The following is a 72,089-nucleotide window of genomic DNA, read 5'->3' as shown; positions in this document are numbered from 1 at the left end:
AAGTTTGTAGTAGACACAAACTTCTCATTTAGTATATTATGTATCATCACTACTATTCACTCTCTCCATTTTGAGAGCCTCATTTCTCATAACTCTACAAGATATTTTTTTTTTTTTTAATCTCAACATTGAAAGGAACCTACATATGCTTATTTTCTTTTATATCTTTTTATTGAGACATTTGTATGAGTAGTATTGTTGGGGTTTATCTTTTAAATTTGGATTTTTCTTTCAATTTTTTTCCTTCAATTTTATCTTTGTTTTCCGATTTATTTTCTTACTTTAGTTTAAGAATTCTTTTCCTTTTGCTTTCAGTTTTGATTTGACTTTGGTGAATCTGCCATGATTTATGTGAAAGGCCTTTTTCCTCGCCTGATAGTGACTAGCATACATGGTAAATCTCTTAACTTTATCTATTTCAGTAAGTTTCATTTATCATTAAAGGCATATCCTTATGGAACCATAAGACCATATTACTTCAAGTCTTTTTCATGGTGGAACAGACATCCTTACTAAGTGATTGAGTTTACTTTTTCAAGGAAAGAATTGATTTGAGTTTAACAAAATGAATCCCTCCCACCCCTCCACATAACTAGGGAATAATTTAGAGTAAACATTATGAAAGTATTATGTCCATTAAACATCAATCTCTATTACCATCCCACCTCTTTCACTCAAATACATCATAAACTAAAATCTTACAAATGTGCTTATCAAAAGGGTGATTAAAGAGGAAGCATGAGAAATATTAGTAAACCCGTCAGGGCTATGGATGTTCACTAGCAGTGGGACTATGTTTGTATGGCATAAAAGACAATTTCATCGGGGTACTGTTAAGGCTTGTTGATAGCAAAGCGATGTCAGAGATAATCATCAAAATGATATATGCTTTATCAAAAACTTCTATATCTTCCTTCTTCTATTATTATATAAGGTAGTTTTAAAACAAATTTTCCCAAATTTGGATTCATGACTTTTAATCGAATCTATTTTGAGTACTTATTTTTACAAACTTGTATTGCTTAATCTATTTATGTGGGACCTATGGAATTTTTTTACTATTAGACGGTTTCCCAAATTATATTATTTTTGACCTTTGGGTAAATTAAAGTACATTATCTTTAACTAGAGATAACTGGTTCTTTTTAGTGTGTCGTGGTTATTGTAGGTAAATCCCAACGCCCCCGATTACTTCAAATAATGGGGACCCTTTCCATTAAGTTTTTGCTGAGCATCTTTTATGATTTTCATTTAAGTTAAATGACTTACAATTAACTCATTTTTTTCATTTTCATCATATTTATGTTTTGATTGTTTCATTGAATCCAACTTTTCACAAGCTTTCCACCGACACTTATTTCACCTCATTTGGTCAACCAATTTGTAAATGGCACTCATTTGAAGTTTGATCATTTTCTTGCCTCAATTTTTTAAAAAATAAATGCATGCTATTTCAATTTTTGTAATTAAAATAGTCATTCATTGTGAATATTAACTCTCAATTAATTTTACTAATATTTTCATTTTTCACTAATGGTCCTACAAAATGACCCAGCTAAATTGCACAATAGATGAAAACACGTTTCGGGATTTTGGTAATTTACCGCAATTTGTTAATTTAAAACCCAAAACCCCCAAATTGCAAAATGGTTGAAGTCTAATTTGCTTGATTATTAATTCACATAGGCCCCACTTCACATCCCTTATCTTCCTTCCAAAATAAATGCGATCTAAAAAAAGAGCGATAAAAATTTGCAATTGTGCTCGTTTGAAAATTTGCGATGTGCGATTTTGAAATTATGTGAGAGGTTAAAAATTTTAATATAAGGTTTTCGTTTGTTCGCTGCTTATAAATCCTAGGCTTACATCATACTCATCCTCCACCTCACTCTCCACTCACTACGTATCACTCCATAACCCACCTCCCCTTATAACTCCACTACTCCCTCAATTTTAACTTGTTTTATTAATATGGATTAGTTCTAATGGTTTGTTTTTATTATGAGATTTGAATTAAAATATAATATTTATATTATAATACAATATAATTATAATTATAATTTATGTTATAGTTTTAATATAATTTAAATTATAATATAAATACAATATATTAATATTTTAATTAGTTATTAAATTTTGTTTAATTTTGTAATTAATTAAAACTAATAAAATAATGACAATTAATTAATATTTTTAGTTTAATTTAGGATTACATTTTTAATAAAAATTTCAGATTTTTAGCATAGGCAATATAAATTCTAGAATTCTGGCAATTTTAATACACCAACTTTGGAAGCTCATAAATGGACTTTTACTTGGCCAATTGAAGCCCAGGATGCCTCATTGGAAAGATAAAATCATGGAGAACATTTATGAAGTGGTTGCAATATCAGATTTGATCATTTAATGGGTCTAAAATTCAGCAGAAGATCAAGCGGTGAATATTTAATAAAACTAATTTTCTAAGTTTAATTTTCTACATTCTCATTGTCCACAACTTCTTCTGAATGTAGATTCATTCATCTATGTCCCCCATAACCAATTAAATCTTTACAAGCATCAATAGAAAATATTTCTTTTATTTTAATTATTTAATTAAGTTTTGATTGAATTTGTTCTAATTCCAGATTTGGTATTTTGATTTTAGTTTTTCATTTTAATTTAGCTTTGATTTGTTTTTACAAGAAAATAGTTGAAGAGATGAGGAGAACAAGATCTCAATCAATTACAATGATCGAGCAATACAAGAATTAAATTTTGAGCCAATGAAAATTGATGGAGCAAATTTATTCTTCAACAAACTTTCTTGTTGAGAATTCTTTTGTAAATATTATAAATAACATATTATAGAATGTATTAAAGGCTTATCTCCTCTGCAATTTTATAATTCTAAAAGCACTACTGTAATAGGGATTTAGAGTTGTAGGCGAGAGGAGAGAAAATCTTAGATCTGGGGATTATCAAGGATTTTTCTTTTGTCTTCTAAATTATGTATCATGGGAAAAGTTTGCACTACTGCAACTCTTGTTGTAACAACAGAAGTTCAAAGACTGTAGAGGATTATTGGAGACCAAAGCTAGAGAAATGGATTCAATAAATTGGTATTTCTAATACTATTATTTTAAATACTAGTTTCATTTTATGATGGCAAGAATGTGTCATTTTATTCATATTTGTGCACTTTTGTCAATATGAATAATTTGTCTCAATCATATGTTATTATTTATCTCTGCTCTTATGGGTTGAATTCTAATTTCTGAGTAACTATTTTCTTAGAAATATGTCTTTTAATATTGATTTAACAAATAATGATATGTTGTGAACTATTTCCTCATATTATCGTTTAATTATTCGAATTATTGATTTAACAATCAATATCATTTTGTGAACTACTTCCTAAATGTTGTTGGTTGATTATTTCAGTTAAGAGGTCTATGAATAAAATGCATTTTGGTATTCATAATGTCAGTTAATTGAATTACTTTGTTAGCTTGATATTTATCATAAGCCATACATATTTAAATCCCAATCATTTAAATATTTTTCTCTTGGTTGGGTTAGATCTATATCTGCCTAATTGAGATAAGATTATGATTTAGTTCCTTTTGCTTGAATTTTAGAATGATTTTTCATTTAGATTAATTTTACATTCCTAGAAGTCCTCTTCACAAAGAGGAAAAATTTAATTGTGGCTTGGTTGAGTTCCAGATCAACTTAAGGATCACTTTCTTCCCTGATCAGCAAGAGGGCTGATCTGATGTCTCTTCTCCATTGGTGGATGAAATTCATATTTTAAGTCATTTGGAGATTGAGAGAAGGTAACTGGACCTAGTTAAAGCAATCAAAACCACCATTCCAAATAAAAAAGGAGTTTCTTTAAGCTTCAGACCGGGTGGTCATCCCTAATGTTGTTGCAATGAATTTCAAGGCATCAACAAAACCCAGAAACAAGAAAGGTTGTGTACAACTGAGATGTGGTGTTTAGAGAGGTGAAAGATGTTATTAAGCATGAATTCCTACCAAAGGAACCTGAGAAGATAGAGTTTGAGCTAAAAGAGGAAGAGTCAGATTTTACAACAAAACAAGAATCAGAAGATGAAGAGCCAAAAATTCCAGTTGTGAGAAGATCAGTTCGAGAAAGAAGGCAACTAGAAAGGTTTAGTCCATATACTTTATGTTGAAATTTTTCTTTATCTATTACTGATGATGATCCCAAAACTATCAGGGAGACAGTAGATTTAGAGAATGGCCATGGTTGATGAAATGACATCTTTGGACAAAAATGAGACTTGGGATTTGGTGGAGTTTCCGGCTGGAAGGAAACCCATTGGAAATAAATGGGTGTTTAAGAAGAATATGAATGTAGAAGGAAATGTGGAGAAATAAAAATCTTGGTTGGTAGAAAAAGGTTATTTCCAGGGGTCGAGAATTGATTTTGGTGATATTTTTCATGTTGTTTCCAATGTAGTGTCTATTAGATTACTTTTTTCTATTGTTGTTTCTTTTGGTTTTGAGGTAGAACAAATGAAAGTGAAGACAAATTTTTTTCATGGGGATCTAGAAGAAGATATCTACATGAAACAACCTGAAGGTTTTGTGGTGAAGTGAAAGAAAGAACTGGTGTGGAGATTAAAAAATATTTGTATGGGTTAAAACATTCACCAAGGATGTGGTATCAGAAATTTGATACATATATACAGGGAATTGGCTTCACTAGAAGAAAGTGGATCACTATGTGTATTTTAAATTAATTGGTGACCGTACTATTTATTTGGTCTTGTATGTGGATGATATGTTGTTGATTGGAAATGAAAAAGAAATTATCTAGGATTTGAAGACCCAATTGTCCTTCAAATTTGACATGAAGGATCTTGGAGATGCAAACTACATTTTGGGAATGTAAATTAAACGAGATCGAGAAAAGAGGAAGCTCTGGTTAAACCATAGGAAGTATGTTGAGACAATACTGTAGAGGTTTAATATGTAGGATAGAAAACTGATAAAGGTTCTTATTCTTGTAGGTATAAATTTATCTGCTGAATAGTGTCCTAAGACACAAGAAGAGGAAGAGGATATGTCCCGTGTTCCATATGCAAGTGAATTCAATATCTTGATGTATGAAATGGTTTATACTAGACCAAAAATTTCCCATGTAGTGGGATTATTGAGCAGGTTTATGTCAAAACTAGGGAAGGAGCATTGGAAAACAGTGAAGCGGGTTTTCATGTATTTGTGTGGCACTAGTGATTATGGTCCGTGTTACCAAGGAAGACTAGTATTGGATAGATATTTGGACATCTGTGGATTTGTTGATGCAAACTGGGCTAGAGATCTAGAGACGAGAATATCTACAAGTGGGTATGTGGTTAACCTATTTAGAGGAGCATTGAGTTGGATGAGCAAAAGGTAGGTTGTAGTGGCTATATCAACTACTAAGGTAAAATACATGGCAGCCACTTATGCAAGCAAGGAAGCAATTTGGTTGCATAGATTGTGTTCAAGTATGGGGTTGGTATGATGAGCTATAAGGATAGATTGTGATAGCCAAAGTGAAATTTTCTTGGTAAAGAACCATTTTTATCATTCAAAGATAAAGCAAATTGATGTTCAGTGTCACTTTGTGAGGGATATGGTTGAGGACAAAAAGGTGTTGCTAGTAAAGGTGGACAGTTTGAATAATGTTGCAGATGCATTAATAAAGTTTGTGAGCATTGAGAAGTTTTCTTGGTGTAGAGAAACAATGGGTTTTGCAGGGCTAGACCAATTACTAAGCTCTCTTGTGACCCCTTGTGTGGAAAAGAATACAACAAGTGGGAGAATGTTGGGTGCATCTTATATTCTTTCCATGACTAATTGCACATGCAGGGGGGTGACAACCCCCCTTGTTTGTTGTGCCAAGTGCAATAGGGGGTTTCACAAGGGGGGTGTAGCCCCCCTTGTCGGGGGGTTTCAGGAGGGTGGTAGCCCCCCATATGAGGTTCGGGGCAACGCCCCAGGAATGTTTTTTTGGACCCTATATTATCTAGGAAGACCAACCTATGGTTTAGTGCATGGGTTTTGCACGTGGTTTTGGGAATGATGGGTTTTTTCCCATGGAATTTTGTAGATCCAGTCAAGGGAACTACGTTTATGTTCTAATCTAGGGTTAATGGGTTTGGGTTTATGAATGCTTCGACGTGTATATATATGTATTGTAACATTGAAAGGAACATAATGAAAAATCAATTTGGTAGTCCCAGTTTTTAGATCTAGGGTAAAATATATGTGTATATATGTTTTATGTTCGCACCATTGTTTATTTTCTGTTTTTAAGAATTCGTTTGCAGATAATTTTTGTATAGGGTTTAAACCTACATTTGGTATCAAAGCCAGGTTACGAGTTCGATACACACCTAGCTGGCATTGGGGGGGAGATTGTTGGACATTGGATAAACCAACACTCCCCATGTGTTTCATGACATGGACTAACCACCTCTCATGGATCTCTATCTTTGGCAATGCAATTGTTGAATAACACCTACGAGTTTTGGTTTAACGACAATCATGATTCCCAACAATACTACTTTTATTCTAGAGTCTCGCTCTCTTTTCTCCTTACGTGAAAGGACTTATTATGCACTACAATAATATTTCACAAAGTTTACGCACTTGTTATCCACAAATTTATGTGTATGCTTCCTATTTTGTTCCATTAGATAATTTTTGAGGTAACAAATGGGCCTCAAAATAAAAATGTACAACCAAAATCAATTTTATAAGAGCCAATAGTGTTCAAGATGCTGATTTCAACCATGGGGGATGATTCACCATTTTTGGAGTAAAAAAGTAGAAAGATTAAAAAAATAAATAAAAAAATTTCTACTCATATTTTAAACTTATCTCCCTATGGTTTTACTCAAATTTCAAGTGGGAGAACTTATCGGATGTAGAACTCAATTGCTCATCTATGGTGTACCCATGTTGCATACTTTCGATAGACACTACTACAAAGAAGAAGAGAAATACATGAAAAACATGATTGCAATCATGTTTATCACACATTTCTCATTTTTTGTGTAGAAGGATCAATCAAAAGTATGAAACAATTCCTCATCCATGGAGTACCCATGTTGCATACTTTCGATGGACACTACTACAAAGAAGATGAGAAATACATGAAAAACATGATTGCAATCACATTTTATCACACATTTCTCATTTTTGTGTAGAAGGGTCTATTGAAAGTATGAAACATGGGTAATCGTTGGATGAAGAATTAAATTTTTCATCCAACGAGTGCTCTTGCTCAAAATTTGAGTAAAATTGTAGGGATATAAGTTGAAAATAAGAGTTGAAAAAGTTTTTTAGTTTTTTTTTTTTGATGGTTCAATCTTATCTTATTTTATTATTTCCACTATTATTTATAATATTCCTTAGGAGGCCCATTTTAGACCTCAATCTTTCTCTAATAATTGCAACCAAGACACATCTATAAGATCACAAATATGACAGTCAGGCCTGTGACCTGGATGGGACTCCTACTCCAAATGGTGTGAGGTCTAATTGGAACTTCATACCAGGGAGATCCTCTTCCCTATTGTCGACATCCAACATTGTCAGCATGATTTGGTTCTAGAAGGAGTGCAAATGAAAAGCTAAACCTATGAAGCCCAATTAGAATCTTTCATCTTAAATGTATTCGTCCCAAATCATAATTCCAGGATGTTTTTCTAAGACTATAAATCTGAAATTTCCCAAACGAATAATTCATAACTTGTCAAATATAAAGTTCAATGTTGAGGATGAAACAACCATTCTTGAGCACACCCCTTGGTTTCTTGAATTTTGTGACTTTTTCGAAATTAATTGTGAGGATGTTGCTTGCATGTTATTCTTTCTCACTCTTGAAGTTCATCTTAGACAATGGTTTCATACATTGCCGACTACTTCCATTCATTCTTTCCTAAAACTTGTCATGGAGCTTCATCAAGCCTTTGATAGATATGATTATCAAAATGTGTATAAGATGATTATCCGACTCAGACTGAAATCTAATGAATCCTTGGAATATTTTATCGATCTCTTTCTTCACTTTTGTTATGATTTTTCTAAGGAAGACATAGATTGGGATTTTATGAATGAAAAGTTTCAATATTTAGTGCATATTTCTTTGGAACCACTTGAATATGAATCTCTTGCAAGTCTCCCAACTTTTCTTGGTCCTAGATCACTTAAAATTCCAGGAGGGGAATCTAATCCTCCTTTTGTTCCTTCTTACCCTCCTCCTTCATTATCAAACAAAGCACCCCCATGTACTAATGTTGAAGTTGGAAAACTTGAAGATCATATTGTTGATCCATATATCCCATCTTCATCTAGCCCTCATAATAAAAATTTGAATGTGTGTTTGATAACTTTTGAATCTGATTTAATTGATGACATTATTTCTTCTCTATATATCTCTTGTTCTCTATTGGTTAACTCTTATGACCCTCTTTGTCTTGATCACCTGATTTATTATAATTTCTATTGTGATCAAGTACAAGATGGTGATGTTGTTCTAGTAGAAAAGAAATAGCCTCATGATTCCTCTTCTGATGATTATTTGTGGGCTTCAGATTGTGAACAAGAATATATCATTATGGACGATTTACCATCTGAGTATTCTTCCTCTTCACCTTTGACACACTATTCATAATTTCCTGATATGCTTAATAAATCTATCACACTAGTTTTTCCTTTGAATGATGTTGATCCTTATGTTGTTGGTCTTGATTATAATTGAGAATGGTGTAGTGTTGGTTTTCAATCTGAGGAAGAAATGGTGGAATTTGTTGTTCATAATCTATTTCACTCGTCATCTTTCACAAGTGAAGAAGAAGAGTTTGTAACTCCACGTGTTCAAGAAAATCCTTCTTTTGATTCATCTAACCATGAAGATCCCCTAGACTTGAATGTGAAATATGATCCAATTAGTGGCACTGGTAAAGTTTTTATAGACACATCGAGTGAGGATTTTGCATCTTCATCAGTTGATCTTTCCAAGCCACTTGTTTTTAATGATTTACCATTCGAAAATTTGGAAACATGCCAAGAAGTCAAGGAACTTCAACCCTTTTTGATGGTTATGTTAGGATCTCATAGTCTTGGCAAGATTTTCTAAGATCTTTTGATTAAAATCCCCTCACAGGATAATCTTCATGATTTGACTGAACATGGTGAAAATATATCTCCCTTTCAATTTCAAGATTCTTCACTTGGTTGTTTTCCATATCATGATATTATTGCAGAGTGGCTAGAAGAATCTTACTTAGAAATCTGTTTCACTCGTAATAAGCTTCGATATTTTTTGATGTTTTCCAAGTTTGAGGACACAAATGATTGTAATTCCACTGGAAGCTATCAATATTTATGTGGTCAACAAGACACAATGGTATATTGTTTAGCTCAAGCTTTCTTGTCATATTTCTCTACTAATGTGTCTAGCCTTTGACTCTTGGTGTGGGTCTTATCGTTTATCTTTTCACTTTTTCACTCTGCTTGACAATGGTTCTCTTGAAGGTGTGATCAAAACCCTATAAATGTTTTCCTATATTTGAATTTTGGAGCCTATTGAGGATCTTATGATCTGTCATTCCTTGATTTCTCATGGTTGCTTCATGGTCAATTTATGTTTTTGATTCTTCTTCGTATAAGTGTCAAAGTCACTTGCTCAGACATGCCCAGTCCTTGATGAATTCATGAACACACCTTTTTTGCAAGCTTGGACTTGCATTATGTAATCCACAAGGATAGTGCATTACGCAACCTAGGTCGAGAATTAGTGCAATCCTTTCATTGATATTATATCACTTCTGGTTTCATTTGTTTCGTCATTTTATTGAGTTTTATTAATTATCATTTTTTTGAACCTTTGCTTTCACAAGTTTCACTTTCACTTTCACGACTTTAATATTTTCTTGCGCTCACTTTAAAAAGTGGAATTTTCATGTTATCCTTGCTTTGGCATGTGTCAATTTCAATTTCTTTAGCTTTTTCAAGTGTCGTTTTCATGTTTTTCTTATGTCATAGGTGTCACTTTTTGTTGTTTTCACTCTTGCATGTGTCACCCATTCACACATCAATAGAGGTATCTATAACACACATTTTTTCATTAGATGATCCCATATATCATAATAATATGCACTAGAAACATTCCAACAACTTAGCACAATTTTTGTTCACAATCAACACTCTTGTCACAATGTGTCTTCTGTGTCGTTTTCCTTGTCACACTTAGGAATAAGTGTCACTTTGTTGTCATTTCAAGGTGTGACTTATGATCATGAGTCATGTCTATTGCCTAACTTGTATTTATGGATTCATGTGCATTATCCATGTTTGAGTCTCGTTCGGATGCATTTCTCTCTCTTACTCTATTGGTCCCACACTTAGTCATCTTAGAGCTCTTCTTGGTCCTACTGCCCAATGAAAGTGATGAAAGATTCAAACCTTCGGCAAGTGATGAGCATCGTCTATTCATGAGCCTTATTGATTATATATACCCCTTCTAGACTTATGCACTATATCTTCCCTAAGATCATCTCCTATGGTTGCACATTTAGGTCTTTCAAGGCATGGTCACCTAACCCTTATTGTTGTACTAAGTCACTACACTAAGTTTTGATAATATTTTCCTTGCATAGCACATATAACACTCCTAAGTGATATCAAGGACCTCTTCCATCCCATTTCAAAAGAAAAATTCACAAATCAACGACCCTCCTTATGCATGTTGTTCTAAATTGTGATTTCTATTCCACAAATTAGTAGAGTAGAATTGTGTCTCTTATTCTTCAGTTCAAAATATTGAGAAGTTGCAATTTGTATCATTTTTTTACATGGTATTAGAGCCATGAAATCACATTAGAACTAGTATTTCCATTTTTCCCCTAAGAAATTTCGAATTTGCACCTTCATTGTAGTAGATTTTATTCAGATTCAAGAGAATGTCTTTCAATGGATTGAGATTGGAGTATGCATTGGAAGGAAGTTCAAATTTCTAAGCTTGGAACAAATTTAGGATCATCGTAAGTGCCCAAGGAGTAGCATTCTGGAGCAGCTAAAATATTGACAAATGGGCAGTCATTGAATTCCTCATGTACAATGATCATTGAAGAACTAATGAGTTTTTAAGAGGCAAAGTTGATGGAGCCCTAATTCAAGGCATATCTAGAAGACCCTATGTGCAGACTTCTTAATGGAGCTAGAAGGCTGCTAGTGGGAAGATTAGTGAGCCAATGTTTAGTGACACAAAAGGGAGTGTGATCATTGATATTGGTAGATTGAGGAGTAGAGAGATTTCCCACAAGGAGATCGAGACTCAGAGGGAGTCTAGTTTCAGAGGGAGCAACCCTATGGAAGCTAGTACTTCAGGATTTGGGGAGATCATACTCATTATTGCAGTAGTTGTAGCAACATTGTAGAAGCAGTTGTAGTAGCAATATGTGTAGGTTAGAGTTCACTTTTTATGCAACTATACCTATAGGAGTGAGGTGGGGCGATGTAGAGCCTTAGTCCCAGAGTTGAAAATATTTGAGAAGAGTCCATATGTGAGTAGCAACAATTGCAATATACTCTTCTCATGGATCATTACCCTTGATAAAGGGCCCACAATATTCAGTAGTAGAAGGATCAGTGTCAGTTGGTGCAATTAGATGCTAAGGAGCATAGAGCAGTGTTCATATAATGCAGGAGACAAGTGCAAAATCAACATCAATACATTTTTCCCAGTAGACAGTTGCAAAGAGATATTTGATTAATTATTTTTGGATGCTTCTTAGTTGTATTTGTTGCAGTAGAAGTAACAAAAGTGAGAGGTAGTGATACATTACATTCTATAGGTGCTAGATAGAGGTGGTGCAAAATCCCTTTCTTGCTAAGACAGAGTGTCATAAAGTGTACCAAGAAAGGCTCAATTTGACTTTAGCTTTAGACAAATTGCGTAAATCGAATTTCCACATCAGTAGGACAACTTGAATGTACTTAAACAGTGTGAGCTTCGAGTTAGTGGGCTTGGAGTTCATTCATGCATGTGTTGATTGCTAAATTTTAGCAATATAGTTAAGTTATTTTCTGTTGTCCTCAGTTAACTGACCTCTAGATATTGTTAGAGTCAGTCAAAGGTTAGTTGAGTAGTGGGACAAAAATATAACTTAGATATATGTGAGTTAACTGATAAATCATCCCAAAATAGAGTATGCATGAATGGAATTGAAATTTATCAGCTAGAGTGGATGAAAAGGAAATTATGTAAAGTTAATTGTATAGTAGTTGAGCGTACCAATTTTTGCATGCAAATAGTTCATCAATCCTTGGAAATTGCACAAGAAAATAACAGGAAATTCCTATCTTTTAGGAGTTAATTTCCTCAAGGATTGAAAAAGGAAATAAAAGGCTGGAGGAGACATAAAGTTTCTAAGTGTTGGCTAGAGGTCCTCATTTCAGTAGGGAGAGAATATTTACCTTTACAGGTGGTGCTCATAGATGGGGAATGCAATTGTAATAGTTTCTCTATTCAAATGATTAATGCAAAGAGGCTTGAGAGGTTTTTACTAGTTGGGCTCCCCTAGAAATCATTGTGTACTTGTGGTTTTTCTTGTAGAATGTTTATGAATGTTGTTCTAAATTTTGATTTATATTTTGAAGATTAGTAGAGTAGAATTATGTCTCTTGTTTTTTAGTTTGAAATATTGAGCATTTGCAATTTCTATTAAATTTCTATACTCTTTGCACTAAATTCTTGTTCTGTCTAGCCTCTCCTAGTGCAAAGTGTACTTTCAGTAGACAATGAGCTCTTGTTGAGAAAAAAAGTGCTACCTGTTAAGCCCCATCTTCTTTCAAATGCACAGTGTAGTCTCAAGCATCAAGCCTTCAACCTTATTGCTTGTTCTTCACCTATGCGTTGAACACTTTCTCAAGCTTATCTTTCTCAACACATCGCATAGTAACAAGGCTTAGTAAGGCATGTTACTGCTAAAACTAGCAGGGGACCTAGGAGGGGATCATAAAAGGGAAACTACTAGGTCAAGGGAAATAATGGAGCAATATCCCACTGTCACCTTAGCTACGACTCCTTTCTCTTTACGAATTTTCACCAATGGGAGGAGACCCAGTATAATAAGCATCATGAAGATGAATGGATCAATGATAGGATGAAAGGAGATCTTAAAAGCCTATTCATAAGAGAGGCTCAGATATATGGCTTGCTTGCCTAGAAAGCAAGATGAAGGGCTCTCTAGGAAGTGCTTAAGGGGTTTCTAAGAGCTAGGGTTAGAGTATATGACTTTTCAAGAATATTCTTAGTTCCTAAAACCCTTGTGGAAGCTTGGATGCCAAGTGGTCTTTTCAGAATTATCTTCAAATGTTGTGGGACCACACGGGACTATGTGAACCCAGAATTAGGTCAAAGGGATGGAATTGATCAACCAAGGGTGTGCTTGACCTACTTGAGGGGAAGAAAGGGATTAAATGAGATTTTTTCTTTGAATTTGATGCAATAATCCCAATGAGGTCACTAGCCAAGGGAAACCTAGGGCAAGAAATAGTCCTTGAGTTAGGGCTTGCAATATCTTGAGATCCCACTGTCGGATTTGCTTCAAATTTTGAGGGCTTCTAGAGAAAACACCAGCGTAGTTGTGGACCAAAAATTGAAGTGTTTTTATGAGATAATTGATTCCCTAGGTGACCTATGTGGGATAGGCCCAGAAATAAACAAAGAAGGTGAGAAAAATATGCTTTAAGGTGATCACCTATGGTGGAACAATGTCCAATCCTTTGGTGAGAATGGAGTCAAGAATGATTATGAATTTGGATTTGATTTTCTAGGTCAAGGAGGCCTTAAAGACAACTTCTATTAGCATTAGGGAAGAAGAAAAGAAACTTCAAGAAATTTATACTTCGTTTTGAAAAATAGATGGCTTATCATGATAAATCTCAACAATGAAATATCCCTAGGAACATTCATTCATTATACATGGCCCATACATGAAGCCAAGCTATCTAGAAATAAAATTTCCACAACTTCGCAATAATGGATGTAGTGATTAAGCCCTAGTATAGTGAAATTCCCAACAATAATGTATGTGACAAAAATAAAGAAAGAATAACAGTAAATTGCACTTACATGTATAAAAATATATCCAACCATCCAAAAATTTTCCAATCAAGAAGCTCCAAGACATGAGAAACATAATCCAAACATCAAAATTCATTCCATGCTCCAAAATTTTGTCCTTCCAGAAGAATAGCAAAGTTATCTAAAGAGATACAAGTCCAAAACTAAGTGATGATGATGAAATGAATCATATCACTTGTATTTATACATGTCACAATGAATTTAGTTTTCCTAATGAGGCTTGATTGAGCCCCTAAAATAAAATAGTGTTCCAAATAACAATCTTTTGGTGACAAGCCCACCAAACTAGCTCAAAATCAGAAGAGTAAGCCTCTCAAGAGGTCTAATGATCAATAATACATGTCATTTGGACCTTAGAGGAGGCTTAAATAAGTGCATAGGTGCCATACTGTGAAATAGGACTCCCAAAAGAAGTGTACAAGGGGTTTTCCCCTTGTTCTCCAAATAATAAATTTGTGGTTCTCCCAAATGGGTGTGGAGGCACACAAGTGTCCTCATGGATCTCAAAATAGATCGAAGATGATTGCAGACCATTTGCATGATGCCACATCATCATACATGTCCTAAGTCATATTCCAAGTGCATGATGTAACTATGGGGCCAACCGCGCATGGTGAACCAAGTGCATCTTCCTCGTACAATAGATGAACCATGAGCAACATCTGAATGAATTTGGTTATCCATGGAATGATGTTGTTGTTGTGGAGGCCCATGGTTCTCTACACACTCCCTGCATTTTCCAATATATCCCTCTAGAGGGTGAGGACCCTATATAGGGATACCAAAGCAAATATGGATACCATCTGCAATCCTACATAAGATCCAATGTGTCCCCTTGCCTTCTAGTACACCAAGTCATTAAAGAAACCAAGTTGAAGAGTTTACAAACCATGTACAATAGATGAGAACTTCATCATGGCATGCCCTTCCATAGTGGGCTTTGGCATGTGCTAATGTCTCCAAGCTCCAAGGGGGGTTAACCAAGTACCTTATTAGGCATACCTTTAGGTTTGGGAGGACCACCTTCAAACATACAATCATGAAATATGGATGAGGGACCACATGGCTGGCTCATGTGGTGGAGAAATGACACAATGAGCTAGATCGTAGCTGCAAGGGGTTGCTGGTTACCAGTTGAGGGACATCTTGGAGAAAAAATTTCTCCTAGGTATATCAGCATGAAATGGTGGGTAACATCTGGCTCCAACTGAGATGTGATCTCTCAAAAAGTGGGCAAATGCTGCCCGAACGAGAGGTCACGAGAACATGAACAATCTCTTGGTTACCATAGACCTGTTACTTGCACATATCAAAGACTAAACCATGGGGAAACATGTTTCTACGGTGTCTTATGATCACCCATGCTTGGTGTTAGGCTGTAAAATCAATAGAAAGGAAAAGATATGCAATTTTAATCTAAATGAAATAATATATTATGAGAAATATCATATGATATTAGTTCTAATGTGGAAGTTAACATGAAATGCATCCTAATCTAACATGCATAATATACAATATCAAGTGCTAGGTATAATCATAAATCTAATGCAGCCAACATGTCAATTGATCAATACAAGAATGCATGCTTTCATGATTATTTTTGCAATGGACCCAACAATACAAATGTGAATAATGATATGAGAGGTTACGAGGGTGGGAGGTGGGAAAATAGGAGATCCATATGGTATAGAAAGGAATGCTTGTTGGTTTAAGGGGCTCGACCCAGGTTCAGAGTGTGCTACACACCAAAAAAACGCTCAACGGTTGGCCCTTTCGGTAACGACATGCAAGCAGATCGTAGTCTCACCCGAAGTGGTTATGGGAGGCTGCAGAACCAGATTTCCACAACTAGAGGGATATGTGCGCTACTGCATCCGTGTATTTACTTATGTTTTATACCTACCTACTCCTTCACGTACATGAATCAATTTGCACTGATAATTGACTTTACAGAATCAATTTTATCGCATCCAATAACAAAAATCAATATAGCATGCATTATTTCGTGCAACTCAGTAAAAAGCATGCATAAAGATATCAATAATATCTTAGAATGAACATAGAACGATACACATACTTAGCCAAAAGTTCTTCTTTATTATTACAGATCTTCAATACATATAATTATCGCACCTACGCACCCAGTTGCAAGTGGTTTGTGCACTCAGCTGCATACTCTTCCAGGCCTCCACGCACTCAGCTATGGAGCCTTCCAAAAAAATACAGACTCCAGACGCAAATACAGAGATTCAATTGACTTATGATCTTCTATTGTTACCTGATTTTATTACAAAGTATTACATCTCCTTATATACATTACATCATTACAAAAACCATGGTGCATATACCACAAATTCAACAAAATCATGACTAATACCTGAAACCCATTACAAAACAAGGGGATTTTGACCAACCCAAAAGCCCCTAAACACTGCGCGATGAACAAAAATTCGCTAGCTCTACATGATATGCTCTTGAAAATTTGAAGTGTTTGACCCAAAAAATGGACCATGTTGGGCTGCAACCAACAGGCCCCCAACACTCACCCATGACTCATTCGTGTCACTCGACTGCGGTTCCTTTGATCTTTGCAGCAATTTCATTGTATATTGCATTATACTGCTAGACTGTCTCTACCATTTGTTTCTCCTATTTGCACGTCTCTTCCAGCAATGCCTCTATGGTTGGGCCAACAACCTTTTGAAGTATCTCTCCCTCCCTTTTCTTTAATTCTTTAAACCCGTCATCCACTTCTTGAGACTTTGAGCTCCTCATCCTGCCATGGCTGAGTCATTGCTTGCAATATCTGCTCCTTCCTCCGAAGCTCATTTATTTTCTTTTGGAGGTTCTTCCCTTCAGTAATGCTAGTGAGTCTCTACAAGACTCGTAAGGTCTTTATAGCTGCCAGGATATCATCACATTGCTTCTGCTTCACCTATAATTCTTCCTCGATTTTCTGGACGTTTGGATCCTCTTGACGTGAGGTCCAAATAATCATTGTGTCATCCAATAGCTTCCTATTTTTCGCCACTATGTCAGAGATGCCTTTCAATGCCGCCTTTAAATACTTCTGTCTCTGCTCCCATACTTCTAGTGGCATGGATGGATGTAGCCTTATTTGCAGGTCTGATATCTGCACTTCATATTCAAATTTGAACTTCACCAATGTATTCTTCAATTCCTTGATCGTGAGGATGGGCTTCATAACCTTTTCTGCTGGTGGTTCCTCGTCACTGATCTTCACATATTGGACTATGATGAAACTCTCTTGGATGGATTTTTCCATCTACTCTTGTCACTAAATTGCATCATCTTTGTGTTTAGCCACCTCCTCCAGCTGCTTCTTCAGTGAAGATTTCTCCTTTTCCTTGTATTTTGGATTAAGTCTATAAGGTCTCTGGTTGACAGGCTTCACATCAGGCTTCAGAGGAATCCTCATGACTCCCAAATCTCCTAATATGCCCTTCATATCTGAAAAATTAGTAGGGAACAACTCTTGATATTCATGCAACAAATATGTTATCTTGTTGACTATGTCTGCATCCTAGTAATATCCTATTGTTGCGTACTTTGGTTCAGCTTCTAACCCTATATTCACCTTCCTCATCTTCAATGGCTTTGTTATATCATGTATCTTTATCTCAGGTCCATTTACTTCATGATGACCTTATGACTCCTTGATTTCAATGTTGTGAGGATATTCATCCTCTTCCAGAGTGAGATTAAAGCATTCCATTCCATTACGTATCTGCATAGCCTAATCATGTTGCTAGATAACCGGAACTTCATTTTCAAAAATCTTCTTCTTAACTATATTAAGAGCTATATCTATATGTGGACAATCATCTTCAAATATGAATGTCATTATGAATCCATTAATCATCTCTTCCTAGCTAGCATTACCATGTCGAAGCTCGGTTTCCAGATACCAATTTTGAGGAATTGTCTTTGAGGTATGGATGAAGCCACAGACCCATTCTTCTCATGGAATTTCTCCCCAAGCTGCCATACAAAGATATATGTGATCTCTAGGATCATTCTAGCCATTGTACTTGTCTACAAGCTCTGTTTCTACTTGACCAAATCTTACCCACATCAACCTTCTACATTTTTTCCAATATCTTATATTATTTTTATGAGCACCCCATCGTCTAGTAGGAGTAGCCCTTAGTGCTTGATCCAAAGCTAACAGTCTCTGACATTCGGGTACCCATCTTTCATAATCTCTAAAGAAAGTATTTACATCACCCAAACCATCATATAAAGTTAAATCATGTACCTCAGTTGTCATACAACACACTACTTTAGTGATCCTTGCACATTGCCTTGTAGACACTTCATGCAACATGTTCTCCCAATTTTCCAATTCCTCTTCTGAATATGAAGTGAAGGAACTATCTTTCTCAAAAGTTAGTTTTCCATCTGCGGTAGGGTTAATCCATTCTTCTTCTTCTTCTATTATCTGGTAAATGTTGTCGATGTCATCTGCGTTGTATTCTTCTCTGACAGTTTCAGTATATCTCGCTCACTTCGATGAATCTAATGGCACAATAACTCTCATATTATTTCTTTCAAATATCATTTTCCTTTTCTTCAAGTTAATTATAGCCAAGTTATCAAATGCCCAATCCAATCCAAGCAACACAAGGTAGGGATTACTATCATCCACAATCTTAATCACTTCGAAGTCAGTGGTAGTATGCACTCCATCAATGTCTACTGTGATACCTCACAATCGTCCTAAAGGGACGATCTTCTATTGGTTCTCCATATTTAGCTAGATAGTTGATCATTGTAGCTTCGATTTACACATCAATTCCCACATTTGCTTCGGCAAGACATTGGCATTAGATCCTAGATCCAAGGTAACCTGATCCATGTCATATTCCCCAATTTGTGTTGTAAGCCTCATTTATTTTCTAGTCCACTTCTTGTGTCTATGCGGATTATTCATTGTGTGCATCTCACTCTACAGTATCTCTTTAAGAGAACAAGAGTCTATCAATTCTTGCAACCCTCTATGACCTTTTGATTTCTTAATAACTTCATGCAATTCTATAGAAAAGACTTCAAAATATTCAGATCCACATCTTGTGCCGCAACCAGTACTATCTCACAATTATCCTTCTGAGTCAGCTACGTGGTGGAGGTCGAGGCTCCATCATCCATAAATATTTGCCTCGCCTCCATGAAAACTTTCTTTTCCTCTAAGATATCAAATGTTGGAATTTTTCAGTAGTTTTTCTCACCCATGTAGGTTCAACTTCCTTTTTCCCATTGGCTTTATCATTTCAAGTCATAGCTCCACTTCTCATTACAATGTTGATGAACAATTGATCTTCCCTTGGCTCAACTCTCATCATTTGGATATTTGCCACAAGCTACTGGTTTCTTTTCTCTTGCATCTTCATAATAAGGAGGGGGCATTCTTCTATCACATGATCAAAAGATTTCTATTAACTACAAATTGTAATAGGGTTCTGACCTGTCCATAGTTGTAACATATAATATGGCCACATCCTCGTCCAACTCCTCATCCTCGTCCTTGAAATCCTCCTCGACCAGCATACTGGCCTTTATCCTCATGCATTCTTTCACTCAACTTAGTAAAATGCATGCATAACGATATCAATAATAACATAGAATGAACATAGAACGATACAAAATACTTCACCAAAAATTATTCTTTATTAATATAGATCTTTAGTACATATACTTTTCAGACCTACACACCTAGCTACAGGTGGTCTGTGCAGTTAGTTGCAGAATCTTCCAGGCCTCCACACACTAAGCTACAAATCCTTCCCCAAAAATATAGACTACAGATGCGAATAGAGAGATTCAATTCACATATGATCTTCTATCATTTTCCGATTCTATTACAAAGTATTACATCTCCTTATATACATTACATTATTTCAAAAACCATGGTCCATATACCATAGATTCAAAAAAACCATGACTAATACCTAAAACCTGTTACAAAACAAGGAGATTTTGACCCACCCCAAAGCCCGTAAACATTGCGTGATGAATAAAACTTCGCCATCTTTGCGCGCTCCGCTACTAAAAATGCGGAGTCTTTGACCCAAAACCTAAACCAAGTTGGGTTTCTCCCAACAACCCCAGAAGAAGGGAAAGCCATCAACTGGGAAGATTGAATTTGATCTTCTAACCAAAAGATAGAAATCTCAATGATCAAGTACATGAATATTTGATGAAGAGTTATCTCAAGCCTATCGTCCTCTAGGTAAGAAGGATTGAATGTCTCAAACACATTTAGGATGATATTATTTTGGTCATTTGGAAAACAAGAAGTGTGCTCATCATTGTATTTAGGTAAAAACCATGATTCCTAGTTCTTCATAGGGGAAAGAAGCTCTTTATCATGACTAGGGGAATTAACATCATCACAAACATATATTTCTAGGGCATGGGCATAACAAGGGGAGAAATTTTCAAACATGAAGAAAAACCCTTTATCGGTGGCATGTCCTAAGGAAAGCATCTTCTTCAATTTCTTCTATATTAGAGTCATCGGGATTTCCCACAATTTGGAAGGCTCTTCTTTAATTGAATCATCTTGGAACATAAATAAGAGACCTTTCCAATCACTAGGAAGGGATTCATAAGGGCCAACATTGTTATTTAGAAGGGGCAGAGCATTTTCTTCTTTTCTGAGATCATTCTTATGGATTTGAGAAACTATGGGGTCTTCATTTATATATCATAACCAATTCACCAACCAACAACACAAAAGTCACTCATATATTCTTCATTTATTTGACTATCGTGATCTTCTTCAGAATCCTCCCATTCTTCACTATATATATTTTTGGTTAGGATGCCACGCATTCTCTTCTTTAGATAGGGTGGAATTTTCCTCCTTCATCCGTTCTTGAAAAATGATATCCAAGGTATTTACTACATGATTTTGATAAAATACCTCAAGAAGAAGGTCATTGATAGGAATATTTTTATATTCAATATTCATGTTAAAAAGCCTTTCCAATTTCTCACAATAGTGGGATAAAATTTCTTGGGAGTTATATGTGGCCATCAATTACTTGCAGGACTCTTCATATTCCATCATCCATTCTTGCAATTCCTGAAGGCTCTTAGGGTTGAGAGCTTCTTCATTATCATTAGAGAACATGCTTTCCAATTCATGGGTCTCTCTTTAGGCACTATCCTAAAGGAATGCATAAGTCACTCGATCTTGATGATTTGGAGAAGGATGAATACACTCTTCCTCAAGCATAAAACCATATTCAATAACTTCCTCCTCTCGAAGGGACACATCCAAAATTTTGTATATGTCTTCATGAGATTGGAAACCTAACCCTTCATACAACAAGAAATAAGTAGTAACCATTAGAAGAGAAAGATTTCTTTTAGGTTTACATGACTCAAGCCAATTGGTATTGGGGGAAATGGACAATACAAATAATTCCATTTGGTCACAAGATTGAGTTATATTTTTCTTTGAAAGATATCTCATGAACCTTACAATATGATTGGATTTGGAAACTTGATCCCCATTGAACACTGGAATATTCTTCATGCATTCTAATGAGGGATACTATGAGATCCATGCCATTTTTATGGTGGGAATATATGTGGTCAACATGTTGTTGGGTTCTTAATGAGATGTGAGTTTCTAGGGTGAATGAAATTTCCTTGACAAATTCTTGCTTCACCCTACAATCATTAACTTTAGAGATCAATGAAGAACTAGGGCTTTGTTCTTCCAATGGAGTTTCCAAGAGTGATATATTGATGAAAAGTGAAATCGCATTAAGGAAATTTCCTTTTCATTTCCAAAATATCGATCGTGGACTTGTGGGTTATGGCCCACAATTCTATCGAAAGCATTCATTCGGCTCTTTGTCTTAAAAACCTGGGACAACAACAGTTATCGCAAATACACAGGAACACATGGAAACCTGACCATGAACTCCTAAGGCCGGATCTCAAATAGAATACAACCGCATCCATAAACTTCCTGGGTCCACTCTTTTTGCCCGAATTCTATCAGCCTTCGTATTATCCGATCCAACGGATTCGCTTCATCGCAGTTTTAGCCCATCGAAATATCACATATCGTAAGGATTAAGGTCATGGCACATCTATTATGAATACTTGCGATGTGATCAAATCTCTGATCGCATTGGAGATCACAATCACTTACGGCATGAGGTCCATTCACTTGCCGATGGAATATTGCGATGCGATAAATCGGCAGCAGTCCTCCACCGTTGATCTAAGCACCCGATCCAATGGTTAACAATAAGATCACATATCGCAATCACAATTTTTTATGCCAAGGTTAAGTCCTCCCTTTGGAATATTGCGCTGTGATGACATTTGTTTCATTCATTGTGACTTAATCTTATCCGTTGATCATATAGATCCAACGACTCTTGTGTATCACTCTTCACTTCTTGTTCCTCTACCATACTCTAAACTCACACTGTCATCACTGCATATGACAGTTAACTGATATCTTTGGGTTGCCATCGATCCTTATAGTGATCGATGGTTGATCAACAATCCACAACACAAGATTTAGCTCTATCATATAAACGATAAGTAAACATTACCCAGACACACGGAAATCCACATAACACACATATATTCATTATACAGTATTAGATTACAGACTAAGGCATTTCAGCCTTAGAAACAAGTTCTCCTTCGACTACATTTTGAATACTCTATGTCTGTCTCTCTATATTCCTCTCTTCCTTTTTCTTGAACACGCAGGTTCATCATTTATAAGAAAACATTAGATCGGATCACTGGAAGGATCCGATCAAATCCTCTCCATGATTTCCTCTCACAAATCACTCAACAAACCCTAAATCTCTCTACATGCATACATGGCAGATAATTACAATTAATCAAGTCTTCTAGAGACTTATCGATTCCATCAAACTAACTCTATTTTAACAGATTTATGCCCAGTTTTTCTCGTTCGTCCACATTTCCTTGTTCTCAACTTCAAAATTTTAATTTTGATTAAGGGGGTCAGATGCCCCTGCATCAGACTCCTGAGGCACAAAAATTTATGACCTCCTGGTCATATGCTTCTCCTTTATCCCATGGAAATTCTACCCACTTCCTCAGTGGAATTGCCTTCATGATCTTCTGTGAGCTGCAACCAAACCTCTACAGTAACAGTCTTCTCTGCTACATGATACCTCACCAAGCTTTCTCCTCTGAGCTTAGCCTTTGGGCATCCTTCTGGTTCTCTCCTTTGTGGAACCATTTGAGCACTCCATGCTCTAGGTTGCTGTAATTTTCCTCACCTTCGTATGCTGTTACCTGCATAACAACATAAAGATCACAAACTTACCAGTCTTCAACCTGACTGTACCTCCTTCTTCTGCTTGCAAAATTTTCTTCTTTCTCGCAGGAAAACCTTTTCCCTACTCTGATACCACTTGATGAAGAGTGAAATCCTATTAAGGAAATTTCCTTTTCATTTCCAAAATATCGATCGTGGACCTGTGGATTATGGCCCACAATTCTATTGGAAGTGTCCATTTGGCTCTTTGTCTTAAAAACCCGGGACAACAAAAGTCATCACAAATACACAGGAATACATGGAAACCCGACTATGAACTCCTAAGGCCGGATCTCAAATAGAATACAACCGCATCTATAAACTTCTCGGGTTCGCTCTTTTCGCCTGAACTCTATTGGCCTTCATATTCTCCGATCCAATGGATTTGCTTCATCACAATTTTGGCCCATTGGAATATTGCATATCAAAAGGATTAAGGTCATGGCACATCTACTATGAATACTTGTGATGTGATCAAATCTTCGATCACAATCACTTATGGCTTGAGGTCCATTCACTTGCCGATGGAATATTGCGATGTGATAAATTGATAGTAGTCCTCCACCATTGACCTGAGCGCTCGATCCAACGGTTAACAATAAGATCGCATATCACAATCACAATTTTTTACGCCAAGGTTAAGTCCTCCCTTTGGAATATTGCGATGCGATGACATTTGTTTCATTCACTGCTACTTAATCTTGTCCATTGATCGTATAGATCCAACGACTCCTATGTATCACTCTTCACTTCTCATTCCTATTGATGGACTTTGCATTAAAACATAGTTCCTCTTCCATACTTTGTTCTCACACTGTCATCACTCCATACTATAGTTAACTGATATATTTAGGTCGCCATCGATCCTTACAGTGATCGATGGTTGATCAACAATCCGCAACACAAGATTTAGCTCTATCATATAAACGATAAGTAAACATTACTCAGACACACGGAAATCCACATAACACACATATATTCATTATACAGTATTAGATTACAGACTAAGGCATTTTAGCCTTAGAAACAAGTTCTCCTTCGACTACATTTTGAATACTCTATGTCTGTCTCTCTATATTCCTCTCCTCCTTTTTCTTGAACACACACATTCATCATTTATAAGACAACATTAGATTTGATCATTGGAAGGATTCGATCAAATCCTCTCCATGATTTCCTCTCACAAATCACTCAACAAAAGCCTTAAATCTCTCTACATGCATACATGGCAGATAATTACAATTAATCAAGTCTTCTAGAGACTTATTGATTCCATCAAACTAACTCTATTTTAATAGATTTGTCCCCTGTTTTTCTCGTTCGTCCACGTTTCCTCGTTCTCAGCTTCAAAATTTGAATTTTGATTAAGGGGGTCAGATGCCCCTACATCATATATCAATATTTTCATATGGAGAAAAAGGTACACATCTCGTGTGCCCGACAATGATGTCAAAATGTCACCGCTCAAACTAGCAGGGGTCCTAGGAGGGGATCCTAAAAGGGAAACTACTAGGACAAGGGAAACAATGGAGTGATAGCCCACTGTCACCTTAACTATGGCTCCCTGCTCTTTACAGAGTTTCACCGATGGGAGGAGACTTGATATAATAAGGATCACAAAGATGAATGGATAAATGATAGGATGAAAGATGATCCTAAAAGCCTATTCACAAGAGAGGCTCAGATATATGGCTTTCTTGCTTCGAAATCAAGATTAAGGGTTCTCTAGGAAGGGATTAGGAGAGTTCTAAGAGCTAGGGTTAGAGTATATTACTTGTCAATAAGATTCTTATCTCCTAAAACCCTTGTGGAAAATTTGATTCCTAGTGGTATTTGCGGAATTATCTTCAAAGTTTGTAGGACCACACGGGACCAAGTGGACCCAGAATTAGATAAACGGGATGGAATTAATCAACCAAGGGTCTTCTTGACCTAATTGAGAGGGAGAAAGGGATTAAAAGAAAATTTTTCTTTGAATTTGATGCAATTATACCAATGAAGTCACTAGGAAAGGGAGACCTAGGGCAAGAAACAATCCTCGAGGTAGGGCTTACAATATCTTAAGATCCCACCATCAGATTTGCTTCAAATTTGGAGGGCCTCTAGATAAAACCTCAGCGCATTTGTGGACCCAAAATTGAAATGTTTGAATGAGATACTTGATGCCCTAGGTGACCTATGTAGGGTAGTCCTAGAAAGAAAGAGAGAAGGTGAGAAAAATGTGCTTTAAGGTGATCACCTATGGTGGACCAGTGCCTAATCCTTTAGGGATATTGGATTCAAGAATGATTATGAATTTGGATTTGATTTTCTAGGTAAAGGAGGCCTTAAAGATAGATTTTCTTAGCATTAGAGAATAAGAAAATAAACTTCAAGAAATTTATACTTCGTTTTGAAAAATAGATGGATTATCAAGATAAATGTCAAAAATGAAATGTCCCTAGGAACATTAATTCATTATACATGGCCCATACATGAAGCTACACTATCTAGAAACACAATTTCCACAAATTCGCAAAAATGGATGCAGTAATCAAGCCCTAGTATAGCGAAATTCCCAGCAACAATGTATGTGACAAAAATATAGAAAGAATAACATTAAATTACGCTTACATGTATAAGGATATATACAGCCATCTAAAATTTTTCCAATCAAGAAGCTCCAATACATGAGAAAAATAATCCAAACATCAAAATTCATTCATGCTCCAAAATTTCGTCCTCAAAGAAGAATAACGAAGTTCTCTAAAGTGATACAAGTCCAAAACGAAGTGATGATAATGAAATGAATCAGTTCACTTGTATTTATACATGTCCAAATGAATTTAATTTGCCTAATAAGGCCTAATTAAGCCCCTAAAATAAAATAATGTGCAAAATAACAATATTTTGGTGATAAGCCCACCAAACTAGCTCAATATCAAAAGAGCAAGCCTCTCAAGAGGTCAAATGATCAATAATACATGTCATTGGGCCTAAGAGGAGGCCTAATGAAGCCCATAGGTGACATAATGTGAAATAGGACTCCCAAAAGAACTGGACAAGGGGTTGAACCCTTATTCTCCAAATAATAAACCTGTGGTGCTCCCAAGTGGGTGTGGGCACACACAAGTGTCCTCACGGATATCCAAACAAATTGAAGATGCCTTCAGACCATCTGCATGATACCAATCATCATACAAGTATTGGGTCATCTGCCAAGTGCATGATGTAACTGTGGGGCCGATTGGGCATGGTGAACTAGGTGCATGTTGCTCATGCAATAGGTGAACCATGAGAAATCTATGAATGACTCTAGGGATCCATGGAATGATGTCTACTACTGTGGCGGCCCATGGCTCTCTACTCACACCCTACATATGACAATGTAGCCCTCTAGAGGGTTAGAACCCCATACAACGAGACCAAACCCAAGATGGAGACCATATGCAATCCTGCATAAGATCCAATGCATCCCCTTGCCTTCCAGTACACAAGTTATTAAAGAAATCAAGTTGAAGAGTTTACAAACCATGGAAAATAGGCGGGCACTTCATAATGGAATTCCCTTCCATAGTGGGATTTGGAATGTGCTAATGTCTCCAAGCTCCAAGGGGGGTTAACCAAGTACCCTATTAGGTGGTTTCTACTTTTAAAGGGGTTAATATGTCCTTGGTACATCCTTCAAATGATGGTGCCATGTGATAAAGTGATGGAACAAAGTAGGGGATGAAAGGGGAAATCTTGGGTCACATGTCAGGGTCTAAGGGAAGCTAATAAAGGGAAACCCACAATTGGGTAAATAATGTATAGGAGGGAGCAATCATAGTACATGAGTTTCCCGAGACTTGATTTTTCCACCCTTATTCATATTCCTTTTTACTTTTATGATTTTTATTTGGTTAACTAATCGAGGCTCAAGGAATGAGAGCATGATCTGTAAAGTAGAGCAATGGATATCCCCTTTGAGGTGGAGTAGTTCATTTCCCACCAGGGGCTGATACAATCATGGGTTTCTGAATGATATAGGAGAATCATCTAGGGCATATAGGAACCAGGGCAATGGCCATGGAAATTGGGTAGAGCTCATGCATTGGCTTTTTCCCATGTTCTAAATGTGTTTATCTCGACCATATTTTTCATTTTTTGGTACATTTTCCTATTGAATGTGGCCAATTATGATTTTTCCTTTCTTTTTAGCTGCATCAACCTTCAAGCATTGTTCCAGGCCCGACCCAAGGTGTGGGAAAAGGGGAGGGGAAGGCTAACCCTTTCTGGAGGAATGTGAACCCAGGTGCGAGGAATGATGAATGTGTTTATAATGATCAGAAGGGGAGTGTTATATGTGGATGAGGGACTAGGACCATGCAACCAAAGTCAGGGTTTCCCATGTAGTACCATCCCTAAATCCCAAAGGTTAGTAAAAGAAATCGCATGGGACTAGGGTCCAAGGTTAACATCCAAAAGAGGTCTAGGGGACAAGAGTATAGACCTAGTCCACTCTTTCTGCCAAATCCCCCCATTAATCCATGCCCAAAATTTTCCATGATAAGTAAACTACAATACTTAATTACCAAATGACAAGGCATACGTTTAGGTTTGGGAGGCCCACCTTCAAACATACGATCATGGCAGATGGGTGAGAGACCACATGGATGGCTCAAGTGATAGAGAAGTGGCACAATGAGCTAGTTGGTAGATGTAAGTGGATATTGTTCACTTGAGGGGGCTTGGACCTAGGTTTAGAGTTAGTTGCACTAACCAACAAAACCTTACACTATCAGCCCTTTCGACAACACCCCACTTAGCACAGTATTTATTCTCACTCGAGGCACTATTGGGGTATGCTAGAACCCAGTTTCTAGATCCAGAAGGCTATGTGTTGTGGAGGTAAGGCAGTTCTTTAGCTTAAGGCTTGATTTGACCTTCGCGAACCCTTATCCCCAAAAAGAAATTTCCAATTAAACAAAGTTATGAGCTTCACCTAAGCGTGTAATCATACATAAAATAACATATAACAGTAGATCCAGACCTTCATGGTGTAATTAAGAAAATTTTACAAATAAATGGCATTCAACTGAACATAAATAAAACACATAAGTATACAATTCAGACACAGAATTGCTTCAAATACTCTTTATTACTTCATATCTTCAATACATATACTTTTGTGAACCTGTGCACATAGCTACAGGGGCCTGCGCACTTAGTTGCAGACTTATCAAGGTCTTTGCGCATACAGTAGCAGGAGCCTTCCCCTTCACCCAAATACATAAAAGAAAAATTCAGACTCTAAGCATCAATCATAACATTGAACTAGCTTAACTTGAATTCTTAATGACTTGTCAATGAATCCCTTTTACAGTGTTTACATTACAATACCATGGTCCATGAACCATGGGCAAAGATTAATGCAACTCATCCCTTTACAAAATAAGGGGCTTTGACTTACCTAAAATCCCCTTTGACTCTTAACAACCTGCACTACTCGCACTCCGCTCCTCAAAATGCAGAGCCTTTACAATATCTTATCAAAATTTGACTTAAGACTTAGAAAAATGTAATCCTGGGGGTCCCCGTCCCAACAGCTACTGGCTACTGGCCGAGGACCATCTTGGAGAAATTTTTTCTCCTAGCGATATCACCCAAAAGATGGTAGGTAACAAGGCCTCATCTCAGTCCCTATTAAGTCAAATTATGTTGTCAGTACCTTCTTCGCTTTCCCTCCTATTGCACTACGCAAACTTTATCAACAAGCTCGTCACCTTTTTCCTTGTGCTTCCCTATTGTGTTGGACCTTAAATAGCCCCTTATTTATATTGCAAGGCATAGTAATAGTGAAAAATGGTTTCTCCCTAAGCCATTGTTGAGTTCAATTGCACCCTCCTCATCAATCCCTTCCTTCTCAATCCTTTCAAAGGCCTATCATAAGTAGCTTCTTCCTTGAGCTAGGTAGGGATGGAATAGATGATTGTAAGGCTGATTTTTCCTTGTCCTAAGTGAATTTCATTGGAAGGTGTACCTTCTCCACAAGGCATAGTGACACTCAAGGGAGATAAAAAGAGAATGAACAAGGAAGCACTTGCATAGAAGAAACACAAAGAAGAATCATCATGAAGGCATGAGGCAAATCCCGGACCATGACAAAATGAAGACATTACATGATATATCTGAAGGTTCCAATGCTAATCCAAGACCCTTTGGAGTGTAAATATGAAGTACTGATTAAATATTTCATGAAGAATGAAGACAAAGAAACAAGGAGAACAACTTGGAATTTCCACCTCATTATGAAGTCCATGTCGTCATTGTCAAGTTGTGAAATGTACAAGTGTCACCTTAATGGTTAATATGTGCCCATGTGTCATGCCACACCATTTGTGGATGTAATGATGTAATTGTCGAAAGGAAAAGGAAAAAATGTGATGTGTGGAAGTCCAAGAGTCATATGTGGAATATGAAAACTAATGCGTGGATAAAATAGTCAAATATAATTTCAAATGTCATTTAGGAGTCCAAGAGTCATGAGGGTAGTTCAAGAGTCATGGGGATATGAAAGGTCATTCCTATTATTATAAAATAAAACTCATAACTCAAGCATAGGGATTTTTGGAGGCTTAGACTTTGGAGAGCTAGCATTGGCTTCTTTAGCTTGGCATAGGAGAGAACATCTTTATTTTGGAGAATCAGTGAGTGACTTAATGTTCCACTATTGGAACTAGTGCCTCATCATTGTAACTGTGTACTTGGATATTTCACCTAATAATTGAAGCTCATTGATCCAACACATTTTCATGCGCATATCGTGAATTTCATTAGAATATATCGAAATTTTTGAGGTGTATGTTGGCATTCATATGTACTAAAGAAATTGAAATATTTCAGTGGCTTTGGTACTCATCCTACTGAATTTTTGTTTTAGTTTCATTAGTGATTGTTGTGTCTATGTGAACTATTTTTATAGATAATTGACAAATCTTTATTCGCTCTCGCGTGCCTATCTTAAGTTAGTACTATTACTTTTCTTCCAGAGACTCATTCTTATCTCCCCTCTCGTGAAGATCTCATTTTACACATTGCAATTGGTGTTTCGTAGTGTCAAATTACTTTCTAATTTCAAAGGATATGTGTGTGAACTCTTATGTTACCCATTCAAACAGAGACAAACCTTAAGTTATGGTCATCAGGCTGATACTTCATATGGGGCTCCTACTCCAAATGGTGTGAGGCCTAATTGGGACTTCACATCGGGGATACCCCCTGTATGTTTGCAGTATCCTACACCATCAACATTTTGGCAATAGAAGGAGGGTCATATGACAAGCTATGCCCATTGAGTTTGTTTTGAATCTCTTATCTTAAATGGATCATTAGAAAATCATACTCCTATGGTTTTTTTCTAATAGATCCAATGGTCAACCTTTAATCCCTGATGAACCTCTGTATCTCTTGTCTCAATTAAAGTTTGATGGTGAGGATGGAACATCCATAACTAAGCACAGTTCTGTTTTCCTTGAGTTTTGTGAATTTTATGAAATCAATTATGAAGATGTTGGTCTTATACTTTTCTTCCTCACCCTTGAACGTCAAGTTAATCATTGGTGTCATACCTTTCCATATACTTCCATCCATTCATTTGATCATTTCCATAAGTATATTCATCAAGCCTACAATAGGTATGATTACTGAGATGTTTATAAAAGGATTAATCAACTAAAAATTAACCATAATGAATCAATTGAGGATTTTGCTAATAGATTTCTTCACTTGTGTTATGAATTTCTTGAAGAAGATACAAATTGGGATTTCCTTAAAGAAACATTTCAGTGCTTGGTCCAAATCTCCTTGAAGCATCCTCAATATGAATCCTTTGTGAATAGTGCTTTCCCAACTTTCATTAATCAAGACATGTTTTTAGTTCGAAAGGAGGAATCTACCAATCCTTTTTATTCCTTCTCCTCTTCCTTTTGATGTTAGCATTGGGAAATCTATAAATCAAATTGTTGATCCATTTATCCTAGATCTCATTCAAGAAAACTTAGAATGTAGGGTGAATATCATTCCCTTGACTTTTAAAATGATACTAACACTTATAACTTCAATTTTGAATGTCATTTAATTGAAAGAGTGAGCTCTTCAAGGGATGATTCTCCTCTTTTATCATCTTATTCTCATAACCACTTTCCCCTTGATCTTCTTGATCAATCTCTTCCTATTCCAAACAATGTTAGGTGCAAGGTAGTCACTTTTTAGTGGTAGAGGATCAAAAAGGTGAATATTCTTTCGATATTTATTCTCTTTTCCAAAGTCTTCTATGTCAAGATGATGTTACTTAATTCTTGGTTGATTTAGAGTCTACCAATCTTGGTAGTCAATTAAATGAACTTAATTTGCCAAATCAGTCTAAATTTTTGGGAAACCATCATTCTAATTACCATAACTTTGTTGGCGTATATGGTGATGAATTAACAAGTGTGCCTACCGATCTTTCAGTTTCTCAGGAAGATTTTGATTTGTAAGATTTAGATCTAGAATCTAATATGGTCAAAGAAGATTTCCTCATGGAAACTTCACTTTCAACTCACTATCCCTTGTGCCCTACTATTTGTAATGGATTAACTTGTGAAGACGATACTCCATTCTCTTCAAGTTCATCGTCCAAGGAACTAGATTTTGAATTAACATGAGGTAGTGAGGTTATTCATGATGAAGAATGAAGAAAATAAAACCATCAACTATCCATTCCATCCCTTATCATTTCTAGTCTTACATGAAGAAAATTCTTTTGTTCAGGTTACTCATGGGATTTTTCCAATTTATCCACCCTTACATGCACATTTAGAAGAACTTATGACTTACATAATCTATTTGTTGAGGCTATAATATCGAATAAAATCATTGATGCAAATGGTAGTGGTCTTATTGAAATGACTGGTAGTAGTTGTCGAAACATCATGCATGATCTGATTCAACCTTCATAATGCATTTCTACAATATTTGAAATTTCTAGGACTTATTAGGAGTTCAAGGAACTTAAAATTATTTTTATGGTTATGTTAGGTTCTCGTGACTCTCGTAAGGTCCCCGAACTAATTCAAGTGTGGATTTTCTCACATTTTATTTATTTATTTGCATGGTTTCACTAGATGAAAATTCCTTCTTGAAAGGCTTGTGGTATTTTGGATATAACTATTTTAACTTTCAAGATTTGGTTTATGACCATATTGAATATTATGTTTTAGTTGTTCCATCTTCATTTAAATCTCTTGTATATAACTCGGGTTTGGAGTGTATACCTTTTATGGATCAACATAGCTATGAGGTTGATCATTTGAAAGATTGAAATATTATCATTAGCCGAAGGATTCATGCCTATTAGATACTTTTAACAATAGTCAACTCATATTTTTTGTTATGAATGTTATAATGCTAATCATTTTTTTCATGGCATTAGATACCCTCTTAATTCTTAGTGAATGCTTGAGTTATTTAGTGAATTAGATTCCTCTTTTTCACCCATTGCATCCTAACTTGTTTCATGTATTTGCTATATTAGCATTCGTTTTTAATTATTTTGATGATTGTGATGTTAATTTAGTTTGTAACTAGGTACAAGGAGATGGTTTGTCACATTTAACATATGAGGAAGATGATTCTATCACTCAAATCATTTGTAAAGCTATTCAAACTAATTTATCTTTGTTTTTTACTAGCTGGGAATCTTATGCCTTAATCAATCCATTAGATCATAATGTTAGTTCTAGTAAATATCATTTGATTAACCATTTTCCCACCAGTATATCCTATGCTAGTTATTATGCATTAATTGATCTTTGTGGTTTATCATCTCACTATTTAGAGACCTATCGAGTAGTCGAGGCACTTCATCCTTAACTAATGGTTATGTCAATTCCACACTATCTTGACAAGCCTTTTGAATATGATCATATTAATTTTCCCTTACAATATTCTCATCCTAATTACTTGCCATTAATTGGAAATTAATTTTCTCAAGGATTTCAGTGTTTTCAAGAGGATAGTTTTGAATTTTGTGATCCAATTTATGATTGCTTGGAAGCATCGTACTTAGAAAACCCATTTTCTAGAAACAAGCTTTGATTTTTCCTGATGTTTTCTAAGCAAGATAATACATATGAAGGTACATTCACGAGAAGCCTCTCAGGTTTGTTTGATTATGGTGTTAGTAAAAAAAGTAAGATGGTAGGTTGGTTAGATGTTATGACACAACTTTCTACTTCTAGAAAACACCTTATATCTTTTGTAAGAGCTACTCAAGTTCTTATATTTTCTTTTGTATATTGTTTTATATTGGTTTTGATCGCTTATATCTTTGTGATTACAGTTTGAGGGAATTTACATTGGTTACATTGGAAATGTCATTACACTTAGCCCTGACCTTCTAGTTAGTTAGGTTAGGAGTAGGTCTAGCTGCATTTAGTTTCCCTTCTACATCTCATCCTACATTTTCTCTCTTTAGTATTTCCTTTGTTTTCTCACTCTTATCTCACATGATGATTGGTTTAGTCTAGTCCTTCATTGGATTTGTCCTTTTGGTCTTCCTCCCTTGTTTTGTCTTGTCTCTTCTTTTATGTTTTGTTTAATAAGACTTTGCATGAAGGATACTCTTTTTTGGCTCAAAAGACAATGTGGCAAAACTTGAAAAGGGCGATTGTGATGACGAACAATGCTTGGATAATTTGTTACCTCTTCTCTATTTGGGTTTATATATCTTTAAATTCAATGATATATATATATATATATATATATATATATATATATATATATATATATATATATATATATATATATATATATATATATGGAAAATACAATTCATTCCAAACATAAAGCATTTGGTCGAACTACGAAGCCCATATCTATTGAGGATATTCACTCCCGAATCATCGTTATAGTAAATGGTGTTTCGACTTGCCAACTCGACCGAGTAGAGAAGGGAAATGAGAAAGACTTTAAATGAGCATATTAACTTCAATTATCTTTCAAATCTCTTAAACAAGGAAAAAATATCTCTTATAAAATAAATAAGATAGGATCCCTCTTCCACATCCAAAATAAATAAGTGCATTCACACATCTTATTAGTAACTAAATAAAGTGGTGAAGAAGATAAAGGTTTACTACACAAAGAGGTGAAGAAAGAAACTTCGTCGAGGTATTGAACAAACCTGCTGGTAGCAAAGCGATGCTTGTGTTTCCTTGAGGTGACTCCGTTGGGGTGCTAAATAGGCTCATTGGCAATAGAGAAACACCGAGGAATTTGGTTAATTGTAATTATCAAAAGCTCGGTATACTTATTATCCTTCTCTCGTATCGAAATAGTTGAGGTATGAATAGTCTTATGTTGATGGGATTCAAGTTGAGCAAGGAAAATAAGAGACTATATATTTAACTGAGATAAGTGGAAAATCCAAGTTAATCTACATGGTGAATCAATACTTCCTGAAAGACTAAGACCTTGTACTTAAATATAAAACCTAAAAAGAGAAGCTAGATTTATACCAATGTGTCACCAAGTGTTGATGCGTTGATCGACACCCTCCAAATTTTCTCCTGCATTTGAATTTTAGAGCCTAATGAGGATCCTATGATCTATCTTTCCTTGATTTCTCTTGGATGTTTCATGGCCGGTTAATGTTTTTGAGTCTTCTTTTTATAAGTGTCAAAGTCACTTGCTCACATATGCCTAGTCCTTGATGAATTCATGAACACACCCTTTTTGCAAGCTCAGACTTGCATTTCACAATACATAAGGATAGTGAATTAGACAACCTATGTTGATAGTCAATGCACTCTTTTCGTTGACAATCTATCACTTTTGGTTGCATTGTTTCATCATTTTAGTGAGTCTTATCAATTGTCATTTTTGTGCACCTTTTCTTTCACAAGTGTCGCTTTCATGTTATCTTTTCTCTAGCATGTGTCACTTTTAATTTATTTAGTGTTTGCAAGTGTCATTTTCATGTTTTTCTTTTGTAGCATGTGTCTCTTTTTATTGTTTTCACTCCTACATGTGTTGCACCTTTGCACATCACTAAAGGTATCTCAAGCACACATTTATGCATTATATGATCCTATATATCATAAGAATATGTTTTAGAAACATTCCTATAGATTAGTACACTTTTTGGTCACAATCAACACTCTTGTCACAACTTGTGTTCTAAGTGTCACAATGTGTCATTTCAATTGTCGCACTTAGGAATAAGTGTCGCTTTGCTGTCATTTTAGGGTCTGATTGTTGTTCATGAGTCCTATGTATTCTATTGGCTTGTATTGATGGCTTTCATGTGTGTGATCCATGTTTGAGTCTCATTCAGATGCATTTCTCTCTCTTACTCTATTGGTCCCACACTTAGCCATCTTGGAGCTCTTCTTGGTCCTACTACCCAGTGTAAGTTATGAAGGCTTCAAAAATTCACTAGATTATGAGAAATATCTATTCATGAGAATTATTGATGAGATCTACCCCTCCTATACTTGTGCACTGCGTATTCCCTAAGGTCATATCCTATGGTTTCACATTCAAGACTTTCAAGACACGGTCACCTAACTTTTGTTGATTGTATTGACTCATTGCACTACGTTTTGATCATATTTTCCTTGCATAGAACATACAAAAATCCTAGCTGACAACAAGGACCTCTTCCATACCCTTGCGAAAGAAAATTGCACAAGGCAAAGGACCTCCTCCCTCCGCAATGCAATGAAGCACTTCCTAGGCTAAGTGACATAGCCTTATGCTTATCCCTCAATGAAAAGTGCATTCCAAATGAAAAATCAACACTATTGAGCCACGATATGCTAGCATCATAGGAAAATTGCATTCGATATCAAAATTCAGTCATTGTTGAGAACAAATGTGCTCCCATAAAGGCCTCTCCTTAATCCTAGCCCATGGAACAGTGACAAGGCTTAGTCTTGCTTCCACTGTTGACTGTGGTGCCTCTCTACACTTGAGTATTTTAATTTTTAGCTGCTCTCAGTGGAGAGTGAAGTTTCAATAGAAAATGAGCCCTTGTTGAGAAAATTTGTGTTTCCCTTTAACCTCCTCTTCCTTCCAACACACAATGTAGTCTTAAGCATCAAGCCTTGAACCTTGTTCTTTGTTTTTCACCTCTACATTGAAAAATTTCTTAGGCCTCTCTTTCTCAATTCATGGTGGAACGACAAGGATCAGTAAGGCCTCCTCTCAGTCCTTGTCAATTCAAACTTCGCAATTATTACCTTTTTCTCTTTCCCTCCTAGTTCCCTCTGCATTCTTGATCAACAAGCTCATAACCTTGTTCCTTGTGATTCCCCGCTAAACTAGACCTTGAAGAGCCCCTTCTTCATATTGCATGGCGTAGTAGCAATGAATAATGATGCCCTCCTAAGCCAATGTTTAGTTCAATTGCGCCCTCCTCATCAAGCCCTTTGTTCTTAGTTCTTCCACATGCCTATCATAAGAAAATTCTTCCATGAGCTAGGTAGGGATCTGCCTTGTCATGAGTGAACTTCATTGGAATTTGTACCTCCTCAACAATGTAGAGTGAAGTTCAAGGAAGATAGAAGGGGAATGGAAAAGGAAGCACTTGCAAAGAAGAAGCACAAAGAAGAATAATTATGAAGGCATGAAGCAAATCCTAACCCATTATAGAATGAACACATTACATGATAGTTCTGAAAGTTCCAATGTTGATCCAAGACCCTTTGGAGGTAAAAAATGAAGTACTAATCAAATAGTTCATGAAGATTGAAAACAAAGTAGCAAGGAGAACAACTTGGCATTTGCACCTCATCATGAAGTCCATGTTATGATCGTCAAGTCGTGACTTATACAAGTGTCATCACAATGGTCAATATTTGTCTATGTGTCATTCCACACCATTTGTGGATGTAATGATGTAATTATCAAAAGGGAAAGGAAAAAATGTAATGTGTGGATGTCCAAGAGTCATATGTGGAATATGAAAAGTCACATGTGGACAAAAGTGTCAAATATAATTTCAAAGGTCATTTAGGAGTCCAAGAGTCATGAGGGTAGTTCAAGAGTGATGGGGATATGAAAGGCCATTCCTCTTATTATAAAAGCAACCTTGTAACTCAAGTAAAGGGATTTTTGGAGGCTTAGACTTTAGAGATCTAACTTTGGATTCTTCAGCTTGGCATAGGAGAGAAAATCATTCTTTTGGAGAAGTAATAAGTGACTTAATGTTCCACTATTGGAACTAGTTCCTCACCATTGTAACTGTGTACTTGGATATTTCACCTAATAATTATAGCCCATTGAGCCAACACATTTTCATGCGTATATCATGAATTTTTTAGGACTATTCTTGGAATGTTTGTGGTGTATATTGGCATTCATATGTACTAAATAAATTTAACTATTTTGGTGGCTTTGGTGCTCATCTTATTGAATATATGTTATAGTTACTTTAATGATCATCGTTTGTATGTGAACTATTTCACTGGATAGCTAACAAATATTTATTTTTTTCATGTGCCTCTCTTAGTTTAGTACTATTAATTTCATTCCAGAGACTCACTCTTGTCTCCTCTCTCATGAAGGTCTCCTTTTAGACATTACAATTGGTGTTCTACAGTGTCGACTTATTTTCTTATTTCAAAGGATATGTGTGTGACCTATTATGTTATCCATTAAAACCAAGGAAAACCTTAGGTTATGGTGGTCGAGCTAATACTCTGGATGGGGCTCCTACTCCAAACAATGTGAATTCTAATTGGGACTTCACATCAAGGAGACCTCCTGTATGTTGGTGGTATCCAACACCATCAACATGTTCTTAATGTTCCTACCCTCATCTTTGTAGGTCAGGAACCACTTTAATGGTTGCATTGGATTTTTCACTTTACGTAATCCTGACCTCTCACATTTTAGTTTAGGAGTAGGTTTAGTTTAGTATTTTTGTCTTGCTTTGTTTTCGTTTCATTGTTTCTTTCACTTGCCTTTCTTTTGAGTCCATTTATAATAAGCGTTGTGTGAAATATGTTTAAGAGGACACTATAACACTATCAAAACTTGGTAAAATGTCAACCCCCTTCTTTGCTTTGGTATCATCCTCTTAAATAGTCCATGATGTTGAGACAAAAAATATATTTATTTACCACCAAAAGCCTTAGCATATCTATGATGTACATATCTATAGTAGGATATTCTTTCCCTGAGTCATTATTTTATATATTTGATTGGTTTTAACATGTCAACTCAGTTGCGTAAACAAGGGAAAGGAAGAAACTTAAGCGAACTAACTTACTTTAGAGGTATATACTTAAGAGTCCCTGTAAAACAAGGAACAACCTCTCTTGCTCATTAAATAAGTTGGGATCCCTCTTCCTCCATTAGAAATGTAAACACCAATAAAATTTGAATGAGTAAAAAGTTATAAAATAAATGATCAGTGGAAGAAGAGAAAGTATTCCTACATGGAGATGTGAAGCAAGCAACTTTGTTGGGGTACTGAAAAATATCATTCGTAGTGAAGAAATGTTTGTGATTCATTGAAGTGACTTCTTTGGGGTACTGAACAGGCCTACTAGAAGAGAAGCAATACCAGAGATGATATTAAAGTTTTTGACACTTTATGATTGTTTATTTATATACTCCTAAGCCTAGTATAAACAACTAAATTTTGACTAGTTTTATAATAGTATTAAGTCAACAAAAGGTATGGGAGAGAGTAAATTTGTAATCGAGCTAAGTAGAGACATTATGGTGATATATGGGATGAAAAAAAAACTCCTGAAAGCTATACCCGGTACACAAATTTAGACCCAAAAAGAAAGCTGGAGTTCTTCTAGATTGTGGCCAAATGTTGTAGATGCTACAACCCCCGTCCAACATTTTTCCCATGCTTTGATTTTGGAGCCTCCCTTTGGTCATGTGAATTGTCATTTTAACATATTAGGGCCATATTTGGTCTTATTTTCCTAAGTGTCAAGTTTTCTTCTTAGATTTCCAAGTGTCGCAACCTCTCACTCCTCCATGCCTAACTTGTGACTCCTCAATTGGACATCCTTTTAAAGTAGTTACTAGGAACTTTGTGATGAATGTAAATCCTTTTTGACAATAACTACTCAACTTATAAAACATAGACAATGAACTTATGTGAAATCACGTCGAGCACACCCTGATGAGACTGGTTGTTTTCCTTGATCCGAGGGATTGCACAATTCCTTATGGCAGTCAAATGTGAAACTCCTTGTCGGAGTGATCTGTGAAACCCATTGTTACAGGAAACTAAACAATACATTTTGGAATTCAACTGCACACTCCCTTGTGGCAGTGAATAGTGCACTTCACTGAGATAACCAACTGCATAGTCTCTTGTGTCAGTGAACTGCTTAATTCTTGGAGACAAAAAATTGTGCATTCCTTGAAAGTAGAAAGTGGGTACTTCCCAATGAAATCCCATGTGCACTTCTAGAGGGTAGTGTGGCACACTTTTTCACGATCATATCCTTACATATGTCAACTTGTTAATTTTAGCTCAATTTTAGGCATGGATGCTTGAAACCCTAGCCCTAATTTTGTGAGTGCTAATCTATATAAGAAGCCATCTTAGAGCTCATTATCACACTCAAATTTGGACCTCTAACTATTCTGGTGAGCACAAGGAATTTTGGTTTCATTTGCGCTTCTTTTCTAGGTAAGTTTCTTAACTGTCTCTTTTTTCTCCTTTTGATTTCAGTTTTAACACTTTTGTAATTGTCGTTTTTTCCTGATTTTCAATTTACAAGTTTCATTTTAGCTATTATTAGCTTCTACATGTGTCATTTCAGTATTTTATGCTTCTTTTCTAGTGTCGATTTGCATTCCATGTATTTTCGTATGCCAGTAATCATTGTTGTTGGGTATATTAATGCATGCTTGTCTTCTTACTTTCATTATATTTCTTTCTTGATGTGAATGCATGTTTAGATGAATCTTGAGCTAATCTACATTCTTCCTCCCTTCAGTTAACATATCTCAAGCCTCAACCTCTACTAAATAATATTGCACAGATCCCAAAGCCTCCTTCCCTCTCTAACTGTGAATTGTGCAATCATAGCCAGTAGATGAACTCTCCTATTCATTTTGATTATGAACTATGAAATCCTTAGGCCCATCTATGCATTACGCATTCCCAACCAGCATTGAGGCCCATCTTGTCCACTGTTACGAACTATGCAGGAGGGAAACCTCTCTTCATCAGTAACTATGCATTATGTAGTCATAAGTCATAGCCTTTCTCTCTGCTCATTCAGCCTATGTAATCACCTCTCAGCCACCACGTAGTGTGTATTTTTAGTGACTAGTGAGCCACTTTGGCTCCCTTTTTCTCAAACATTGTGTAATCCTCTTCTTAATCATTGTATTCTACTTGTGATTGATTGTTAGATTAGTTGATGTTTTGTGGAACTAACTTGATATTTCCATGAGTGCATTTGTTTCACTAGGTATTGCAGATCTAGAACACATTAGTCTTTCATAACCTAGAAGCACCATGCCTCTAGCTATGAAGAAGGGATCATCTAAAGAGGTCACATAAAACAATATTGAACATGTTGTGGATAGTAATATTATATGAATTCCCATCTTGTCAGACACTCAATGCTTTATTGATAAATATTCAACTATTACATGGCCAACAATCAAAGATATCTTCAATACAAAGGAGTTCTGAGAGGATCTTGAAGATAGGGAAGTTTATGAGAATGTTAAGAAATCAACATTCCACAAAGTTGCTTGCAGGTATCTTATGTTACCTTGTGCTGATTCTATTAAATGGATAATGTATTGTTTAGACACCAATAACATGCTGCTAAACAATTTTAGTGTGCAACAACTTGCCTCATACCAGCGACATGACTTTCACTCGTACAACAAGTTACCCAAGCCTGAGCAAAATTTGAATTCCTAGCTTTATGTAACTTGGAGTTATTTAGACACAAGAGAAGTGATCTATTCGTGCTGGTAGAAACCAAATAAGTTTCACTAGAAGCCATATGGTATTTACAAGACTAAATCTCTAAGGAAGGTTCATTAGTACCTCATGGCTATGTGCTACATGATATATGGGAAAAAGAGAACTAAATTTTGCGAAGAGGGATGGATATTCATGGTTTATCCACTTATCACAGAAGGAAAAGTGTTCAATTGGGAAAATTTGTTGGCCCAACAATTGAAGGTTAATCTGATCAAGGCGAAAGAACCACCATAGGGAAAGCAACCAAAATTCTATATGTCTTCCTATTTACTAGATGGTATTTGTGCCTGCCATGTGTTACCAGGTATAAAATGGAAGTGTATTCTAAGAAAAGTCCCTGTTAATGATCACTACAGGTTATTGTTAGAACACAATTGTTGGATCCTTGAACTGTCCTTAATTTTAACACTCTTTTTCCCATTTTTCCATCCATCCCATATATGTTTTGATGTATATTTATAGGAAATAAGGTTATAAATATCATTTAAGCTATAACAAAAGGTATCAAATCATTATTTCTCATAATCGAGAATTTCTTTATGAAATTGAATAAAATATCTCTTTGGATATCGAATTGTAGCATTTCTGTAGCTGACTAAATTTTTCGTAGCTCAATCCATGGTAAGATAGGATGTAGATGCTTTCAAAGAAAATAAGGGACATGAGAAGATGCCGAACGTCAAGGACATTCTTATCCACCTATTATGCCAACTCAAAAGATTGACTAGATTGAGAATATGTTTGGTCAAATGTCCAAGTCGATATTGTTTTGTTCATGCACAAGGGTTTTAGGAGCAGTTTCAACATCAAGCGAGTGTGGAAAATAGAATATCAAGTGAGCAATTCTCATGTAGCTAATGTGTAAATAAAATATGGTCTACATGATTTGCTATGAACCAGAAAATCATGCCAGATCCATTTCATAGTCAAATTAAAAAACCGTGTTGTCAATCCATGATCTTGCCTCTCAACATTTATTTCTTTATTTTGTTAATTAACTAGTGTATAAATGTCTCCTTGATTTGCAAGTCGAGATAATGAAGAATAGATCATAGAGACTCTATTTTAAAATTTTTACTACTGTCTACTTTCACTAATAAAAACACTATGTTCCTGAAGTGCAAATGCGTCCTTAGTTGATTTGATTTGAGTTCATAGTGCCTTACGCTTGATGGGAGGGTCCCCTGGAGAGTTCTAATATAGTTTATATTCTTTGTTTTCACTGTCATTATAATTAGTTACAATTGGATTCCCATTTAGTTTACTCTGTTCAGTCTTTGTCCATTTACTCACCATTTATTTCATTGCACGTGATTGATCACTCTTTAAATTTGAAAACAACCAACAACATTTTAATTGTTAATTATTTTCATTAAGATTTATCACTTAGTCTCAGATATGTTTAAATTGATTCAAATATCCACTGCGCACACTAGTAATCTATTAGAAGTTGAATTTTCATATATGATATTTAATTCATGCAATAGGTTTAATTCTAAATAGTTTGGTTTTAGAATCAATTTTGGTTTTGTTGGATAGAATAAGATTTCCAATTGATGTAGTAGATTAATCCATTTCAGCAAGTAGAGTAACCCTTTCAATTTTATGCAATTAGAATAATCCTTTCAATTCAATGAAATTAGACTAGTCATTTCAATTTGATGCAAGTAGAATAGATTCAATTCTTGTTATTTAATCTTTTTTTTGGAAGCATAGTTTACCTTTTCAAGTTTGATAGAAATAACATGTGCATAAAGTTGAGATGAGTTGATCTTGATTTAGTTCATTTTTGCAATTTCCTTTAATAGATTAAAAACCACTTTCTCATTTTATAATAAAAAATAGAACTCCTAGCATATATTGTGCACATGCACTTCACAAGTACATGAACCTATGTTGAAAATTAATGAATTGATTTAACTGCCAATTAAATTATCCAACATTTTGGTTTCATTTTTGGGGAAGTGTATGTAGGACTTTATTTTTTATTTGAAAATATTATTCGATGCATACATTCTTTAGATGCACAATTAAAATCATATCAAAATCATATAGGATGCATGTATAGAGAACAAGATTCTAGGAGTAGATTTATAAGTAGAGGTAGAGGACATAGTTCGATGCCAACATCACCAACCACCCCCGCTAGACCACGTCGTGCCACACAATCCACTGATACTCACATTCCATCTATATTAGGTATACATAGACTCCTTGAGGTACATAGATATGAAATTCCACATAGGGACTCACCAACTTCATTGACATAAGTTGTAGTTGAAAAAACCACATCCATTATTGAAGTGTTGTATTTTTCTCTTGAACAGGTGAAAAAATCCTAGGTCAGGAGTTAGAAGTACCTAGTGAGGAAGAGGAAGAAACTTTCTTTGATATATCGTTAGAAGAAGAACCAGAGGAAGAAGTAGACAAGACTTTTGTTGAACCTTACATTGGCTCTGAGGAATCTACAATGATAGGAGAGGGAGAAGTTAAAGTACACAATGTAGATGGTGAACTTAGGATTGGTGGAGGAAGAGGCAGAGGAGGAAATATAGGAGGTGGTTGAGGTGGAAGGGGAGATGATAGAGAAGAAAACCCTTATGGATTCCCTATCTTCAATGAAGATACCACAACTACCATGAAAAATATTTCACTTTATCTTCTTCCTAATTTTCATGGCTTGAGAAATGAGGATCCCAAGACATTTCTTTTGAGATCATATAATTATATAGTTGATATTCAAAAATATAAGTTGTTTCCAGACACTCTAAAATATGGAGCTCTTAAATGGTTAATGGGTTTAGGAAAACACTCTATTAGAACATGGAGTGAAATGAAGAGAGTATTCTTAGAAAAATACAAAGATTAATGTATGTAGTGTAACCTTAAGGATGAAGTCTTTAATATGGTTCAAAGAGAGGATGAAAACCTTGAAGATCTGGTAGAAAGGTTTTCTTATAATATCAAAAGGGCTAAAATGCAAAATTTAGATGAAGAGACACTAAAAAATATTTTACTTAAAACTATTAGAGATGAGTGGATTGATCTCCTCAATTTAATGGGAAAAGGAAGTGTCTCTCAATTGTCATTTGATGAAATTTGTGAGTTGTGTAAACACATTGCAAGAGGTAGAGAAAAATATGCTAAGAATCCTAGAGACCCAATCATGTCAAAAGTAAGCAAATCTACATATGGAACAATAAGTAGAGAAAAAATAGGAAATTTGCCTGATAATTTCAAAACATATATCCTTGGAAACCTTAGTGAACAATTGGATACTCTAAAAACAATGTAAACTTTGAAATGAGAACTATAAACTCAAAATGGGAACTCTAGAAAAAAAAACCCCAAAAAAACATGAAAAACAATGTGAAAAACGAAAAGTGTGTATACTGGAATGATGTTTTTTTTTTAAGGGTTAATTTTCAACATTTAAAAAAAATGGTAGTAAAATCGATTTTTTTTGTGCAAAAAACAATTGCTTTTTAGGAAAGAAACACACTAACGTTTTTGGTAGAATAACATTTTTCTTTTCCATGTATAATTTCAACATTTTTTAGTAATGACGATAAAAATAAAACAATGGGATCTGAAACACATTAAAATTCCATTAGTTTTCATCCATGTTACTAAACATATAATAACATGACGCTAAAGATCTTTAAATTCTAATTGTTTTCAACCATAACATTAAAGATACAAAAAAAATTGGAAAATTTTCAACCATATAATTAAAAAACTCTAAATTTTCAACATATTATGAACAAATTAATCAAAATGTCAATACTTGTAGATTGAATGAAACATAAATTACATCTCTAAGTTATTGTTGCATTGTAGATATTCTAAACAATAACAATCATAATAATTAAAACATATAATCCAACAAACATAAAAATGACTCATAACTTCATTTAACACCATATGGAAATCAAAATTTTTATTTCAAGATACGATGAAAACATCAGTTATATAAACTATCTTAGTCAATTATTCAAAATCACTCATATTTTCTTGCACACCATCAGAATTCACATCTTTAGATGAATGATTGGATGTTGATGAAGATGTTCCATATTGATGAGCCTTGGTATTGCAACAAGAATGTTGCAACTCCCAACACTACCGACTTTAATTATCAACCTGGGGTTAGTACAAACTTAAGAGGTATCAACACTATATGTGCAGTATCCAATGTGTCCTTCCTTTTCTGTCATGATGTAATGGAGTGCATGTACTGAAACCAAATCCTAAACTAATTGCAGAAAACAAAATGCTCGAAATGGAAACCTTAACCTATTGCAAGAAATAAAGTACAAGGAATGAAACATATTCTAATTGCATAAATATCATGAACTAAATGTAGAAGTAAACTAACTTATCCCTAGTTATCACATGTGACAATTTAAACTAACTGAACATAGAGTCTGATCTCGAGATTATTTACTGTTATGTGCATGTGTGAATATAAAAGAACTCCTTTTTGAATCTTTTTGTTTTATAAATGTAAATGCTAATCCTCACTTGTTCTTTGGTAGGGGAGACATGTATGGAGGAAGAGGGTTAAAATGGTCTTGATGGCATGGAGGTCAAGTAGAGTCCTAATCCCAACATCAATGATGATTTTTCTCAATTTGGGCTCAAAACAGGTTGCTATAGGATTTCCTACAGGATGTACTAGTTCTCCTATAGGATCCCTTGTTTTACTACAGGATGTCACAAATTTACTATACGAAATTATAATTCATTGAATGACCAAGAAAATCAAGTCCAAATTGGATGGGACAATTTTTTTTTATTTACTAAGATGTCTTAGGTCTCCATTTTAAGTGGAATCACTCAAAAACACCTCTATTAACCCATGCTAAAAAATAACATAAAATTACTAGTCTAAAAATCAGAAATCTGAGAACTAGTGGGCTAATAAATCCATCAAATGCCTAACCTAATCAAGTGAAAATGCAATGGGGTAGATTTTTTTATTAAATAGAATGTATTTTTGATCTAATACAAGTGGAATCAACTTGATTGAAGCTCATTAGTATGCTCTAAAAAATAGCAAAAATTTACTGCTAGTTGCCACAAAGGAGTTCTAGAAATCTAAATTTGGGAATAAGAAGACTAATCCAAATAGCTCAATGATTACTATGAACTTCCAAATATTTTCCAAGGATTAAATGAACCATTTAACCATTTAACCCAATCCTACAACAAGAAATCATTAATACTAAATGCAGAAATAAAAAGAAATAAAAAAAAAGAGATGCATGTGAATAAGAAGTGAAAAGAAGGAAAGAAAATGAAACAAAAGGGCTTTGAGGTTCCTAGGATGGCCAAGCCCAAGGAAAATTAGATACCTATGGAGGAGAACAAGATTTATAAGCTGAACACGACACCAATCTTCATTATTTTCATCAATGCAATTACATCCCTACAGGAAAATACAATGGAGTTGCAGAAATACGAGTTCTCTCCACAAGAAGAATAATCAAAATCTATCCCTAGAGGGAAATTCGACTTGTTACTTATACAAAATGATTAGGAGTCATTCCCCATGAATGGAGGAAGCTTTACCCACCAAAATCCCTTGATTAGTGGATCTGGTTCTCAATACTAGAAATCTACATTAAATGGCAGGGAACACATTCCTAGATTTTCTCAATCATTGGAGTTCCACAATCTGTGCCATAATTCCATAATATCTTATTGATTTATTATTTAATAGTGATCCTCCTATAGTAAGGAGCAAGTCCCTAAATTATCTCCTTCTCCAAATCTTCATAATCTCCCCAATATTCTCATAATATTCCACAAAAACAAATAATATTAGACACAAATATGCAATTATTCATAAACCTTCCTAATGAATATATTAAAGTTAAAAATACATTATCTAATAGAAAAAAAGAGGTTTAATGTGCTAAAGGATGGTCATATGCCTTAATTTATGTTTAATTTAGAGGCTTGGGCCTTAATTTATGTCTAATTTAGAGGCCCATCACATATTCTTCTCTTTCATCAACTAGTGCCCCATCTGAGTCCACATGCATGCCCACCATTTCAGATTTCAAAATTCTTCTGGATCTATGACTGGTTTCAGCAGACTCCCATCTCAACACAGTTTCTTCTGGTAACAACCTCTATAGAATCTCCATCATCTTGAAGTGAAGAGTTCCTCTCTTTGTTAAATGGAAGTCATAAACAAGTATGTCAACATCCTCCAATTTTAAGAGGTATGTGCGGCGACGATTTATATTTCTACCCTTTCTTTTTCTCTTTCTGCCAATTTTTTTATCAACTACCATCCTTGGCTTATACACACCATTGAATGGGTGTGTATTTGTGGCATACCAATGTACTTCAACATCTGCAACATCTTCATTTTTTGTAATGGCCTTTATAACCTTAGCAACCCAGAATGGATAGCCATTAGGATCTCAATTGTCTAGCACTGTGATCATGCAACCCTTCTTAATATCATATATTGAACCCCTATAAAGGTCTTCCATGGCTTCACGTTGTGCACATGATCTTCTAGAACCAATATACATTTCTATTTCCTCTACATGTGAAGAATTAATAATACCTTGAGATTGTTGTTTTTCAACAATGTTTCTTTCCTCATGTTCATTTGACACATTTTGTGGCCAAATAAATGGAGTTTTCAAAGGTATATCTTCATTTGTTGTTCTTGAAATGATATCACTTTGATTATTGAAAAAAGACTCCCACCAAACTGAATCAACAATATCAAAGTACTCATATGTATATCTAATACATTTTCTAATTTCTTCCAGGCAATCAAAATAATTTATGTCTCTCTTCTTCCTGCGTGCATTGTGAACTTCAGCAATTGATTGTAATAACAATATATTTGACAAAAATATTGGATGATATGGAATGAACTTCAAAAATGCCAAACCTAATGATGGCACCCATTCTACAGTATTTGAATACTTCTTGCCTCATATTAGTGTTTTCCCATCAATCTTTTTTATACAAAATTGATGTTGGAAGCTAATGTCATTAAGTTGTTCAATGCATTTCTCCTCAGCATGAGATCCCAGGAAAAACCTTCGCATGTCAACAGTTTCTTCCAACACATCAAAAATTGGCTCTGGCATGTATGATTTCTTAATACATTCAATTAATGATGGCAAGTTTCCAACTTCCTTCCTCTTCAATGTGACTGAAAAACCATTGAACATCTGATCAACGTGTCATGAGTGTGCCCAACAAGAAGGAAACCAACCTTTACCTTCTGAAAAATTCTCAATTCAACAAGCATGTTTAGATATCAAAAAACAATCTGATTTTTGTTTTCACTACAAGTGTTGTCCAATTGTAGATACAAAACTTCAGGAAGATTACCAGACCAATGAGAAAGCACATCATGAATTATGGTTATTGTCAAATTTGCATCATTATGAATATTTGGAGCTGTGAAGTATACCCTTGGCAACATTTTCCCATTGAAGACCATACAACTGACCAAGATGAATATTTGGAGCTGTGAAGTATACCCTTGGTGACATTTTCCCATTGAAGACAATACAACCAACCAAGAGATAGTGAATAAAAATTTCCTCCTGTAAATTTTTGGGTGTGCGAAAAAAATGTGGTAGAAGTGTTTTTTTCTGGTCCATACCATCAATTATCAAACCCAAATATTTATTTTGATTATCATAACACTTATTTTGATGCTTGTAAAACTTTTTCCTTTCATTTATTTGTTGTCCGTGATGCTCTTGAAGCGCTTTAACAATGGAATCTACATAACATAAAAGAAAGTCATTAATAAATATGTTTTCATAGTTGATGACTATACAATTTTAAAAATTAATGTTATGAATGCTTACCTCTTTCTACCCCTTCACATTTATCCCTTTTTTATTTAAGAGAAGCACATGTATTGCAAATCCCCATCCTTGTCTTCTTAGGAATATAGACATTGTTGAATTCTTTCTTCCATATCTTCACAAAATATTGATATGTAATAAATCGACCATGTCGTTCAACACCTTCTACATATTATTTGTATAAGTTGTAGATTTCTCGTTTTGAGAAATTATCTAGAATATGTATTGTCTCTCTATTTGGCATACACTCTCCATGCTTTGAAAAGAAGTATTTCATCCATGACATTGCAATATTTGATAACGCCCAAACTATTGTTTATGACGTACTTCTGAATAAAATGTGGGATCATTTTCCAAATTTTCTTGGATCCTTGAGTGAAACATTTTGAAAGCCTTTCTACAGATAAATAAAGAGCCAATATGATAATCATAACCTGAACATGTAGATTGCATGCACCCCACTAAATATGAATTATGCATGCTTTTATTCAGTGTAAAATATCTCTTCCTTTTCTCCAATGCAAACTTGAAATCCATATGTTTCAAACAATCATTTTGACAACATTCACTTGAAATGAGAGCATTGATAGAACTTCTTCTCATCAGATATTCTGTTTTACCCCTTGTATAACTAGAACATCTTGGATTGATATGAAAAGGTCTGCTCCTACTCCTCGATACAATATTTGCTGGAAACATCTCCATCATTGGATCATCATCTGTATAAGAATTTTCATCATCATTATGAGGAATATTATCGTCACTATGGTCATCTATGCTTTTGAAATACTGACTTGGAGGATATTATTCATATTTCCATTCTTCAGTGCTACCCTCATAGTCTTTAGAATTAAGACTAAATGGAAAATTTGACTCAATGTTTATTGGATATTCTTCATCATGTGCATTGTTAGTGCTTCTCTCATAGTCCATAGGATTAGGACTACATGGAAACTGTGACTCTTTACTTGCTGGAAATTCTTCATCCTGGCCTTTGTCACTGCTTCTCTCATAGTCCTTAGGATTAGGACTAAGTGCTTTATCTTTTCCTTCATCACTATTGCTCTCATAGTCCTTAGGATTAGGACTAGGTGGAAAATTTGACTCTCGATTTATTGGAAATTCTTCATCCTGGCCTTCATCACTGCTGCTCTCATAGTCCATAGGATTAGGACTAAGTGGACACTGTGACTCTCTATTCATTTGAAATTATTCATCATGCTCTTCATCACTATTGCTCTCATAGTCTATAGGATTAGGACTAAGTGGAAACCGTGACCCTCTATTCATTTGAAATTCTTCATCATGCTCTTCATGACCGTTTCTCTCATAGTCCATAGGATTAGGACTAAGTGGACACTATAAGTCTCTATTCATTTTAAATTCTTCATCATGCTCTTCATCATTGCTTCTCTCCTATTCCATAGGATTAGGACTAAGTGGACACTGTGATTCTCTATTCATTTGAAATTCTTCATCATGCTCTTCATCATTGTTGCTCTCATAGTCCACAGGATTAGGACTAATTGGAGACCATGACTCTTTATTTATTTGAAAATCTTCATTATGCTCTTCATCACTGCTACTCTCATAGCCCATAGGATTAGGATTAAGTAGAAACCGTGACTCTTTATTTATTTGAAATTCTTCATCCTGCCCTTCATTAATGTTGCTCTCATTGTCCTTAGGATTAGGACTAAGTTGAATATTTGGCTCTCTATTCATAGTGGATGAATTTCCGTTATATTCATCAATATGAATAGAGTTGTTACACGATGAAGATGTTGATGCTTCACAAAGAGAAACTTCACTATCAGAGGAATCCATGCCTTTCAAACAGAAGAGGTTGAATGATACAAATTAACTCACTCCTAATGATAATATCTATCTTAAAGAGAGTTACGACTTTAAGGACTGGAATATGAGAGGGAGCACGGGACTGGTAAGAGCTAGGGTTTCACAAATATTCAGGAGTTGAATGCCATGGAGGGGCGCAAAGGGGGGAGCTCCACTCCCTCCTATAGCCAAGCAGTGGCCATTCGAGGTAAGAAATCGTTGGGGACGGCTAGAGGTCTTTTAGGAGAAGGGAAGAGGAACATTGGAAAGGCACATGATTTGACCAATTCAAGGGAGGACAACAAATTAAAAGAAAATGAGGAAGAGGATAAGAAAAAGGAAGCAAAAAACAAAAAGCAAAAGGGTCCATGTAAGCATAAGGCTGAGGTCACACCCAGAGTAGTTTTAAATGATCCTCCACTGTAGGCGCACAAGGATCACATGCAGACCTATGATATCATTTGTAAATTCATGGGATTATGGCCCACTGAGAAGGCGTTGCAGGCGTGGATTAAATACCACTGGAAACCTAAAGGAGGCATAGACCTACATCTTGGATCAAAAGGTTTCTTCATGGTAGTCTTCACAAATATAGAGGGAAATTATAGGGTGTTTGAAGGAGGGCCCTATTTCTATGCTGCTGCAGGCCTTTATATGTAGCCTTGGATGATGAATTTTGTACCGGAACGCGAGACTTTCACTTCGGTCCTGATTTGGGTAAGACTCTATTCCCTACCTCTAGATTACTGGCAAACTGAATATTTATTTGCAATAGGACATAAATTATGGAATTTTGTCAAAGCATCTGAGGCAACTAGAAGGCGAAAATACACTTCCTTCGCCTGAATATGTGTGGAGATGGATCTCTCTAGAGCTCTATTAGATGAGGTCATCCTGGAAGTTCTCGATGAAGAATGGGTGAAAATAGTGGATTATGAACATGTTCCTTTCAGATGTCGAAGATGCCATGAAAATGGGCACCTATTTAGAGATTTCCCTCTTAGTAAAATAGAGACCAAAAGTAAAGCTACCATAATGAAAGACACTGAAAGCTTTCAAAAAATGGGATATAGAGAAAAGGTGGGTAAAAGGGGGCCAAAGAAAAATCAAATAGAGGGGCAACAGGCCAGTCCGAACAGGTTCCAAGTATTAGAAGAAGAGGAAGAGACAACAAAGGTAGATCAGGAAATGGAGGGAAGCCCAAGGGATAAAGATAAGGAAGAAAATAGTGTGAAAACACAGGATACTTATAAATAGAAAGGGACTACGCTGAAAAACAAGGAACTGGAAATGGACCACGAAATGACCCTGAGTGAGATGGAAATGGAGGATCATGAACTGCAGGATATTCTTGACAGAGAACACCTAGATCTGGAAGGATTCTTGAAATAGGGGGCCAAGGGAGGGGTGGACTCATTACCTCAAGAAGAGTTTAACAGAGTGCAGCAGTTGTTCCTATGGAGAACTCAGATTAACGAGCTGGAAGGACAAAGACACATCGAAAGGTAGGGCAACGAAGGGGTGAAAATTTTGAAAACCACACCAAGACTAGCTCCCAGGAATCCAGGAAAGAAAAGGGGGAGAAAAAAAACTAAATGAGTTATTGATGGAATGTGAAAAAATAATGATAGATTCAGGTAAGATGAAAGATCTACCCAGCTACTCCTTTACAAATATTTCATAATGAAGTTAACATCTTGGAATATCAGAGGTCTAGGAAGTAAAAGGAAACAAAGGACACTCAACAATAGAATGAAAAAAGAAGCTCTGGACATGATCTTTATCCAGGAAACTAAATGTTCCATTCAAAAAATAAAGGAAATACATAGTAAATGGCTCAATAAATATGAGTTTCTAGAAGTCAAAGCAGACAAAACAGTAGGAGGTATCCTTACTCTTTGGAACCCCCAAAAGATTGGCATAATAGATGCTGAGGCATCAAGGAATAACTTATCAGTGGTTATTCAGCATGTGGGAGACAGGGAGATGTATTTAATTACAAATGTTTATGGCCCTCAAAGACTTGATGATAAACTTAGGCTTCTAAATTCTCTTGTGGAACTAAGAGATAGACACACAGGAATACCATGGATAATGGGCGGGGACTTTAACATGATCAAATCCCTTACAGAGAAAAAAGGTGGGACCAAAACTTTAAGCAAAGACTCTATAGAATTTCAAAATTTTCTAGATAACATGAAGCTAGTTGACACAGATACGAGTAATGGCCTCTTTACATGGAATAATAAGAGAGGAGGAGAGTCTCAAGTAGCCTCAAAGTTAGACAGATTCCTTATCTCAGAGGACCTCATGCTCACAGGCATGGATATGACAGTGAGAATTCTCCCCTTCGGTGGCTCGGATCATTGGCCTGTCCAACTTGAGGTTCAGGTCATTGGCACTCCCAAGAATAGACCTTTTAGATTTGGGAATATCTAGCTCACCCACCCATATTTTATCAGCAACATTGCAAAATGGTAGATAGAGGATCTGCAGATTCAGGGTATGAGAATGTTTCTACTACACAAACGACTAAAACATATCAAGCTCAGACTCAAAGATTGGAACAAGAATGAGTTTGGCAATATTTTTGAAGTGAAAAAAGTTGTCGAAGGTAAAATGCAGGAACTCAATCAAGCCCTTATAACGGATGGATTTGATAGGGCAAGGAACGATCAAGCCACCAAGCTTCATCAGGACTAGGAGAACTTATGTAAGCAAGAGGAGATATTTTGGAGACAAAAATCAAGAGTTCAATGGATAAAAGAAGGGGAGAGAAACACAAGGTTTTTCCACAGATCTACAATGGAGAACAGGTCGCATAATAGGATCTCAACGATTAAGGACTCCGAAGGTCAATTACTCAATACCCATGAAGACATAGTATCGCAGAGGAGACCATCATAGATAGAGCTAATTTTATCAGGGACTTCACTAAGCACATTCCTAAGCTAGTAATAAGAGCAGGTAATTACAATCTCAATAGGCCAGTGAATGAAGAGGAGGTTAGTGATGTTATCAAAGAAATCCATAATGGAAAAGCACCTGGCCCTAATGGTTTCAATATCAATTTATTTAAATCTTGTTGGAACATTGTCAAGCAAGATATTATGAATGTCATGGAGGACTCCAGAATGAGTAGAACCATTCTGAAGGTGCTCAATACTTCCTTCATCTCTCTGATACCCAAACAGGACAATGCTCTGACTCCAGATAGATTCAGACCCATAACTTTGTGCAATGTGGTGTACAAGATAATATCCAAAGTGATTGCCAATAGACTCAAACGCCTTCTTCCCACTCTGGTTTCTGTGTAGCAAACATGTTCTGTGGAGGGCAGACAAATCCTCAATAACATCATCCAAGGGCATGAGGTGGTTCATTCATTGTTAAGTAATAGGAAGGTGGGAATGATTATGCAATTGGACCTAGCCAAAGCTTATGACAAGTTGAATTGGACCTACATTGGGAAGGTCCTTCTAGCCTTTGGATTTGACCACAATTGGGTAAGGTGGGTTATGGCCCTGGTGACTTCATCTAGTTTTTCAATTCTGGTTAATGGTTCTCCACCTAAGACTTTTAAACCTTCAAGAGGCCTAAGGCAGGGAGATCCTCTCTCCCCCTTTCTCTTCATCCTTATGATGGAAGGAATTGGTTGATCTATCAAGCATGCTAAAGAAGTGGGTATTATACAGGGTCTCAGACTGGACAGGTTTTGACCCATCAACAATTTGTAGATGACACCATGCTTCAGGGAATCCCCATGGTAAAAGAGGCGCTAGCTTATAAACGAATCCTGAGTGACTTTTCCATGGTAGCGGGTACAGAGGTAAGCCTCTCCAAATCTAAGATTTTCTTCTTTAATACTAATATTGCTATTCAGCGGAATATCTCCAGAATTCTGGGCTTTCAAAGAGATGTGCTACCTTCCAAATACTTGGGAGTTCCACTAACTGACAAACCTCTGCACAAGAGTATTTGGGAGCCAGTGATTAACAAGATGCAAGACAAGACCTGGAAATGGACAATTAGATCTTTGAACTTGGCAGGCCGACTGGTGCTTACAAAAGCTGTCCTTCAATCAATCCCCATCTTCATGCTTTCAGCCCTTCCAACTCCAAAAGGAGTCTTGCATCAATTTAGAATCATTCAAAGAGACTTTCTTTGGGGTAAGGGGGAGGAGAAAAAGAAATGGGCCTTGGTAGCCTAGGATACTATTTTCAGACCTAAAAACCACGGAGGTCTTGGTCTGGATGATCCGGAAGTGCTAAACAAAGTTTTAGGGGCAAAATTATGGTGGAGATGGGTAAAAGATCCAGAGGTTCAGTGGGCTTGTATTTGGAAAGAAAAATATGCTAGCAATTGGAAAAACAGTGACCTCATAAGGATGTCTGGCATCATAAAAGGCTCCTACATCTGGAATAAAGCATGGGAGAATAGAAGCATAGTTCAAAAAAATAGTTTCTGGGAAATCAGAGCGGGAGATCTAGCATTGTTTTGGGAGGATAAATGGCAACAAGAACCTCTACTGCTAAGAGAGGACTTTGTGGATCTCAAGAATGACACTGACACCAAAGGGATACTTAGGGTAAAGGAATTTTGGGATCAGACAAGTCATGAAGGAAAATGGCATATCTGGAATAATATGGATTACAGGGATGACAGCTCCTTGAAATCAAAAGTTGATGCACTTCTAACAATGTTGGACCAAAGGAAAATATTGGTATCAGAGGATGATGACCAACATAGATGGGGAAATAATAATGAAGGCATCTTTAATCTTAAGGAGGAAAAGCACTTAATCTTGGAGCTTGATTCTAATGAACCGGATAGGGTTTGGCAGAACCTATGGAGGCACCAAGGATGGATGAAAACAAAACTTTTCATGTGGCTGGTACATCATAAGAAAATTCTTAGTTGGGAGAACATTTGGAAGAGGGTTGTGCTGGGACCATCTAGATGCCAGCTTTGTGAGTCTCAATAGGAAACGATGGAGCACCTACTCAATACCTACATATTCACCTCCAACTTGTGGGATGCTTTTGCCTTCATTTTTAGAAAGACAGACAGGGATAGAGGGAGCATCACCAATACCCTTAATAACTGGAGAGGAAACCTATTTGATTATGAAATTATTAGCAAAGCTTGGGCTTTAACTCCAAGCTTCATAATATGGAATGTCTGGAAAGAAAGGAACAACAAAATCTTCAAAAACAAAAAAAGTTCCTACGAGAGCATCATGGCTCAGATCTTACATTAGATCAAGGAGACGGTGGGAGCTTTAATGCAAGCTTACCCAAAAAATCCCCCTTCAAAAGCTGATATGCAGATACTTCTTCAGTTGGGAATGCAGGGGCTTATTCCTCAGGGCATGGACACAAAGGTAAAGAAAATGGTCACTGAGAAATACTTCTAGCATCCCCCCCCTCAAGGCTTTATGAAATTAAACATAGATGGAGCCTCAAAAGGCAATCCAATTTTTGTTGGTTATGGTGGGGTGTTAAGGGATGAAAATGGGTGCATCCATTTTATTTATCATTTCCATCTGGGAAGAGCCACAAACAATATGGAAGAGCTTATAGCACTAGAACAATGTTTAGAAATCCTAAAGCAGGACAATCTTTAGAACATCATAATTGAAGCTAACTCTGAGCTAATCATGAATTCGGTCAAGAGAATCTATTATGGTTTGGCACCGGAAAACGTCTCAAGACACTGGAGGCTACTTCAGGTCTTTCAAAGGACACAGTTCCACCTTCTGCACTTGAGAACCGTAAGTTTCACTCATGTGCGAAGAATGGCCAATAAATTGGTGGATATTCTAGCTAATAAAGGGGCTCTCTGCACCAAAAGCAGTGTCAAGTTTAGATGGCAAGAGATGCCACAGGGCAGTTTGAGGGAGAACTATCTCAATCAGGCGAATGAGGACATAATGCTATATCGAAATAGAGTTGGTCATCAACTGCAGAAACTGGGTCCAATATGAAGTGGTGTTTCAGAGATGATTTTGCAATGGGGATGCAGGGCTTTGCCAGCTTTCTCATCCTAGGAAAGTGCGATCCCAAGGGTCTTAGTTGGAAGTTGCTTGGCAGACAACGATTCTCGGATGCTCGAACGAAGAATATCAACGGTGGTAATAATATTTCCTTCTTCCTTGGAATCAAGCGAATGAGGAGTGGGGGTGATGTGAAGAGCCAGAGTGTCGGCTTTCTCAGCCGACATGAAACCCTCTGCATTACTACATGTGGTGTCAATACCAGCTGTGGGGTGGTTTACAGTTTATCACGTGCCCTTAAAGTCGGGAGCATTTTCTCTGAGTTGAGGACGATTCCACTCACCACTCAACACGTGGCCAAGGTAGGTGGGAGAATACCATCCTCATTGGGCAGTTATTCTCTAAGCTTATTGTTCATGCAATATGATCCTCCACCATTGGATCTGGCGAGGATAATCAACGACCATGATACATCGTGTAGGTTGGTGGGTCCGGGTCTTGAAGGGTGTCTGGGCGGGCCACTCACGCTTTTCTTTTTTTCTCTCCGCGAACTAAAATTTTGTTTAGCTGGGGGGCATTTCTTTTTTGGATTCGGGTTACTTTTGCTCTGTTGTTTGGGTCACTGGTTACTTCGACCTTTGGGTTAGGAAGTAAAACCCTATGCTAAATGGTTTAGCCTTTGGTTGTTTGTATTATATGTAAATTTCTCCTTTTGGTTATGTGGAATAAAAAGCACGAATCTTGCATTAGCAAAAAAAGATAATATCTATCTTAAAGAATGAAAAAATCCCTCCAAAGTTTCCCTCTAAAATTTTTCGCCAAATCTTTTCCCTCCAAAAATTTCGTTTCATGTATTTTCCTCCATAATTTTCTTCTACAATTTATTGAAAAATTTTAACTAAAATTTTCTTATGAATTAATCTTTTAAACTAAATCTTTTACCTAAATTAATTTTTTACTTAAACTATATAACATTTACTAGACAATTGAATGCTTTTTAAATTTTTTTTATTATATCTTCTATCACACATTTAAAATAAATTTCTATATCGCCATAACATGATTTATATGTTAAGTTTTTATAAAAAGAATAAATTAATACCACATTCACCATGTGGTAAAACAATTCCTGTAATGTTCGCTTTATCATAATCTACTATATCACCATAACAAGATTTATATGTTAAATTTTTTATAAAAACAAATTAATCCCACATTCATCGTGCGATAAAACAATTCCGTAATGTTTGTTTTATCATAGTTCCCTATATCGCCATAACAAAATTTATATGTTAAAGTTTTTATAAAAACAAATTAATCCCGCATTAACTGTGCGGTAAAACAATTCTGTATTTTCCGCTATATCATAAATTTCATTATCACTATTCCTCACATCACATTAAGGCTTTTCGAAGTTAGTTAAAAGACTTGGAGCAATTTTAAAAGACTTGGAGCAACTTTTTGGAGCAGCTACATTGTTATCAACAACATATTTATTTTCGTGTAAAATACCTAAACAAAAACATATTACATTAAAATAATACTTAATTTTTTATTAATGAAATTTAGATTTTTTTTACAAATTAAAAATTTGGATGAGCCAGGTCTACGTGACAGCCCCATGGCAGGAACAAGGCCATTACATCCATAATGGGTAGTGGTGGGCCCAGTCATGCCCGTTGGTGGCACCCACTGCTGCAGCCCAGCCTGCCAAGGGTGAGGGTTGATTCATAGAAGCGGGCCTCTACCCCTACAGACCCGTTGGGCCGAGGGCGTGGGCTAGAAGGGGACTACATGCAACTTCCTCCTGCCCTACCCCCACAGGTCTCCAACGGGCCTGTACCCCCACGGGCCCGTTAGGCTGTAGGGGAGGGGCAGGAGGGGTTGCACGCAGCCCCTCCCACTCCATCCCCGTGGCCCCACATGGGTAAGGTGGTACACTTATTCTATATTATTTGGAGACAAAATTTTTATTTCATCCTAAATGTCCAACCTAAGACCATTTATTTATCCAGTTATATTATCTGTAGTGTCTTCTAAATAACCCACCCTTATATTCACCTTATAGCACTCCTATGTGTATTCCCTCATAGGCACTAATCGTTTCTTGAGATTCTACTAGGTGTAAATTTTTTAGCAGAAGTTCCAAAAATATACTTTTTACTAATGGTGATGAATATGCCTAACAACATAAAGGAAAGGAAAAATATGCTACAAAACCATACAATCTCTAGCAAAACTTTCAGATCTACAAAAAGTGTTAGAGAAAACCTGCAAAAGAGCTTAACAAATTTGGAAACATATGCTAAAAATCGTGAGAAAGAACCCAATGGAAAGAACTTTTAATATTTATTATTATCACTTGTGGAGTATTACAAAAGACTTGGGTCTCTAATGTCCTCCTTTATAAGAAGGTCCTTTTGTATTCCTACGCTTCAACTAGCTTCTTTCTCTCTCTTTCGATTGCAAATAGGTAGAGAAGAAGACTTGTTGAACTTAATGTGGAGGGAATGAAAATAATGAGATCAGAGCAATGATGATGATAATGATCATGTGTGTGTAGTGAGGGAAAAAACTCTCTATTTATAAAAAACTCTAGGATAGATCTAGATCTAGTCAAACAATAAAATATTACTAAACCAAATCAAGTTATAACCATTATGAATATTTTATTATATTTAGGAGAGGAAAATATTAATGAAATGGTTAATAATATTTATTTAGCAAACTAACTCAAAAAATAATGATTAGTTGAGTTAATTAATAAAAGTGGGTAAAGTAATTGATAAATAAAAATGATTTATTAATTACTTTAAGGAGATATGATCAAGGTGTAGAAATTCTCACTGTAGATCACCTGATAATGTAATGTAACTAAAGCAAAATACTTTATCTACTTCTACTATCAAACTTTGCGAAAGCTTAATCAATTTGAGCAAGATCAATCAGAACACATATAACAGAGAAGAAGAAATCATACACATTAAACACAAAAGAATACTCTAGGGAAAGCCTCAGCTAAAAACCTCGCTATCTGTATTATCATACAAGTGGAAATATCTCAGAGATTACACAAAGCTTAGCTCACAGGATATCCAGCTCTCAGTACAATCCCTTATTGCTGCTCATAGACAGAATAGACAACACCTGTGCCTTCCTTCAGTCCTCCAAGCCTCCTATTTCCTTGCACAGTTTTTCGTGGGGTCCAATGGTGCCACCTATGTGAAATCCCACCTCACACTGCTCACTAAACTTAGAAATAACTGCGCAATCCTGAAGGAGATAATTCCTTCTGCATGGATGAGTTTCCTTTATAGGAAAATTCCTCCAACTGATAGTACATTGTCCCATCCTCTGATCTCAACTGGGTCTCTGACTAAACTGACATGCATGAGTTATTTATGAGAGAATATTCAGTTATCTGAAGTGCAGTAGTTACATGCTTGCATGCATTAACTAACTGAACTCACAATCAGTTCCTCCAACTATTAGAACTAATCTAACTGGACTTAACTTAGTTAACTGAGCTAACTGATTACAGCTCAAATTAAAACTCTTCCTCATCTCCTTAATTAATAGATAACTTCCTTAATCAAAGGGATAATTGTTGCATATCCTCACATAGACTTCATGTTTGATTTTCTCCAACTAATTAACTCAAGATGAATTAATTAATTAATTTTCAAACAGCTGCTAAGATCAAATTTGAAGTTTAATTCTCAATTCTAGTTTAGGGACTAACTAAAATTGGAATCTATTATGAAATGCTATTTATAGAAATGTTATTTTAGCATTTCCATTTTATCATTCCTTGTTGCTATGTTCAATACTAGTACTTGAAATGCTATTTATAGCATTTTTATTTTTAGCATTTCTTGTTGCTATTTTCAACACTCCCTCTCAACAAGAAAGGCATTCAACTCGAACCCAATCCTGAACCTTTGGAATGTTCTGCATGCAACACTTCTCCCTAGTGTTGTTGCTCCAGCAACTCTAGAAACAAAAAAATCTCCCAACTGACCTCCCTGTTGGGCTAGAAACACCCTCTGATGCTGAAGCTCCCTCTGCCACTGACAAGTGCTCCCTCTCTGACCTTTGAGCTGCTGAAACACTCCATGCATCTTGCACAATTGCACACCTCTTTGTGCCATTTTGCACTAGTGCAACACTCCTGTGCCTCTCGCATTACTATAGCCTGCTAGCTCTGCATTGTCTTGGGACTCATGCACTGTAGCTCTCTCTGCCACTCCATCCACATCTTCCTCTACCCACTTAGCCAGTCCTACTACTCCTCGTCGGGGCTCCCCTAGCAAGGTCTAATCCAAGAGGCTGGATACCTCGAGGATCCTGCCCCTATTTTAGCCTTCATGAGACTATCTCTTCACATCGCCCCACCTCACACCTGGAGGTATGGCTTCATGTGATCCCTCTACCCACTTGGCTTGAAATTTGCCCCTATTTGAGGTCTCTGCATGAGTGGATGCCTCCACTCGGTCTCCTCTTGGCTTCTCCAGTTGTGGTTGCTCCACAACCTCCTGAAGCTGCTTCACCAATTGTGGCTCCTCCACAATTGTCTGAGACTTCTTATGGCGCTGCATGTTGAGAGGTAGTGTACTCTCCCACTCAACCACCAAGTCTCTAATAGTTGCCTTGCTCCTCAAGGCTTTGCATGCATCTTGAACCTCAAAAGCATATAGGTTCTTGACTCGTGAACCAATTTGCTTCACCTGTCTTGTGGTGATGTGTCTAAGGAAAACCTTTCCGTTACTGAAGACTACATCATAGCCTTTGTCTTCCAGCATTGCGATCGATACCAAGTTTTTCTTCAGTCCTGGCACATACTTCACATCTGTCAAGGTAATGCGAGTTCCATGCTCCCTCTGAAAAACAACCATGCCTACTCCTGAGACACTATACTTTTCATCATTACCCATCCATATGAGTATCTAGAGATCTTTCTCCTCTAAGGTATTGAAAAAACTCTTATCGCTGGTCATGTGGAATGAAGCTCCACTGTCAAGAAACCAACCACATCCCACCATAGATGAAACTGTGCATGCGATGAGGGTGCAATCCAATTTGAACTGCGAGGCTAGTGCCTCACCTTTTGATCCTTCCAAGGATCCCTTCTTGGATTTCTTCAGTGGACAATTTGTAGCATAATGGCCCGCCTCATGGCAATGAAAGCATCACACTTTCGATTTGTCAAACTTCTTCCCACCATGAGAAGAATTCGATTTGGGATGAGAATCCTTCTCCTTCCCTTTCCTTTCCTTACTCACTAAGGCGCAATTTTATTCATCCTCTTTGGATGAAGAACCATCTCTGGTGCTTGTTCTTATCTTCTCCTGCATCAGATCTGACCAAAGTTGTTCCAAATCTGGCAGTTTCTCTCTTCCATTTACCAAATCTTGGTAGCTATGATAGCTCTTAGGAAGACCAAGGAGAGCAAGACTCACCATGTCATCATCAACTGTCATGATCCCTACACTTCCAAGCTCATCCCTGCAGGTGGTGAGCTTGGTCAGATATGTAGAGATCGTGTTGCCCTTTTCACACTTGATTTTTTGAAGCTTGTCTTTTAGCGCCAGCTTCCTCTGATCACTACTATTCTGATATAGATCCTTCAATGTTTTCCACATTGAAAATAGTGTTTCCTTCCCATGGAGGCTTGAGACAATGTGGTCTTGAACTCCCTCCAGGAGGATTCTCCTCGCTCTAGCCACACATTTCTTCCATTCCACTAGTTCTTGGGCATTAGTTGCTGCGGGCTTGGGGAATTCTTGATCAATGAAGTCCTTCAAACCATTGTCCTCTAATACCGCTTCCATGCGATCCTTTTAGGCTATATAATTCGAGCTACCATCATGGGCATACTCGAGTCTCAAACTGCTGAACGCCATTGGTGAAATTGAGATGTGATAAGAACTCGATTTCTATAATCAGGAACTCGAAACTTTGAACTTCTCCCTTCTTTGTATACTGTTCTTCGCTTTGATCACCTATGCTCTGATACCATGTAGAAATTCTCACTGTAGATCACCTGATAATGCAATGTAACTAAAGCAAAATACTTGATCTACTTCTACTATCAAACTTTGCGGAAGCTTAATCAATTTGAGCAAGATCAATTAGAACACATATAATAGAGAAGAAGAAATCATACACATGAAACACAGAAGAATACTTTGGGGAAAGCCTCAGCTAAAAACCCCGCTATCTGTATTATCATACAAGTGGAAATATCTCGAAGATTACACAAAGCTTAGCTCACAAGCTATCTAGATCTCAATACAATCCCTCACTGCTGCTCATAGACAGAATAGACAACACCTGTGCCTTCCTTCAGTCCTCCAAGCCTCCTATTTCCTTGTGCAGTTTTTCGTGGGGTCCAATGGTGCCACCTGTGTGAAATCCCACCTCACACTGCTCACTAAACTCAGAAATAACTGCGCAATCCTGAAGGAGATAATTCCTTCTACATGGATGAGTTTACTTTATAGGAAAATTCCTCCAACTGATAGTACATTGTCCCATCCTCTGATCTCAGCTGGGTCTCTGACTAAACTGACATGCATGAGTTATTTATGAGAGAATATTCAGTTATTTGAAGTGCAGTAGTTACATGCATGCATGCATTAACTAACTGAACTCACAATTAATTCCTCCAACTGTTGGAACTAATCTAACTGGACTTAACTCAGTTAACTGAGCTAACTAATTACAACTCATCCTTATCTCCTTAATTAATGGATAACTTCCTTAATCAAAGGGATAACTATTGCATATTCTCACATAGACTTCATGTTTGATTTTCTCCAACTAATTAACTCAAGATGAATTAATTAATTATTTTTCAAACAACTGCTAAGGTCAAATTTGAATTTTAATTCTCAATTTTAGTTCAGGGACTAACTAAAATTGGAATCTATCCCGAAATGCTATTTATAGCAATGCTATTTTTAGCATTTCCATTTTATCATTCTTTGTTGCTATGTTCAACAATGGTACCTGAAATGCTAGTTATAGCATTTCTATTTTTAGCATGTCTTGTTGCTATTTTCAACACAAGGTAAATTAGAAATAATTACTAAATAGTGATTTAAGAATTATCTCATGGAAGAAATATGTAATGATTAAGGAATGATAGATAAATTATGATTTATTTAATTATTCTTGGGTAATATGGTCAAAATGGGTTAGAAATAATTAATAAATAGTGATTCAGTAATTATTTCAAGGGAGAGAAGTTAAGTGATAAATGAATAATAAATAAATAGTGATTTATTTAATTATTCCTATGGATGGGTGAAAATATTTTTAATTATTTTCACACAATGGGTAAATATGAAAATAACATGAAATTAGTTAAATGGGTTTCAGAGTTATTTTCAAGTGGCTAAACCCAAATAATTTAGGAAAAGTGATTCTCTATATTATTTCCTAAGGTGAAAGTGCGTTTTAATGTGTAAAAACCAAACTACGTGGCATATTTTGATCATCCTAGTGGAAAATAAATAGGTGATCACTTCTTAGGTGATAATAGAGTCTACATTTGTCTAAACAAAGAGAGTTGATAATCCCTAGGGAAAAACTTACCTCTGATTTTGGCGACCATTCTATCCCAACTTTTAATGTTTTGTTTGTTCTTTATTTTCCTCTTAGCCTGCACATTATCCACCGTAAAATTGCACGTCCCTTCAACTTGGTGACAACAAACTTAACCTTTTTTTCATCATCCATATGTTCATATTCAAAAAAATTATCCATGTCATTGACCCAATCACAAACTCTTCAGGATTCAAACTGACACTGTAAGTTGACACTTCAGGCTTGGGCCTTGAAGTAGATCAAAGATATACTCTCAGCATTTTAATTCTAGTTTTCTCTTCAGCTATCACTTCTTCTTCTAGAGATTTCGCCTCTATCTCACTCGCATCTCTAGCTTTAGGATCTATTATTCTTTCATCTTCAATGACATTCAATATTGCCTTTAATTGTTGCATAACTTCCATTACTTCAACATTTCCTACAAGCCTTCTTCCTCTTCGACCTCCTCTTACACCAAATCTATGAGCCATGACAAAATTCGCTTTTGTTCCTGGAAGTTGATGTGGGATTCACTCTGATACTGCTAATGGTGTAGGCTTTCCCCAATTTATTGTGTTTTACCTAGCACTAGATAAACAATTTATATGACGAAGCGTTAAGTCCATGGCACAATCAAAGGAATTAAGCCTATCTCAACTCGACATACAACTTCTTTCTTCAATGCTTTAAATCACAAGCTCCTCTCACAATCCTTACGATCTCCTGAGATCTTGAGACCAATATTGCAATTGACTGATAAATCTTTGGTAACTCCATTAGTTAACATATTCCACTAAAGGATCTTGCATCGGTCTTCCAAGGGGTTTCTCAATATTTATGAAACTCGATGGCCTGAAGGCTTGAGAGATGTATACGAGATGTCTATGGAAAATATTTCCTCATTGATTGACTAGACCTTTTTCGATCTTCAGACCAGTGAATAAGGTGACAAAGGTTGATCTTCTATAGGTGAATAAGGTAGAAAAATGGTTGGTATTCTACAGGGTTTCACCTAGAGACTTCAAAAGCTCTCGAGCTCGATTACACAAAGGGGAACAGAGCATACATTAATTGATCAATGCATATAATTTCTACACACTATTAACAAATATTAGAGGAACAATATATAAAGGGATTTATGAGGTTTATACATAGATACTTGATCAATATTTGAGATTTAGCTAGGCATAAAAAAATCCAACATTTTATTAACTCCAATTCTGTCTTAAATACATATTTGGGCTTCTTTCAGATCCACTGAGATAGGATCGAATAAGCCAATTTAGGCTTAAGTTCAGATTATAAGCCTCTTAGGCTAAAGCTAAAAATTCACTAAAAATAACTAATTACATGGAAATTCAAAGTTTCTTCATCCTAATCTACTTAATACAATCTTAATTTTAAGGAACAAACTCTTTTGGTAAAAATATTTCTTTGACCTTATAGAGGTCAATTTAGATTTTGACGGATGGCCCTACATCATTGTCACAACTGAAGAACCATTATACAACTTCATGCTAGAGAGCTCAATCAATAGAGTTTCATGTTGTCATCATCTTATCTGTTTATATCTTTGGGTTTATGTGTTGCTTGTCTTGTCTCGTTCTTAACTACATCCTTTCACTTCTCACCCACAACAAGTATTTCTATCAAAAAATTATTTTTGTTGTTGCTCTAACAATTATGCTGCAAAATTTTGTATGTCGCACTTTCAATTTTCTTCATGGATGTAATAGATACTTTGCTTTCCTTGTCTTTTGTTGGATTTATTTTTATGGTTGCTAACTAATGTTGATGTGCTGCTACATTATTAAATAGATTGTATAAATAATGGACTGGTTGATTGCTTACTACGTAATGCTGATTTGTTTTTAAAATAGTTGTTGATTTGATATTGACAAATGTCAGCGAGAGGCTAACCTTATCAACTAGATATTGATTTCAGTTTCAAAGGAAGAGAATATCATCTACCTTAAACAAGGATCATGTTTCACCCTCCCCTAACTCATGACTCCAATGATTGATGGAAAGACTCAGTCCACATCATAACTACAACTTGACTCAACTATCGTTCATACAAAAAATTCGATACACTCATTACATAGTAATTTATTCATTAATTTAAGATTCAACAGATTTATTAGAGTATAATGAAACAAGAAGATCATCCACTATAATAAGAGAAGAAAACATCAATCAATTTGATCAAGCCTACTAATGTTTTACACATAACTACAGCCAATGCATTGCCTTAGATTTATTTTAAAATTTTGACACTATCTAAATGCTATTCATTCTTGGTATATAAGCAACAAAACCTGCGAACTCTCTATCCTCTAGTGCATGATTTCTAGTTGAAAACATGAACACAATTAATAATCGTGAATCGATTAAAGTCCTCTTTCACTGGCCAGTCGCTAATTGACCAAGTTGATTCGAGTCAGCCAAGTCGACCAGGTCAACAAATGTTCATGCACGAATAGTGACGATTCCTTGGAAATTCTAATCATCACTAAATAATGGAAATACTAAGAAATTTTCTACTTTCTCGTTATTTGTATACCATTATTACAAATGAAGGGTCTATTGACTCCTTCCCCATTCTTGCATCCAATCAAAACTAATATAATATTTTGGAAGATCAACATGGTGGCATGCTTCACCATATAAATATACTAGTATTGATTCTTCATACACACCTTTTTTCAAATTTGAATGCTAGAAGCATATTTATTATTTATTTGGTTAGTTTGTATATTCAACTAGTAAACCACATTATTGTCATTAGTTTAATTTACTAGTCAACTAAGTATTATTCAACCATCCTCATCATTGTTGGTGAACATGACCATCATGTCGATGTGCTGCCAGAATATATTTACGACCAATATCAAATAAATATATTGGTAGTCTAATCGACTATGTCAAATTGTTTCTCTATCTGCCAGGATAACCAATGATTTAACAATAACATTTTCACCATTCATCAAATAAATGTCCCATTGATCAAATACAAAATAACTAATGGCATTCAATGCTTCTCTTATGCAAGCCACTCCACGATTAATCCTTTTCACTTGAAACTCTTTTGTTACGTAGATAACATTTGCATTTTTCTTATTTCATGATTTTTTACTTGGTTTCTTTATGCAGATTAATATTTTTCAATTTTTTTTTAAGGTTCATTCACCTTTTTCTTCACATTTTCCTCATTTTAATATTGCTATAGTACTAGACTCAGTACCAATGGCAATCAAACCAATGTTGAAGGAAGGGAATTCATGTAACAACCCTAGTAAAAATTCCATGTAAAAGTTAATAAAGGAAAAATATAAGTCTAAGGTAATGGGACACGTATACTACGCTGATGGTGGGCAGGACATCCTAGTGTGGGTGTTCATTTGGTTTATTATGGCTAAAGAAATTGGTAAAGGAAATGGAAAAAGGCCTTGAAAAGGAAAAGAGGCATTAATTGGCATTTTATTTATGAAAATAATGAAAATTAAGAGAAAATGAAGGTGAAGAGTCGTAGTTTGCATGTGAGGAGGAAAATGAAAGAAAATAATGGAAAATGAAGAAAATAGAGGCCTCATTAATAAAAAGGCTTATCAAAATCAGTTGGTACATTTCGTTAGTTCAGTTTTGGATTTCTCTCTCCATTCTCTCTCTCATAGTCTTGGACACTTAGATTTTTCTTGAAACACTTCAACATTGGATATGGTGGCATCCATGCCTATCTTTGGCCTATTGATCTGGTGAGGGTTGCGGTAAATCTTGGTATTGTACATTTCTTGTTTATGGCCTAGTAATCTGGTGGGGACTAAGATAAAGCCTGGTTCTATTATTGAGGGTGAGGTGGTGTAGCCTCAGGAAGCCCTAGTTGATTTTTGTTACAAGCCCCACATTCATGTTTGGAATATGATATGGGGGTGATTGGCTAAAATAAATATTTGGTTCACCAATCTATGGTTGGGTGGTACGTGGAAGTCCCGAACCTAGTTGGCCTAATCATTCTTAATAAGAACTATTTATCCTTGGTATTTTATGAAAAAATGTACTGGTTCATATGGGGCATTTATGGATGATGTATCCTTGTTATTTTTGTTGGTTATATATTGGTTATGAGCATGTTTTGTGACAATGATGATGTATGGATCTAATCATGTTTTAATTTGTAATTGAATACACAATGAATATATGACCTGATAGATGATGATGTAGTAATGTGATAAGGCATCAATGTTTCTTAGTGATTCTCAATTAAGTATGAGGCCCCTATGCTCGGATATGTTGTTATGACCTATAAAATACATGTTTTTGATATGTTTGACGAAATTCTTGTCATGGCTAGTAGGGGTCTAGCCAAGTCCTTGTTCAATTATTTTCATTTGTATCATTTTTTCGATGTTACTTTTCATCCCTGGAAGTTTCATGGAGTTCTGGACAGTGTCCCGAGTCCTGGCCCTAAAAAAGTGGCACATAATTTGGGGTCGCAGGCTCATAACAAGCTAAAAAAGACCCCAATCGCTTGCATGCCCATGCTGTGAGAGTAACTAGAGGGCCCCAATCACATGCATGCCCATTTCATGGGGGTGATGAAGGCTCTATGGTAGTGAAGTGTCAAGTTGTCACAGGGGTTGATCACCTGGAAGTATTGGTTAACTCCTGTAGGTTATGTGGTATGTGCACAAGGTCAGATTGGTTGTGTTATCTCAATTCCACTTCCCTAACTTTACATGGGGAGTTGAATCAGATTTTAGTAGCTTCTCATCACATGTTTATCCCAATAGACTGGTTAACTTGGGTAAGTTTTGGAGGAGGGTGTTACAATTCACATCCATCCAGAATGGACTACATCATGAGAACATAACAAGAATATACAAAATACATAAAGATGAAAAAAATTAGGAAGGAATTCCAACCAAGTTTATATTATTATTAATGTGTATGTATAGAGAAGATATGTAGTTGGAGTGGTTGTACACACTCCAACCAATGATTCACTTTACTTCATATGTTTACCCTTCGTAAGTTTATGCATGAGAAAAAATTGGCTCGTAAATTCATAGGACTTTGGCTTAATCCTAGAGTGGTCTAGGAATGGATCTCATAGAACTATGATGTTCCAATTATTTTTTCTAGGTTTTTTTTGGTAAATGATTCTATGTATTTTTCTTTAGCAGCAAATAAGATATGGATCTTATCTTCATAACATGTCCCTATTTTATAGGTTCTAGGGGAATGCTCCTTTCCAACTCGACTCTCAACTTTGATCTAAACATGGATATTTATGGGATATTTCCACTACTATAGTATGGATTAGAATACCACATCTCCCCATTATTTTCTAGGATGAATTTTCACTTAAAGCTATTGGAAACAAGTTGGGCCATTACATTGATCAAGCTAAGCTAAAATAAAAAATTCTCACTTGTGCTATAACTTGTGTGAAAATAGAATTTGTAAAGGGTCTACCAAAGACAATCACTCTCGGTGTCTAAATCCCTATACAAGCTCTTTATTATGAGAAAATCCTTTTTAGTCTAACCCTTGACATCAATACAATCATTTTGCTAAAATTTATCAAAGTAAACCAACCAAATTTGAACAAGGTATAAACGTCTCAAAATAATTCTAAGAAAGAATCATATAAGCTAGTTTTAAGAAGGCATAATAAACAATATCCCCAGGGGAGGGCCTTAGTTAGAATTAAAAAACCTCTTCAACAATATATTGTTACGAATTTTATGTCCTAAAATATCAAGGGAAAGAGAAAGCGGAATGCATATCTATAGGTTATTTGAAGACAAACATAGATCTTTATGTTGGGACATTAGCATAATATAATCAAGAAAAATAGATATCAACATTAATCAACAAGGAAGGGACATTAATTGAGTTTTGACAACTCCACAAGGAAAAGGAACCAAATTCAAACGAGGAGGAGAACAAAGAAGAAAAGGAATGAGAGGAGAAAACTATAGGACAATAGATCCCTAAAGTCTTTGACTCTCCTTCTTTTACAAAAATTCTAAAGAAAGATTCACATTATTCTCCTTCATTAACAAGATACCTAAGAAATCAAATAGAGAATGCAGAGAAAAAGAATAAAATAAGAAATATCATGGGGTACTTAGTGAACACCTATTTCCTTGGTGTTAAATGCATGTGGGGAGAGGGGGGAAATTATACATTATTTTATGTAAGAAAATAGAAACAATTTGTTGTTTCAAATAGGATGCAGTAACATAGAGTTTAAGGTCTAGGGTAGGATTTCTCCCTTTCATCATCTCCATGGGAGAAGGCTTAAAACTTCTTCTTAAGAAATTTGTACAAATGATGTATTAATGAGGCTACATTGAAAATCTAATATACTAGACTGTTGTAGCTACTACAACAACCCTCCAAAAAATTTTACTTCTTCAAATTTTGGAGCACCATCGATCTCTCAAAGGAACAAGATTTTAAAATTTTCTAAGCCTTTTGCATGTCATAAGTCTAGTTGAATTCTTTTTAATCAAAATTAGAGTCAATTTCTAAGATCAACACACTTTTATTGGATAACACAATCACATCTCCTACTTGTAGGCTTTCCCTTGAGACTTTCCACACTTTCCTGTGCCTAATCGCATCCTAAAGTGTGATCATGTCATATTCCTTTGCATGTGTGGAGAAAATTATAAAATGGCTTTGGCCCCAAATTTCATTTCATTGTGTATTTTGCATTCCAAGAGCTCCGCACACTTTTCTTTAACATAGCTTTTATATGCCTTTGTGAAGTGTGACATCGCGTGTGTGACCAACTCAGGTAGGCTTTGTTCCTCTCATGCTTTGGAATTGCGATCTGTATTTCGTCTTTTGATTTCAGATATTTTTTTGTTTTGTGTCTTTTCACCTCCCCGTGATGCTTGGCATTTTAATTCATATCCTTGCACTACCTAATTCAAACCCTGATTACACTTAGTTGAATTTTAAATTTATCATTCACACAATTGCATCCTAAGAGCCAGTGGACTTGATCCATTTCACCTATGGGTCTCGATCGTGATTTCACTTAGTCAATATTCACCCAAGTGATTTCATCACACTCGTGCATTGTAAGGTTTTAGTGTTTCTTGGCTATCCCTAATAACCTCGAATGCGCCTAACACAAATACTCTTTCCTTTGTAGCACATTCACATGATCTAGAGCCTTGATGATATGTCTTTATTGTTGTGAAATCCAAGTGCACCAAACGTATAAATCCCATCTTGGCTTTTCACACCCACGTGATGTAAAAGCTTAACCATGAAACCCTCAATTATACCAATTCCAG

This window comes from Pinus tabuliformis, chromosome X (genome assembly GCF_031772625.1).
Source record: "Pinus tabuliformis cultivar Carrire ecotype Pingquan chromosome X, CPIR1, whole genome shotgun sequence".
Taxonomy (NCBI): Eukaryota; Viridiplantae; Streptophyta; class Pinopsida; order Pinales; family Pinaceae; genus Pinus; species Pinus tabuliformis.
This window is presented reverse-complemented; position numbering follows the sequence as displayed.